This window comes from Rhipicephalus microplus, chromosome 3 (genome assembly GCF_043290135.1).
Source record: "Rhipicephalus microplus isolate Deutch F79 chromosome 3, USDA_Rmic, whole genome shotgun sequence".
Classification (NCBI taxonomy): Eukaryota; Metazoa; Arthropoda; class Arachnida; order Ixodida; family Ixodidae; genus Rhipicephalus; species Rhipicephalus microplus.
This window is the reverse complement of record NC_134702.1, coordinates 19,160,380-19,231,417: the sequence shown is the minus strand read 5'-3', so window position 1 is coordinate 19,231,417 and position 71,038 is coordinate 19,160,380. Positions and strand designations below refer to the sequence as shown.

At 46.2% G+C, this 71,038-nt stretch overlaps 2 protein-coding genes and 1 long non-coding RNA gene across 3 annotated transcripts in view; 2 read left to right on the top strand and 1 right to left on the bottom strand.

Annotated features, from left to right (window-relative positions):
• The window catches only part of LOC119160104 (uncharacterized), a 12,178-nt gene extending 10,019 nt beyond the window's left edge, over positions 1 to 2,159 (top strand). Inside the window, exon 6 of the mRNA XM_075889011.1 lies at positions 1 to 2,159. This exon is cut by the window's left edge and continues 3,261 nt beyond it. The gene's annotated coding sequence lies outside the window, so the exon portion shown is untranslated.
• Positions 2,160 to 11,749: 9,590 nt separating this feature from the next.
• Positions 11,750 to 16,455, bottom strand: LOC142802742 (uncharacterized). Its single transcript, XR_012893975.1, has 3 exons — positions 16,285 to 16,455; positions 15,233 to 15,316; positions 11,750 to 11,896 (listed from the first exon to the last, which is right to left on the bottom strand). It is a non-coding gene; the product is annotated as an uncharacterized LOC142802742 (long non-coding RNA).
• Positions 16,456 to 35,050: 18,595 nt separating this feature from the next.
• Positions 35,051 to 50,584, top strand: LOC142802622 (uncharacterized). The gene is made up of 10 exons (XM_075887606.1): positions 35,051 to 35,055; positions 35,160 to 35,242; positions 36,007 to 36,156; positions 36,789 to 37,056; positions 38,185 to 38,356; positions 40,189 to 40,334; positions 46,662 to 46,794; positions 48,261 to 48,419; positions 48,809 to 48,934; positions 50,381 to 50,584. Exons 1-10 carry the CDS (start codon positions 35,051 to 35,053, stop codon positions 50,582 to 50,584), a joined length of 1,446 nt encoding a protein of 481 aa, XP_075743721.1.
• Positions 50,585 to 71,038: the final 20,454 nt, after the last annotated feature.

Below are 71,038 nucleotides of genomic sequence, written 5' to 3'. Positions count from 1 at the left end.
AACCTTATTTTGAGAAAATGAATTGCACATAATAATGCCAAACGTATGAAAGATAAAGGGTAGGGTGTTAAAAATTTTACCTAGCGGAGTGACAGCCAGACGCAGTGGGCTCCCTAAATATAGAGGGGTCATCGTCGCCGTCCCTCCAAGCTCCTTCCATGCAGCTGCCCTGCCAGTCCTCATGGTCCACATAGCCTGGTGGATTATACGTCAGCCTTGCATGTGGCGACTCCTGGAGCATGAAATTGTGCAGCACGACGCATGCCCGGATGATGTTTTCGGTGGTGGTCTCTGAGGCTCTAAAGGCTCAGCGGAGAATCTGCCACCGACTTGACATAATGCCGAATGCATTTTCAATGAGGCGGCGTGCGCGGCTCAGCCTGTAATTGAAGGTGGCCCTCTGAAGGTACTCTGCACGCTGTGCAGGGTTGCTCCGGTGTTTCTGAAGTTCTAAAGAAAATTAAGTAAGCAAAGAAATGCACCTAAGAACATCAAACGAAAAATAATAAGGTAGCATTACTCAATACAGCAGGTATTGGAGTGCAAAGCAGAAGCTTTATGTTTGTGCAAACAAGTCTCCGTGTATGTGTACGTAGCACAAGCACTGAATGTAAGAACTCGGCATGAGTTTTATACATATTGTCATCCTGTAATGTAATATTCTGGCTGTGATATTGCAAAGCAGTTAAGCAGTACACAGAAGCTGCATTGCTGCCACCATTTTTGTGGCTTGCGCTTTATTTGCTCTCCAGCAAGCATGATTTACTCATCAAGGTTAATTTATTCTCGCTAAATAGATTAATATTTTTTTATGTGGACCTTTTTTTTCCGGTTTCGGTTTCTAGGCACAGAATTAGCATGTGACATGGCTGTGTAGCTTGGTCACATGGCTACACAAGACTGTGAAGCACGTCATGCTGATTATCGTCTGCTCTCGCTGGCTTTCTCGCACACACGTCATACAAGCACCTACAAAACAAACGAGAAGTTTCGAGAACCTCTGCCACATACCAACTGGCAAAGCATTGGGACGATGCTTTGCCACAACATGCTTGCTTTACCTTCGAAATTTCATTGCACCGCCCCTTTTCTCAAGAATGGGTTCTTTTTATATGTTACAAGTACTAGCTAAAAGGTCAAAATGTTGCGTATATCATTGAAATGGCTAAACACAAGTCAGTTTTCTAAAATTTAATAAAGCACTGACGATGTCAACTACACTACCATCAACATCTGCTTAATACAGCCCAATTAAGAATCCCCACAAATGTAGGAAGCCTTTCTGCAGAGCCACTCAATGACATGACTAATACACTCAGCTCCAGCAGTCTGCTTTGGTATACATAGTTGCACACTTCCGAAGTATACGCTACCTTTGACACTCCTATCTCTCCGCATAGTTTACAGTGACTATATGCCTCAGTAGTGCAGATATTGTCTAACTACTCCCATTTCACTTGTGTAGTGTCTATGAACTGTTAACTCTATTTCTATATTAATTTTTTTGTAGAATCTTCTATAAGAATTTTCTTTGTATTTGTATAATTGTCCAGCATCAAGAAAGAAATTCGAAACTTGCCTCGCTGGGGGCAGGGTCGCATCATGAAAGTCTTCAGGGGAAAGGCTTCATCCCCTACTAATACATAGGGTATAAGTCCTATGCTTCCGACCTTTGCTGGCAGGGGAACTCCAAACAGTCTTCTGTTGAAGCAATCCAGCAAACGGCACCTTAAAAAAATTCCACTGTCTCCTTCGCCTCCATAGTGGCCCATGTCAACGTATGTAAATCTGGAATACAGTGATAGGTAATGCTGTATTGGAACACATATTGTTCCCTTTGTGCAAAGGACTGGTTTTTCATAGCGAGTCCAGTAGTACATGTACTGGCCATCTGTAAAAACTTGCAAAACGTAATTATCCTCCGAAAATGAGCATACAGTGTACAAGAAAAGTTTATTAGGCTTAGTGGTCACCCCGCAAATGAATACCGTAAATATTGTGCAGGATGATCCACCTTTTTGTTACATGTGGCTGTTTACGTACAAGTCATGTGTTTGACCAGGGCTGTGGTCGCAGTGCTTTGATGTAAGTGAATCGCTACATGTATGTGTCTGTGTGATGTCAAGGCATGTGAAAGATTAAACACCAAGCAACCGAAACTTTGAAGCCTTCCACTTAGACGTGTGATATCCGACACTGGTTTGTACCTACTTTGCTCTCTTTTAATCACGTCTTATAATGAGACATAGCCTCCCCGCCAAGGGCTTTACTTCCTCATCATTATTGTTGCCATATTCACGCTAAAAAGGGAAAAACACACAGTGGGAGAACCAAAAAGAAAATCTAGTAGACATAGTTATACAGCACACCACCCAGACTTCACTTCCTCCTCACTCATCTGGTAGGTGTAAAAAAGAGCGAGTGATGGTGTTAGCGTAGATGCAACACTGCTTTCTGGAGACAGGTTTTAAGGCATGCCAGTGGCAGTGGTAATGAGTACTAGAGAGAGGGAAGGGATAACAGTATTACTATTAATAAAGTATATCTGAACAAATAGAAATCGTTATGAATATCTATGAGTGTAAGTAATAATGCAAGTGTGGAACCCCGTAGTTTAGCATGAACGTAAGGGACTGTAATACCATTGAAGATAATGTTGAATGAGTACGACAATCTGCTTGTTATGATATCTTAAGCCGACATGATTAAGTGAAGAATCACCATGAGAGGAAATTCAACCAAGTTGCCTATTCGTTGTCATTACTGCTTGAGAAGGCCAGTAAGAAAAAGAATTTCACCTGTAATGTGCATCACACACTGCAAGGAAAACAACACTGAAGGTTTTCTTGTAGTTTAAGTTCCTTGAACCGGTATTCCTTGGGCATTCAATGATGACATGTTTTCCATCTATGCTTCCCAAACAATTAGGAAAATTCCAAAGTTCCTCCATATCTGCAGCAATCTAGATCCATCAAGAAAGAGCCACAAAAAATAAAATCAATATAAATGAACTCAGTGGCACAAAATGCTTGTTCAATGATAAACACTGGAATGCAACATGAAATATGACAAACATAAAAATATGCAGATGCCTAGTTGGAGCTGAGTTGTGGCTTGCAGATAATTGAAGCATTCACAGCATTACAACACACACTGTCGGACTAAAATAGGCCAATTGCTTTAAACATATTACGTACCAGCACAGAACCAATGAAATTAAATTTTGAATATGTTTAAATATTCAAAAAGCAGTTACTGCATCAGAGTCATTTACCTGAATGGGCACCAAGCAATTTCTATAGCAATTTTTTAAATGAATTCGACAAGTAACAACATACTACTCTTGAAAATGAAATACTTTGCAAGTCGAGCTCAAATTATTTTACCATTACTGCAACCTGAGTGTATACTTCCTGTTGTCATTTCACAAAGGAGTGCACTGCCAGCCACTCATTTGCTGATGTTTTAATGTTACCAAGCAACCACTTTATCATTCTCCTTGCTGTGGCCAACTGCTTGCATAATTCCAGTGGACTGAGAGGAATAACTTATTTCTGATTATTTTTGTAACTGCAGCACGTTACATGGCCATGAGGAACACTGACTTCTTCATTTGAAAAAAGAAACACTCAATTTAGACTACTTAATGTAGTTAATGAGAAGTTCAATGACATAAGTTGCTTGTGAATGTATTTTTCAAAAAAAAAAAGATGAAACCACAGCAATCCTCATATGCCACTGATACACATCAGCCACTAAAATAAAAAATCTGGTATGAATGGTCCTCTCATTACCCTTTTCCACTCCCCAGTTGTCTGAGGAAACTTCATGTACAGTGGTTGGAAAACATGCCACAGCACGGCGGTTGTTTCCCTTACTATTTCACCTGCCGTGAATCGTCCTGTCAGAAAGTTGAATGACAGACTTCGGAAGGTGTCTCCATTAGCAAGAAATCTGAAAATACAGAAACGTTTTTAAGGCAACACATCTACTTTTGTTCCACTGAGCTGAATGCTTAATGCTCCTGAAGACAATGAATGGCTCTTGCTTCAAAACACCGATCGCAATGCTGAACTAGAGAGACAGGTCATGCAGACACTTCCCCAAGCAAAAGAAACTAGTGATTTTTCTCTTTCTAGTGATCTCAACAAAGCTTTCAGTGTATGTTCTCATTAGGTGTCAAACGACATGTGAAAAACTTTGTAATTTAGTATTCCTGAAAACTTACTTGACTGAGGAGAAGTGCTGTAAGAGCGAGGAGGAAGTAAAGCAAAATGGGGCGAAAATAGAGTATGGCATAGCCTCACATAACCAAGTTTAAATGTGGGATTTGAAAAGTGACTGTGGGTGTACTAGACTGATGTTAGAGTGAACAAGAGGGAAAGGAAAGGTGTTCATGATTAGAAGAAGAAAGCGCCTAATTTCCACAGCCTGATAGGGAGCACGGCTCAACACCTAGGAAAAGGAAGAGGGCAATACATAATGAGGTGAATAAAGATGAAAGAAACAATAAAGAATGTGTATAAACAGTTGAATGGGCATGAAATAAATGACAGAGATGATGACAGAATATCTTCATCTGCGTTCGGCAGGTTGTGTCGTTTTCCACCTATGCTATGTGCTAAGGTTACATAAACATGGAAATTTTTTTTTTTCATTTTAAGACCATAACCTAATAACAATTGTATGGTGCTAACTTGGAGTTTATGTTATTGAGCAGAAAGCGTGAATATTACTATATTAGTAAACATAGGTTTTAGTGTAGCTATGCTTTAGCATGCAGTACAGAGCTGCAAATGTGTTACTTGATTATTACTTTTCTTTTGATTGCCTTACCTCAGGGTCATCGCCAACCTTTCATGTGCAGAAATTGGCAGCCGAAACGGCGTCACTCTTCTCTCGATCAGTGGTCCAACGAGACTGAGCAATGTGTCAAAAGTCCTTGGTGGCATTCGGAGGAAACTGAAAAATGAGGCTGATTACTAGAAACCGGATTTTAGGGTGTTGCTTTTTTTTGTCCCTTGCACTCCTATCGTGCTGCTTTCATTTAAGATCATAAATTAGAGGCTACTGAGGGCTTTTCTGTAGTTTTTATGGTGTATATAAATACCAAATATGGCCATTTTTGCCTAAATACATGAAAATGGCGGGAAGGGAAAAATAGAAAAAATCAGTAAACAGAGGTACTTTGCTGGAGCATTTTGACAAGTGGACTTGTCTTCCTCAAGGCTAGACCGAAACTGTTCTATTCCAGCCTTGAAAAAAGACAAGTTTGCTTGTCAAAACATTGACTCGAGCACACAACCCCTATTCACCGATTCTTTGTATGAAAATTGTCTTCTTACGAACACTACTTCGCCAGGACAAGGCCATGTTTCTCAGGACACCCTCTCATGCGAGCTCATACAACGAGAATGTAACCTGACAGAGCATAGGCTTGGAGATGTTGGTAATCCACTTTAAAATATATTTTATTTTAGCACACTGTTAAGCAAGCATATTCTGTCCTCTGTCTTGTTTAAGGGTACGCTAAAAGTCGATGAGAAGCTGCCTTACGCAACCATTCTGCCAGCACCCATCATCGAACGTTTATGAGCATACCTAGAAGCTCTTGAGTATTACAGCTGCTACTTTTCAGACATCACGGTCAGTATTAACAGCTTTTCAGGTGTCGAGAGAACTATTATCAGGAAGGCTCAAGCTGCCCTCTTTGTGGATAGCCTGCTAGGAGATGTTGCCTACCTGTGCATCAAAATCTGCATGTTCTTCACAAACAGTACCAGGAAACTCTGACATTGTGGAGAAACTCTAATTGCAAACATTACATACAGTATATATGTAAAAAAGAATAGCCACTGTTCCTGAATGACCAGTGCCTGAAAGGGCATGTGCAAAGTTACAGTGGGTCTTGGACAAGAACTAGAGACCTGTTCTTGAATAAGCTACAGAAGTTCTTAAGCCTCAGCACTCTAGGACCCCAGTGTAGGTTCAGTCATTGAATGTCCCCTAATACAACTTCACGTCAGTAGCATCTGTTAACACTGTGCATACTTCACCAGTGTATGCACTTATTTTCAGTGATGGGAGGCACAACATTAAATTGGGAAATAGTGGCAGTTCCCTATTGTTTTGTCAATTTTCACTGCGATTGCTAGACTACGTTCCTCATGCTCACCGAACGTATTTTTTTGAACATCAAATGGGCTGTATTCGGCAGTGTTAGGATGAATGCCCTGTTCAATTCGAATATTGTCATTCTGCTCACAAAAATCGCCAGTGTGGACCTAACAGCTCTCGCATAAGAACATGTTAAATTCTTAATAAATCATTGTGTCTTGAATTTATTGTACTGTATGTATTCAAATGTATAATTTTTTGTTCTTAATTCATTGCATCAGTAAGACATGAAGTACTGCTTTTGAATCAGTATTCCGAGTTTTCAGGTATTATTTGTTATGTATGTTTGACCTTACGCAATACTTGGGTAATCAACAGTGGCCATAGAAAAGTGAATGTGAGCATAGGCATACACAGAGTTTACATCGGGGGACCTCGTTAGGCTATTCGGCCCGTGGCCTTCCTGAAGTAAAGATGGGAAGTAAACAGCCATGGGACCGCCGTCAACATCACGCACATTTGGCTGTCGACCATTATCATCAGAAACCTGAGTGGCCATAACGCAGTGAACTAAAAAGTCAGACTTTCCGCGCGCCCCCTTCCCCTCGCGCACACGACCATGAATGCCATGCGATGTCATGCGTGACCTGTACAATCCCTGAAAAGATTTTCATTCATGTACAAATTTATTATGCCTAGATTGACGAAGTTGGAGGCATAAAACCTCCTTTTGCACCTGAAAATTTGCTGTCAACTGATTTCTAACAGCACTCAACACTGAATGATAGAAATTACTTACGCTCGGAAATAGACTTCATCCCTTGCACGCAGACGGGGAAGCAGTGTGTGTGCCTGTCCTTCGGTATCTCTTTACCTACAAAACGGATGGACCCAATATCTTCGCGGCGCATTTCGAGAGCGCTGAAGCAACAGCAGACACGCCATCACGGTAACGTTGAGCGTTGCGAGGAGATCGTCATCGCCTGCCATTGTTCGCACGATTGCACCGGAAAGTCGGAAAGCTCAGAACAGACGACGAAAAAGCGCGCGAAATCTCACGAGCCGCTCAGAGACCGCTCGAGACTGTTGTCACTTGACTCTCGCAGATGTGGCCAGCGTGCCGCTTTCCACGCGTGAAGTAGAAGCGCACTTCGGACCTGGTGCTCAGCAGAACGAATTGTTACGTATTGTCGCTCCCAAGTGCCATGAAACCGCCAGATCTAAAGATAACGTCATACTTTTTATAAGATGAGGTCAAAACATAGGGCTGGAGCTAATTATGGTTAACTAAGATGCACAAAATTAAGGCAAGAGGAAACACAGAATTCGCGTACTTTATCCGTTTCTGTTAACGCCTAATTTGGTGCGGGCAAACGTACACATTTTTTTTCTTCATCAGGCGTTGAAGGCGTTAAATGCAACTGCGAGGAAGTCGAGGTCCAAGTCCCGTTCCGTGATTGACAATGCAGAGGGTGGATGCTTTAAATCATAATAATAGTAACGAGGCGCACGTATCGTCACAGCACGAAAAAAAAATAGTTACAATTACAATAGTGGATATGAGCCGCATCTATGGGCGTCATATGTAATGCGTTATCAGAGCAGCCAATATCTCTTTCAGCGAGAGTTACTGCACCTGTCACTGCGAGGCGGTAAGTTGCACTATATTTTAACATCAAAAGAAAAGTAGGAAGATTCTTGTCGTTATATATAGTTCGAAAAATGGGTCTTTTTCGGACGTGCCGTTTCATAGAAAGGTCCATTTCTGGAGCGACCACATAGTATAAGGGAAAAAATTATGATAGCTGCGCACTACGAATATGGCTAAGTTCTGCGTTCATCATGATGGCGTAGCAAATCGGAAATGAAACAGTGGAAGGGACCACTCCCTAATGGCATCGAAGCGGCTCATTCGGGAGCCCTCTGGTCGCCGAGAAGGCCAGACATGTCGGCCACGTTGACCATCACGATGGCCATGCTCACGACGATGGCCTTGGCCAGGAGGCCCAAAAGAAGCTGAAACACAAAAGACAGCATCAGCAAGTTTGACTGAAGATTCCTATCCCTGCAGGATGACTGCAATATCTTGCTTTAATGCGCGAGGGAAAAAAGAAGGGGGGGTCCAAAGACTTGCCCCCCCCCCCCTTTTTTTTGCCAGACAGAAAGAAATGAGAAGGACAGTTAGCCAGTAGCAGTCACAGGGGGCATTAATTGTTGTCTTCAGCTGCGGTGTAGTAATGCTGACGTAAGTTGAAGTGAATTAAAGTTGACTAAATGTAAAGAAAACATATTTACCGTTGGTGAGATATAACCTTCGGATGTGACACGTACCAGCTTCCAGAAGGACACCCTCGCCAGCTCGTGGAGGATGGCGAGCGGTGCGGAAGCAGGCATGATGACGTTGGACGAGGCACCCACGATCACAGGAATCGCGTAGTACGTCGGATGCATGCGTTGCACCTCCGCCTGCGGATAGCACGCAAGCTGCAGGATACCTGTCTGAGTGAGATAAAAGACCGTTATTTCAACAAATGTATTGTTGATCACCACCCTCAAGCCTCCTATATATTTTTCCATGATACCCGCTTCTCCCCAAACCTCTAGTTGTCTTTTGCGGCTGGCAAGCCTCCGCAGGCAGGCTATCTTAATTATGTCGGGGTGAGGAGGGGGTTGTGGTCCTGGTGACCCCTTTTGACTGCCTGCCCGCCCCGGCTGTGACAGGGCCAGGCTTGCCATCCTCTCCTGTATGAGAGCTGTACAGAAAAACATGGCCATAGTTTGGAGTTGGACAACGCAATTGACAGCATCACTGTGTATGTACTATTACAAGTTGTGTTCTCGCACTGCCTATGCAGCGTACTAAATACATTGTGTATACCGTCGGAGTGTTGGGCGTGCTGTCTTTAGATCTCATGACACTTCATACGCGTTGTCCGTAGTGCTTAGCATTCACAACTTGACTTCGCAATTACCCAGATAGCTTATTGATATTGTTTTCATCAATAAGTGTGTTTAGAAGAAATTTTTAACGATTTAGAGTACTTGGTAGTCTGCCACTTTCTATGTGTTTAGAAGAAGTGGTTAACGATTTAGAGTACTTGGTACTCTACTATGGGAGAGCTGAAAGCCGTCCGTTGCTAAATAGCAGTCTCCAGATAAATGCCTTACACGCCTTGCCGTTGTATTGCATCTTGTCACATATAACTCTCACCCTCAAGGCTCAAGTAGGTTTGCGGAAAATTTTCCAAAAATGTCACTGCGCATTGCTGCAAAGCTAGCTTTTTGCATAGCCGTAAAGCTCTGACGTGAAGCCACCTTCGCAAACCAGAATTGTGTTTTTTTTGTTTTTAGCTCCAGTTTTTTAAACAAATATTAAAAAAATTCCACCATATCCACGAAGTGAATGATGATGAGTGGGCGAAGCTCCGGAGATAAACCTGGTAAACCATGAATCCTCTGTACATTTTGCCCACTCGATTTTATTACATCGCTCCCCCTAGCGTACGTCGCCGCACTAAATCGAACGATTGCCTTCAACCAATGACACGCGCCATATGTGACATCATTCCTATTTTATAAGATCTCGCGTCTTTCATCAACTACAAGTATCGCTTTCTAGTTTATAACATCTTGCATCTTTTCATCATCAGCTACAAGTACCACCATCTAGTAAACACTACAAGAACTAAACGAGAGGTGACTACATACAGGAGACGGTACTGCCATCTAGTGAACACTGCAAGAACTAAACTAGAGGTGGCTACATACAGGGGACGCACAGCCCACGCCCTAAGGAGCTTCGCCCCTAAAATAAAGCCATAGATGCCTGATAAACTTCAAAAATTGGCCAGTGGCGTTAGCGTCACCAGGTGTGAGGCAAAAATTGTGATCACGTGACAGTCCAGCCATTTGACATCATCATGACGTCACATGACGTTGTCACGTGACATCGTCGTTTGGTCAAATAGGGACCGATCACGGGAGACAGTGCAAAACGAGGTGATGTGCAGAAATCTCGCGATGCCTCCGATCCTGGTGGGAGCGCAAAAAAGCAGTTATGTGCAGGAAGCTTTTGTTATGGGCTGGATGAGGATAAATGCATTGACTGAGAAGTAAAATGAGATGGCACTCGCTTCGAGTCACCTTAGGAGAATAAATAAGGGTCGTTGTGAGTCTTATTTATTTATTTATTTATTTATTTGTGTGTGTGTGTGTGTGAGAGAGAGAGAGAGAGAGAGAGATTAATACGCGAAAAACAAAACACGGTGTATTCCGCCCGAGACACATCTCGGCCGGTTCTCGCTATAGACAATGCGCTTGTCGGATGCGTGCACGTCCCTTCCATGTCGACACTCACGATGTTCGCAACGACCGGTGCCATGACCTGAACGATGGCCTGCTTGTCCGCGGCCATGACCGAGCTGGCGGCGATGGCCAGCATGACCCGCGCCTCGACCGCGGTGCGCTCCTCCCAGAAAGATGGGGACACCAGCTTGAACACGCCGTGCGGGATGTCGTACACCTGCGACGATTTGATTAGTGGACCGCGCTGACATTTCACTACCTATATTACAAGCGCGCGTATAAAAAATATGTTATAATTACATTTTAAGGCAAACGCATCAAAGGGCCCCCAGAACCACAGCCGTAATTTTTTTAACATTTCGCGTAAGCACACGTGCTGAGTTCAGGAAGCCATGATGGTCAGCAGTGTATACCGGCAGTGCTTCGAGCCGCGCGGGTGCACCAGAAATTATGAAAAAAAAAATCCCCTAGTCCTCTGCGGGCCTTGCGGTATCCTCAGCATTCACATCACGATCAGTGCACAAAAGGGACAAAAAACGCAAGAGCGCGACACAACGAACACGTGCACTTTCTTGTGTTTTTCATCCTTTTTGTGCCCTGATCACGATGTGGTAATTTCCCACTAGCCCACTTAGCTATACTTTATCGCCAGTGCTGTCGTGTGGTTACAACGCGAATTTATTCATGTCGACAAGATGAAGAACCCATTTGTCTGCTCACAGGTACGCCCGCTTGCTGTTCCTTCTCCTTTCACGATAAGAGGGAGTGCTCGGACTGGAGGAGAGGCAAGGAAAGAACGAAGCGGGCGAGAGGCGCTTTTAGATCATAAAACGCGTGCGGTAACTCCACCGGTACGGCACCGTTTGGAAACATTTTCGAGCCTGCTTATTTCTTGCAGAGCCGGGCTCAATTGCTGCGAGACCACAACTGAATTTCGACTTCAGGGTGGTCTAGGGCCCGTTTAAGTGCTTTATAAAAAGCGGAATGTGATCGTTCACTGGCATGATGATAGTTATGACGACACAAAGACAAGAAGAAGGACACGAGTGCTACGTGTCCTTCGTGTCCTTGTTGTTTCGGTGTCGTCGTTTTGTTCTCGCGCTATAACTATCGTCATGCCATACCAACTAGCCCAAGCTGCCACACTTCTACGTTCAGTGGCGTCGACAACACGTGCAGGGCGAAAACCAAAAGTCATCATTATCGTCACCGTTATCAGCAGCAGCTGAAGAAAAGCGTTGGGCTGATAAACGATACGGGTCGACAAGCGAGATACACGTGAAAGCGAATGCATGGCGTGTGTATATATACCTGCAGCAGCTTCGACGAGACCTGGGTGGCCCCGATAAACAAAAGGACGCTCCAAGGCACCACGTGCCACACCTCCCGGATGAAATCGAATGCAGACTGCATGCATGACGTCACCAAGCTCGTTGCTAGCATCATCGACGTCTGGGCAGAAAGCAGAGCCAACCTGCACATTTCCCCACGTTTATCGCTACAAGCAATTCATTCAGCTCTGTCGACCTGGAGCGTTAACTTTGAGCGCACTATGCGAAATTTTGTTGGCGCGTTACCACGCGAACGCTAGGCTTCAAAGCTTGAGAGGCGTTGCCGATTCATGTGTTGAGCACGTAAATGGCTTTTATATAGCACGTAGCAAGCGCATACCTTGCATACAGACTGACCATGCTTATTTATCTACTGTAAGCACTGTGTAGTACGAAGCAGTTACGTTTGGGTTGATGCTCTACGCCCAATCCGTTCAAAACTATATACCGTCTCACTGCAGTCATATCACTCGGTAAGCCTTAATCATGCGTATTCGACGCTAACACGAAATAAAATTTCACTTTTTTTAGCGTCATGTCAGAAAGCAATTGTCTCTTTATCTTCCCTTTATCACTTTTATCTAGCCCCAGACATATAATCTGGACTTTAATAACTGTGATTGTTATAACCATATTTCAGAGTTGTTGAGGGAATAATAGCTGTGCTTGTTCTGATCGTATTGTCGAGTTTCTGAAGGGATGCGCTTTAAAAATTATCGTGGCACAATTTTCCTGGCAACATATATGCATATGCGTACTCGGACTCAATAATGTATTGTACATCAAGCCTACGCATCGACATTCAGCACACACGTTTGTATACCGATGTATCAAGGGCAGCTGCATAGAAGTCTCACACAGCCGTTATGCCTTACGTAACACTTCAAAGTTTGTTGTATACAGTTGCCCAGAATAGCATGTCGCTCACCTTTGGTCCACATTGAGTAGACGTGACGGCACGTATACGTCACCACAAATACTGCCACGTAAGCAGCGCAGGCTAAATGCACGCCCCTGCATGCGCGCATGAAAGTTGCTTTGTGGAAACACCGCCCGGACTTCGATGCAGTCATGCGTAGGCGCTATAGCTAAACAAAGCTCTCAAGGTCGAGTGCGAGCAAGGCAACACGTTGCGCAGCGTGCTCGCCCGTGTTCCTGTTCATGACACAGATGAACTAGCACGAACCCGCGCAGCGCATATGTAGAACCGACTAGCCGATGCCACCGATAGTGGGAACCTTCGCTGTCTGGTGTGGATCGTCAAGGTGCGAGTGCGCTGATGTGGCGGCAATTGAAAACATTTTACAAGATTGCCCCCATAAAGTCGTACTTTATCATTGCTTCTTTTAAAACTCGCAACAATGTACAGTGTCAATTTTTATGAAATGGAACACGGCGACGCGTGGCCTGCGCGCTCCGGTTGTCAAGTCCCCGGCGGCTGCTGGCAGCGCGTTCAAGTGGGAGCGATAGCAACCACATTCTCTTCTCGCGTCATCTCGTGGTGAGCAGAACAAGATGTAAGTGCTGATGTGGAACTACTGGCAAGATTGCAACCCCTCCTCCTTCAAGACGACTACCGGCTCGCACGTAATCGCCTTCAAGGGGAGGGGGTCGCAATCTTGCCGCTGGTTCTATATCAACAACGAATGGTTGTTCGGCTCGCCGTGAGATGACGCCAAAAGAGACTGTGGTTTAGAGTGACTGGAAGAAAAAATTCCAGTGACTCTACTGTAGTTGCTCTCGTTCCCGCTTGAACACGCTGCCAGCATCACCCGGAGCGCGCAGGCCACGCGCTCCCGTGTTCCCGTTCATGAAAATTGACACTGTACAGCGCTTGCCAAACTGTTACATGCTTATTTGCTGCAGAGTTCATGCAAACGTCGCACAGGCGTGATATGAACTAAAAAAAAAGAAGGAAGGTGAAACCTATACAACACGATAGTGATGTACGCCAGTGGAAGGCCCAGGATTAGTTTTGAGTATAGGTGACGCTCTTAACAGTCTCATAACCTTAAATACGCGAGCGTTATTGTGTTTTGTGTCCATCAGAATGTGAATCAGCGCCCGGAAATCGAAACCGCGTCCTCTAGCTAGGTAAGACAACACGTTATATCTGCTAACGTATCAAGGCGGCCTTTCAACATCAAGTGTAAACGACAAATGGTAACTGTCCCGATGATGATGTCCATCATTTACCATATCAACGCACTTATACTGCAATCATCGTCCACTGCAGGAGGTAGCCCACGCTCAAAGCCATCGACGCTCGGCTCACATCCGAGATTATAAAAAAAAATCGAATGGCCCAAAACGAAAGAGCGCACTTCCGTATCGGTCATATAGGAGAGCACACACAGACTTGGTGCTCTGCCGCTGAGTTTATGAGCATTATGAACTAACGTGCCCAGGAACAAATTCTCAAGGTCTTCATGGATTCTCACCGGACGACTCGAAGGCGAAAGTTATCGTTTTTTTAGCTGATTGTATTGATTCACCCCACCCCCCGCCCACTTCACCAAAGCCTTCTGCACCTAACGAGCTCTTGCAGTGACTGCGAGATACGCTCATTTTTGACCAAGCAAAGCTGTTTTGTGATTACGTCATGACGACGCTACAAACTTTGGTGATCTGCAACATCACGGTACGTCACATGTGACGTCATGTTATTTATTTGAGGCAGAAGTTCAGAAGAAGATAGCGGCTTGAATATACAGAAAATGCTTGAACAGGTGCCGTCCCCGGAGCCAACATTTCGACAAGTGAATTGTATTCTCTTCTTCAAGGCAGTCCGTCGAAGTACCGCCAGGTACCGTCAAATCTCGAAATGATTTTTTTTTAGTTCACGACACGATAACGTGAAGCTTTCGCATTAATAGGCCACTAAAGAGCAAAACGATTTTTCGCGTATTAGTGAAAGTACAATTTCACAATCCGGAAAAAGAGAGGTCTCTCACCGCGATGCTTGGTAAGCAAGAAAGCGCGCGAAAAGAAAATGCCGGCGGAGTCGCCCCCTTGATATTCTCGCGCCAAAAACCACGACGACGTCAAAGATTTTGAGGCGTCTTCTGGGTGCTACCAGAGTCCTTCAATGCTTTGGTGCTACGTAGCTTATAATGAATAAGAATGAAGTAAAGTGTCATCTCCGGGTGTCATAGACCTAGCATACAAAGTTTCGGAAAATTTCATTGAGTCGTTGTCGCGTAAATACGGAAAAGACATCTTTGAAACTTTAAAAAAAAAAACAGGTGGAGAGTTCGGTGCGAAATTTAAAACTGAAACCTAAACCTTGACTTCTCCTCTAATAACGAACTTATGATAGTGAAACATATGGCTAAAAAGTTCTCACACTGTATATGTCGACCTAAACCAAGTCATTGCTTCTCTTTGGTGCCTCTTTAATGTTCGCGTCAGCATTACCGTGTATGGAATGCTTCGATTTTCACAGGCGTAATTATAAAGAAATGTCATTGTGGGCTCACCTGTGCCGTTGTTGCCGGCTAGCGTATTTCTCTCGAGCAACTCTCATGACGCCCAGGTTCTCCGACGAGTACGGTGCCGGTTCACTGGGCAGCGGGAGATTAGATAGATAGATAGATAGATAGATAGATAGATAGATAGATAGATAGATAGATAGATAGATAGATAGATAGATAGATAGATAGATAGATAGATAGATAGATAGATAGATAGATAGATAGATAGATAGATAGATAGATAGATAGATAGATAGATAGATAGATAGATAGACAGACAGACAGACAGACAGACAGACAGACAGACAGACAGACAGACAGACAGACAGACAGACAGACAGATAGATAGATAGATAGATAGATAGATAGATAGATAGATAGATAGATAGATATTGATCGCTATGTTAAAGTGTACTTGCTTGAAACTGCCGTGTACGAGTCTCATAGAGCCACTATTATCGTAATGTGATTCATGAAAAGTTGTTTCAGTTTATGTTAGTTTTGTGTACCAGCTGATCACCGAGTATAGGTTATTAGGTGAAAACACCACGGTACACTACCTAATCAGGACAAGGTACGCCTCGAACACAGCAGCAATTGTTGAGCTTAAATATGTACTTGCACGATATCTCGAACCATGTAGTCGCTTCTGTATACGAACGTGGCTCAGTTTCCCCATTTGTGGTATTTACTTGTCGTTTGGAAGTAATCATAATGTTCCTTTGCTGAAGTCTGTGAATATTTGTTGCAAATAAGATATTCTGGGATTCAGGAGTCATCTTGTAAGTGATGGGCTTAATATTCTAGCAATATCTGACTGGCGATCGATTGATACTCAGTTTGATTCGTATTCATCATCATCACCACCAACATCATCATCATACTAACTAAGCCCACACCAGGGCAAGTGTTCGGCCAATCGATTCGGTCCTGTACTTGTTGCGGACGCGTATTCCATTTATCTCACAGAAATTTATACAAGATCGCTCAGTTTACACAAAAGTGTACGAAGACGCCATCACTACAAGTCTGTTGTTAGTAATATTGATTGCCCTCACTATGGCTTGACGTAGATCAACCAGATGACCGCGCTGCATGCGACCAGTGCCAGCAACACCCCGGGCAGCGTCGCGACCGCCCACGTGACCTCGGAGACGGACCGCAACGCCACGTGTGACCTACGACACGAGAATTTCCACGCTTTCAAAAGATCGAGTCTTGGCATCTCATTTTACAGGCTTTTATAATACAGTTCAGTTATTGTCCTCTAAGTTCTGAAAAAAAGAAATCCGCATTTGTTTTTATCATTTCAAAGTTTCATAGGTTTCATGGATAAAATACGCTGTAGTATAGCGTTACAATAGTTTCACACACGCTATCAGTCTACTGCAATTGTTCAATACCTTTTTTTCTGTTTATTTGTACAGCGTATGGCGGGGCTACGAAACAGGGTGAACGTTGACTCACGCGAGGGAGACGCCCCTCAGGGCCTTCTTGTTGCCGCCCGAGCGGAAGCTGCAGATGTTTCCCAGCACAGTCATCAGCGAGGGGCCAAGAATTAAGGCGTTATGCACGTCCCGCTCACGACCACTGCGACCAAAAGCATCGCACTTAAGTATTACACCATATAGTATAGAAATGGCCGCATAGTATCTGCGTACTGATTAACGAAACGACCAAGGGCACGAGAAAACAACTTCCTTATTCTTCAACGACGTCTGCAGGCGATAGATATTGAAACTACTGCGATTATTTTTCTTGTCGATATCATTTATAGGTGTTGGCGCGTTTATCAGCAACAGCTTTTCCTAATCGCATGACTGGCAGTACTTGGGAGAGCCTTCGACAAGGTTCCTCACTTGAACGCAATACACAAACTAACATGCCTCAACATCAACATAAGAATCATTAAGTGCATCACCAATTTTTTAACTAGCAGCTACCAAGCAGTTTCTGCGAATGATCACTCTTCACCGTTGATCTACGTTAAATCTGGTCTCTCTCAGGGCTACATGCTAGGACCGATCCTGTTTTCAGTTTATATTAATGATACTGCTAATTGTTTGTGTTCCACAGTGAGATTATTTGCTGATGATCAATTTATAAATAAAATACTAATGGTATGGGTGCTTGATACTTACAATCGGATGTAGAAAAATTCAGTGAATGGTGTGAAGACTGCAAAACTGAAACTAGCGTCAGCAAGACCAAAGTAATCCGACTCTCGAAAAAACCTAACCCTATACCATCTGGTGACATATTTAACAATACTTCCATAGCATTACGCATGCTCTATCAAGTAGTTGGGCGTTCATATGTCACTCATGATTTAACATAAAACACCCATATAGACGCCGTGGTTCGAAAATCATCCGAAACACTTGGCTTCATTCGGCGAAACTTAAGTTTAGCGAACGCCGCTACCGAAATTCTAGCTTACAACGCTTTGATGCGTTCGAAAATTGAACATGCGTCACTAATCTGGAGCCCGTATCAGGCATACCCCATTCATGCAGTGGAACCTCTACAGAATAAAACAGCTCGATTTATCCCCAAAATACTACCCTAAAATGTGAAGCATAACAGAAATTAAATCCTCAATTAATCTTGTTCCTCTCAAAAAACACAGACTGGTCACGCTTTTTTCACTAATAGTATGGAATGAAAAAACTTTATTTCAGTCCTGCAGGACGCGCTTAGCGCGTAGCGGGCGTCTCCCACGTAGGAACCGACAGGGAGTACCTGGCGGCCGCTTCGTGGGCCTGCTGGACGGCCCATTTCTGGTTGGCCAGAAGTGAGCTCCTGAGGGACCTCTCCCACTTGCTTGAGGTAGAGTCGGGAGGAGTTGTTCTACACTCCCAGAGCATGTGTTCGAGTGTCGCTGTGTGTCCACATGATGGGCATGTGTCGCTGGGGTATGCATCGGGATAACAAACGTGAAGCGTGGCAAGGTTTGGGTACGTGTGTGTCTGTAATAGGCGTAGGGTTAATGTCTGCGGTCGGTTAAGTTTCGGATGTGGGGGTGGAAAAATGCGGCGTTCCAGGTAAAAGTGCTTTGTAATTTCATTGTACGTAATTGGTGCATCCCGATTGGTATCCAACCCAGCAAGATGAGGTTGCCCTGTGGCAGTGCGGTCGGTAAATGCGCGCGCTGTATCGTGGGCGATCTCGTTGAGGTTGGATAGGGCACCCGGCACCCGGCACCCGGCCGAGATTAGCGGGGAACCATGCAGATGACAGTGTGCTGCTTCAGGGCACTCGGGTCCGCATTGCGCAGGATACGTAACGCCTGGTCGGAGATGACTCCGCGTTCTTTCACTAATCTCATAAGACTTATCACAGCCCGTCATCGCGGGCTACTTTTTATGTTAAACCAGCCCATCGTGCACCCTCGCGACGTGATCATCAACTTCAAGTCGAGTCCGTTTTCGCTCGCACTAGTCATTTCTTTAACTCCCCGCTATACTACACTTGCTATATGGTAACTGTAATCAGCTTCCTGCTGGCATTGCATGTATTACTAATAATGCAGTCTTATATAGTGTGAATGTTTCGTTAAGGCATAAATTTGTGCATGTCAAGTTTTTTTTATTATACTTTTGACAGAATACGCATTAAATGCAATACGTATTCCCGCTTTGCTGTTTGAATGGTTCATTTTTCGAAAGTTTATTATCATCCAAAGTATCTATTGTTCAAGCATTTGTATACGTCTTAGGTGCTTGGATTGCTGTTATTTTTGATATTCGCTTCAATGTTCACTTACTTGCACAAATGGGACCCGGAAATGAAGTTCCGTATGCCTCACAAGTTAAAGCGAAGCATTTCATGCATTATCCACCGCATTCGCCTCGGTGTGGCTTACACGAGACGTTACACCCACTTGATTGGCTGTAATGACACAGGTCTCAATTGTGGTCACTGTCGGATGCCAGAAACGCTCGAACATATATTTTGCGACTGTCCAGCATATGCAAGCGAACGTCAGCAACTGATATCTTCGATTGGCCGATATATTAGTCGACCATTAACCGATGAGGTTGTGTTAGGTCTTTGGCCTGACGCTAGCAGCACACATGTGGTTATACGAGCCGTCATCGTTTTCTTCGAAGCCACTGGACTGGATGCACGTCTGTAGAGTTACCCAGCCAATTAAGGACATATCATCTCTCTACCTTACCATCGTCATTCATCACTCTTTCACTCCCCAGTCACCCTTCCCCAGTGTAGAGTAGCAGGCCAGAGCAAACTATAGCTCAGGCCGACCTCTCTACCTTTCTGTAAATAAATTCTTTCTCTCTCTCTCTCTCTACTTCCATAAGACACTGATATTGCTGCAACACAGGTATTACTGCACTATCATAGTAAATGGTTTTGGTTATTTCTGTTTATTAAAGAAAATATGTTACAATGTATTTTCGATTGTACGGCCGCATGCACTGTTCGAGCATTTGTAAATGTCTGAGGTGGTTTAATTGCTGCTATTTGATCTATTTGCGCATTTATTTACTTTTATAGGCCATATTGATATTGCAGCTGATATGGAGGACTATGGTGGCGGGGGATGCTGCAACAAAAGTAGTGTGTACTATCTTAGAAATGTCTTTGCTGAGTTCTGTTTGTTAAGACAGTGGGTTTACACAAAGCATAAGTTCAGAAGAAGATGGAGGCATAAAACGATAAAAAATCCTTAAACAATGGGACAGGTGTCGCAAGAGCCAACGCTTCAATATAATGATGATGGTAACGCAGGCTAAACGTCAAGGGCAAATGGCGAGGTGACCTCCATTAAGCGAGACAGTTATGCCGCCGCACTTAATTCTTTATTTCTCTCTTTTTTAAAGCCACTTCGGTCAAGGGCAAAATAAACATTCGGAACAACATAGAAAGTAAGGGCACATTTGACGCAACGCAGCACCATGTTGTGTCGAATGTGTGTTTCGTTCGTTCTTATCCGTATAGAGTGAGCTACAGTTCTTACCATGCCCGAAACACCACTCACGGTCACTTTGAGAAGGAATTCTGCCTTTTTTCAAGGCAGCCTCTCATGTTGCTGCTTTGATAAAGACGGTACTACTTGTCAAAGCGTTGGCTCTGGCGCATGTAAAAGTATTGTACATCTGGCTTTATACAAAGCGTCAAAAGGTAGCGGTATCGAAATGTAGGTATTGAGCAAGCACAATTGTGCACACTGTAACAACGAAAAGCTCAATGTGCACACGATCGCACACTCCACTTGCCTTCTCGTGTTCTTCTTGGTAGCGGTGCCAAACTTGCTTCCAATAGGATTGCCTGCACCAGAACAGACGGAGGCTGAACTGAGATATATTCGTGTGCTCAATGTACAAACCCGTGTTGTTAAAGTAACCTTAACGTTTGACTTTGGTGTTTACGCACAACTCTGAATATTTTTAGAGCAGCTCATTTGTAATCACGACTAGCAAATTAAGTCAAGTTTCGGGAAGATTTTTCACTGAGCTCATCTTCTCTGGTTTCTTTTTTACACACACGCATATCTAGTACACACATGCATTGTCATTTCTTGTTGCGGAGTTTTATTGTTGAATTTCATTGTTGCAATCAATGTTTTAAGCATAATTTTCGTTGTTGCTTGTATCAGTGTTGCCAGGATATTTCTGGCAGTTAGCTACTAAGAACGTGGTTGAAGGTACCGGTATGGAGGAAGGAAACAGGAGAAGCATTGAACCATGTGTGATGACGTTTATTGAACCGGAGAAGTCGCAACGATGTCGCAACGAAAAATGGCCGTACGACAAGTCTTGCAAAGGCGGCCCAGGTTCTCGTGCAATCAGAGCACGGGGTTTTTCCTTCTCTTTGGAAGGCGCACACACGTTAGTGCGTATGCTCCACTACACATGGGATATTTCAAGAAGGAAGGAAGGAAGGAAGGAAGGAAGGAAGGAAGGAAGGAAGGAAGGAAGGAAGGAAGGAAGGAAGGAAGGAAGGAAGGAAGGAAGGAAGAAAGAAAGAAAGAAAGAAAGAAAGAAAGAAAGAAACAAAGAAAGGACAGCCCCACTATGCCGATAGGCCTAAGGTTCCTGGAATTTTCGTCTTCACGATGATTCGTGCAGCGAGCATGCAGAAATACAAGATAAGAGAAAACACGGTGGCCTCACCGGTCATGAACTGTCGGGTGCTGCCACCGCCCGTTCGCAGCGTACTTGTATCGTCGAACAAGCTATTTTGGGGACGACTGACGAGGTTCGCCGCAGTGGGTCTCCGACCTCGGTTCGAACCGCTGCTCTCGCCAAACGACGACATGCTTCCGATGGAGATTCGGGACGGCAACCGGCTTACAGCAGTTGTGTGTAAGGGGCTGCATATACAGCGTCACGTGAACGCGATTATCACGTTCTCGTCTGTAAAAATAATTTTCTCTCCTCAGAGTCGTTTTTTACATGAAAGTGTTTTATGCCGGGGTCCACCACGGCTCCGCTGACGTATTTCCGTCACGAATATGACGTTGCAAAATACATACTAACAGGTTGTAAAGATAAAAGAAAATTGGCCCTACATCTGCATGTTAAATTGCAAATGTCATCGAAAGACTGTAGTCTTGCGTCTAGAGAGAGTGAACAAAACGTTTATTTGATGTTCGGCGCAAAACAATCGGTGAATGGTATTCTGGAGGCGCTGCGTTAGAATGCCTCGAGCGTGCAGCGGAGGCGAACGAGCGCATCAAGTCACACGTGAGACATGAGCGCCGTCTGGCAGTTATCTTGGAAAACGAAGCGCGCGGCATGCACGCCCGTCTCGGAGGCGATAAGGTGTAGAACGCAAGGCGACGGGTAGGTGCCACCACCATGTCGTCTTAGAAAAGCGTTGGAAACACTTATCATTGTCAGCGCAGCATGATAAACGCTACGGGGCTTAGAATTACTTATGTATGCCTTTTTAGTAAAAATACACACCACAGAAAACTGACGTGTTGTTATGCTGCCTCAGATATGCGCAATAATTGCTTTTTAATTGACAATTGCACAAGTACGAACGCAAAATCTTGAGCAATATTGGTGAGTGCTGCGGATGGGCCCGGTCGTTTGGGGGATCGTTTGGTGCGGTTTGGGGTATCGTTAAGGGCGGAAAAACAAAGAGACAGACGAACAAACCAACATTTTTTGCGTCGAAGGTTCCCTAGAAAGACTATCGTCTTTAAAAAAAGAAGTCGCAGAATCGAGCTAGCAACCCCTCGATTCGCAGCGCGTGGCGCTAACCACTACGCCACGGAAAACGTACTCTGTCGGGAGTGCTAACGGTGAGCCATATATATTGTCACGTACGGCATGCACGTGAAGTAGACGGACTTTATTCGGAGCGAACTTGTGCCCCCTCAATGCAAAGCAAATACAGTCCAACGGCTCCGCCGCAAGCGTAGCGAGCGCCCGTCTACCCAAAAAGAAAAATCTAATCTGTTCACTGCCTGCAGCTCATTTTTAAGACGAGTCGCGTGAGACCGATCAACGCCCACCTACCGTCTATCGCGAAATTCGATAAGACGTGCACGTCATAATTTAAGGCAACTACCCCGAGCGAGCATGAATAAGGCAAGAAAAAGTGATAGTCGTTATCACATGATAATAAATCGAACCATGAACCCTTTGGCGGTCCTCAGAGCTTCGAAACTTCAACACGTTTTCGTTATCAGTAGCGAGTTGGCGCAACGGGCTCACGTTGGGCGCGCTCTAAAGGTCGTCACCTCCATGGAGCGTGGTCCCCTTAGCACGCGTATCAGACACGTAATTCGGGAGAGAACGAAGGTTGCTTCACTTAAAGCCCCTAGAACTTTTTCGCTCGCTGCCGCGGTCACGTTTACGGAAGGAGCGTGCTGCTGACATACGACGCAAGAAGAATGCTGACAGTTGTTCACGCTTGCCTTCCATACACTTGTGCGCTCGTTTCGTGCGTCTTTCTTTGTGTTTGAGCAGCGCGCTTTAAGTGTCGAGCTGCGACAGTTATGGCGAGTTCCATTGGGAGAGTACTAGCACCCAAAGGTCCAATGAAAGTGCTCTCTTCAGAGCCGCCGTGTTTCAGTGGTCGAACAGGAGTAGGAGGCTAAGAGCACTGTCACCAATTGAGAGCGAGGGCGCTTTTGCTGCACCGAGAGCAGCCAGAAGCAGTTCGTAGTGAACTTATCTCGCCTAAGAAGCGGAGTAGGTGCAATCAACGAGAGCCACGTGATCTCACAAACTCATAATCTCCGAATTTCTCTTCAGCCGGCGAGTGCGGCGGCAATGGTAGCAACCATCTGTAGTTTGACGATGACAACGTCTACCGAATGCATCGTTGCACAAACATACTGTGTATTACGATAATGATGAACATGTGAAGGACCGATGTCACGCGTATTTCGCTGCTGCCCCAAATAGAATGCTAGGGCTTGGAATGTTTCGACCACATGGTCTCCCCTCTCGCCACCCTGTCACCTGCTCTCCTGGAGCGTGCCGCAATCAAGTGGCAGATCGAGTGGCCTTGCTCTCAGTTCTCTGCCTCCCACACCTCATTGCCCTGCCCCTCTTGTTCTCTCAATGAGATTCGCCATTAGTCCGCACTCACCCTGTGTATGCTAATTTCGTGTGTGCTTTCTGCTTGAGGTGTGCGCTGCAAATTTCGAGCTGCTTGCCATTCTTAACATGACTTTTCAAATCGTTGCTGTGGCTGGAACAATGCGCAATAAGCGCTCGACTACCTCTCTGAAGACATGTTTCACTTTCGTTTAATATCGATTTCTATATAGTGGAACTAGTCACGCTTTTTATATATATAGCAGTTAATCCGTGACATTCTTTCAAAGGTTATTTCATAGGTAACTATAACGATTTCATGGTAAGTGTTTTATTTATTTAAAACACCTTCGATGCGTAGAGTGTAACGGATACTTGTTCTAAGACAGTGAGTCTTGAGCTACATGTCTTGAGCTACATGGTCTACCCATTTCCCCCCTCGGCGTTTGAGTGGGCAGTGCACTTTCGAGTCCCTAAAAGCCAGGGAAAACATTCCCGTGGATTGGCGTGCTCAAAAACAAATATTTACCGACTCGCTCAAGCCGATAGAAGCACTAAAATTGTGTGCCTACCTAATGAGAGTGAACTTCTCGGGGCCAAAGTCGACTGAGGGAGCTCGCTGAGTAAAGCCCTTCGGTGCTGTCGGACTCTTGAGGATTGTAGACAAGCTCTTCTTTTTGGATGTGGATTTCAGAGTCAGTTCTTGCAAGTGCGCCAGAGCCGTCGACTGCGACGGCCAGTGAATGTGTCAGTTACATACAAAGCCCGAACGTCGGACTTTTCATGCAAACCACGTGTCTACGATGGGAACGCTACCGCATTGAAAGCCGTGTGCAAGCAACTCGATTCCTCCCATAATTGATAGCTGAATCTGCATGTACTTACCCACTTATCCACTACAAATTTTGCCGGCTACAAGAAAAACGCGATCCTTCAAGATAGCGCACAGGCTCGCACTGCTCAGACAGGCAACGCTATTGCTCGATTTAGTTTAATAGCGCACAAATCCAGGGTCCCTCGCATAAATACGCGCCGAAACTTTGGTGTCTCGAAGAGCGTCAATTTGACATCGCACATGTCACAGCATCATCGCACTTTGCCCGCCTACATTGGCTCAAGAGCAGTATAAGACCCGCCAACGTGGTCTAGTCGAACTTGATTGCGCTTTAGACAACAACGACATGACCGTACAACATGTCCGAGCACGGCTGCACCACTAAACATCATGCCGCTCACCTCTCGTTTCAGTGGGGGCTTCTTGTCATCGGCATGCGGCTCCTTGACGCCCCTCCCGAAGGACACGACAGACTGCTTCCGCTTCTCGTGCAGCTTGAATCTAGCCTGAATCTGGCGGCAAATAAGGCGTGTCGTCGAGGCAAGTCCGACGTCACTAGCAGTGGAGATATGTGTTTGTTCCACCTTCGTTGCGGCGCAATCCTTCAGGGAGGACGTCTGGTAAGCGCTCATGGACGCCGCTAGGGGCTTTGCCTGTTTTGCATGGTCGTGTGAAACCCCAGTCGTCTCGACGTTCCCAGGTGTGTGTGTAGTATTAAAAGGAGGCCCACCGTCTTTCTTTTGAATCACCGTGCTTCCCGGACAAACATCTTTGCTGGTTCCGACCTCCGTCATGACGTGGTCATTGCCGTCTAGCCCACCTGCGTGATCTTTCACCACCTTCTTGCGGACAGGACTCTGGGAAGAACGTTTCGTAGGTGACTTAGAGGTCCAGGATTCCTTGAACGGCGCCTTCTGGTCACTTGTGCCGTTGTCACTGGCTTGTCTGAGCTTACTCTTGCGTTCCAATGCCGTCGTGTCCACTTTCTGTTCGCAGGCTGCTTCCGGTTGCACTGACGGCTTTGTCAGATCGCCGTACTCAGCAGACATGCGTCTCGTACCGGCAGCATCTGATTCGGTGCTATGGAGCGGCCATGCGCTGGAAGGAACGGCTTGATGACTGGTGGTGGAGCGCTGTTGACCTGCTCTCACAGACGTAACAGCGTTGAACCCCAACGTCTCCTGATAATCATTTCCCTTTATATCGAAATCGGAAGCAGCCTTCGGTATTAGCGTTTTGCCCATGTTCTCCCCCAGAGAAGCTTTGGCTATCTCTGACGGTTCGTCCGACTTAAAACGGCTGACTTCTGGCTGTTGGTCGCTTGCAGGCGTGCCGCCATCAAGACGCGTTGGTTCGCAACTGGAAGACTTCAAGACAGCGCTATACTCGCTCTTGTTTCCAGATCGCTTTGCCTTTTTGCCACCCACACCTTTTTTCTTACCCGAGCGCATCTTTAGACGTGCTTTCTTCCGACGTATAGTGTCGTTACCTTCAATTTTGTTGGTCGAAATTTCGCCGGGCCTCTTGGCATGCGTTCCAGTCTCGCCCTTGACGATTAGTTGGCTGATATTTTTGCTGACTTGACCCTCGCCATCCTTGCAGACACCATTGGTCCGTTCTTTGTCAGTGACCAGATCAGAAGTCACTCCAACTGGATGGCGTCTAAGATTATTGCCACTGACACGTTCAGCCTCGGTCAAAGCGGTCTTGCTGTCAAGCTCACGTGTGTCAGCGTTCATCGGTCTGGAATCAGGGGGGATAGCCCTATTTTTAACCGCAAGGCCTTCCAAACTAGGCGTAACGGGTGTCGCGGTGCCTGAGACTGTGGCAGGCATGTGGCTCTGAGATGAGAGCTCGGACTTGCGATAACCGATTACGGAACTACTACGCGACTTAGCATCGGCACCCGGCTCAGCCATATGTATCTCATCCGATGGGTGACTGCCGAAACCCGTCGCGTTCGAGGTAGCAACTGTTCCCATCTTATCTGCATCGGGACCAGAGGAATCCACCACAGGAGCCAGCGAAGCAAACGCTTCGGGTTCAGTTGTAAACGCGCGACTCTGGATAAACGACGGGTAGGCACGCTTGCTCGACGACGACGCGTTCACGTCAGCGGTAGAAGTCGTGGCACCGTCTGTGGCAGGTGGTGGCCAAGGACACGTCATGACACTTTCCGTGGCAGCTAGCGGCAAAAGAATGGTCATGGCACTGCCCGTTACAGGGGGAGGCAAAGCACAAGTCGTGAGACCGTGTGTTGCAGGTGGTAGCAAAAAAGAAGTCGAGGCATCTTCCGTGACAAGTGGCGGCAAAAGACAAAAACCATTTCCCTCTCTGCCATAGTTATCGCTGTAGTGGCAAAGCGCGTGACCGGTGGGAACCTTGGAAGAATTGTCTGCGAACCTTTTTTTCTGCAATTCCACCTGTTCCCTGGCACTCCTGAGAGGCGTCCTGCAGCGGTCATTGTCGACTGCGTCGCTAGCGTTATCGACCGGCTTGGAGGATGCTATAGAAAAGCGCTTACCAACGACCTTGTAGGCGAAGGCGCTCATCTTGCGGTACCAGGAGGGACCTCCCTTCGCTTCCTTATCCGTGGTTGAAGGATTCGTGCTTCCTGTAGACTCCTTGAGCCTCTGGACCTTATCAGATTTTTGGTCTTCATCCCACAAAAAGACGCTGAACCCATGGTTCTTTTTGCGCGCCGCCTGCTTCGTGATACTTGTATCGACGAAGGAGTGCGTAGGTCCGTCGGTTTTGCTGCCGCCTGGCACGAACGGTCGAGAGAGGCCGAACTCACGTACTGACCGCGCATCAGGACTCTCTGGAGGATGCAGCTCGGATTCGGGCTCCTGCATCCGAAGCACCTTTTTGTTTGTAGTATTCTGGGCGTCTGCGAGAATTGAAACAAGTAATCTGTCTATAGATGGCGCCTTGTCCATGTTGTCAACACAGCTTCATGTTGTTTCTTTCCGTGTCCCGTGTATCTGTGTGGTTACCTATGGTTACATATCATATACTCACGAATAACCAGCTGGCCTAGACTCCTACACCACCACTAATTTGTCAAGCGCCAGGCTGATTGCATAGTTTGAGACGAACGGCAACTAGTGCTATGTCACGCCAGTAGCGGCAATTATTTCGCATGAGTTATGCCAGAGAACGCTGGTTGTACTCATTGCAAGATAAGGAGTTGCGTAACCAGAGGGGGTGTTCAAGTTAGGGAGGCTTCAAACCTCCAATGTTTTTAAATTTTCCTGGTTTATAAGACGTGCATGAGCATATATAAGTAATGATTGGACCTCCTCTCCCCACCTCCTGAAAAATTTCCTGGCTACGCTCCCAAAGGTGAGCGCATATAAGTGGTGCACACGGAAAGTTACACATTGGAAATGGAAACCCGCACTCGAGATGTGAAAACAAAGTTATCTTTGTGGCGTTCTAGTAAACAGGATGAATGAATTGATTCCTTATTACTACAGGGCGCTCAAGGTCCTACTGCGTTGTTTGTACAAAGAAAGGAGTGAAAGGAGGAGCTGTGATCTAGAGTGAAAATGATAGAGTAAGATTTTTGTAGAGAACATGCTAGGTACCATCTGGATGCCGGGTTCTTTCGAGAAGGTACAACTAAAATCATGAGCATCTCTAACTCGCCGTGAGACCAATGTGTGACGGTGGAGCTTGCGCCACGATCTCCCTACCCGTACCGTCATGCTGGTTGGCTGGCAGATCCACCCAGACGCTTGAGGTCCCTTGAGGCGCTACCGCTTGCGAGTTCTCCTGCGACATTCGACCGGTCACAGAATCCTCGGCCTTTGTTGCATCCATTAGGAATCGCTCTCTTACAGTAATAGGCATGCGCAAAGTTTTTTAACAGGGCGGGGGGGGGGGGGTGTGATTTGGGTGAATTGCAACAGAATCGAAAGTTGGGCTAGTTGGATATGCATGGTATAACTGTCAGTTCAAGTGCACGAATAAACAGAAAGGAAGAGAGGACAAGCGCTTTCTCGCAACTAAACAATTTATTAGAAAGGGAAGAAGATATAATCAGGCAATCGTATATTTTTCCCTTACTAATAAATCGTTTAGTTGCGAGAAAGTGCTCGTCCTCTCTTCCTTTCTGTTTATTCCTGCGCTTGAACTGACAGTTATACCATGAATTGGGTGAAGTTTGACCGCAGTGCCTCTTCTCCCCTGTTCTTAACCACCTCCTAAGCAGCTACGCAGCTTTCTTGTTTTTACTATAATCGTAGCAGATCGGAGATAAGTTTAGCCGACAGCAGTAGCCCTTTCGATCAGTGCGCAGTCCAAAGAATGAGGAAGGGGATGAGATAAAGGAGTGGAAGGGTTATCACGGTGCGCTGTAAGTGGTGCGTAAGCGTGAACCTTTGTAGTAGGTTGCGTCTTGGGGGCCTTATTTCAAGCCCCAGTGCCGGTAACCTTTTTTCCCCCTTTTAATGCATGAATGTTTTTTTCGCCGCAGAGGTTCTGCTTAAACGTGTGAAAATGCTTCAATACACACTAATCCTTCTACTGCTCTCTAAAGGCCACTAGGCGTCTCCCACGCGGACGCTGTAAAAGTCCAGATCTTAGCCATAGACAGGCTTGCTATAGTGACTCGGCAATGCTGACATTGAATATGACGTCTTCAGGAGGAGCAGAATATGTAACTGACCTGTCCTGCGGTGGTACCCTGCTTCTGGATCCACTTTGGACGCCACAAGCTGAACCGCTTGTTCCTTCGGTTGTCTTTGCCTCCAGGTGAACCACTGCCCGCGTATTCCGGCCCGCCCGCTGCTGCATCGACGGGGGTAGCGCTTCCAGACGCCTGCGATGCCATGGCGATTGAACGATGCTTTGCCTCTCCAAGCAAAAAATTAGCAACGGCCCACCTCTTTTGTTTCAGTGGTTTCAACAGAGTGTCCAATTTCGAAGCGAGGGCTAACCATTAATTAGATAACTGGAATGTTTTGTGAAGTAAGGATTGCCGCTATCCGATCCCGCGCAGCTTTACTAAACACTGGCGTAAGAAAACGTGGCTACACCAGCGAGCAAAGTGACCTTCGTGGGTGTCTATAGCTTCGAAGCAAAGTACGGTAAGAGGTAAGAGCGCAGCACGAACTAAGTCACGGAGGTCTGCTAATCTCCGTCCAGATAGTGTGCGTGTGACAATGCCTGTTTCATCAAACTGATAAGCTCGGCGCATTTCCTCTGTGCCCGCTCCGTGACCAGCGCTGGAATTCACACGCTTTTACTCGAACACAGAACATAGGACATTGTAAAGAGATGTGATAACTTTAGACTTAATACAGAACATGACAATTACGCGTCGACAATGGCATAATGCGCCTTTAGAGTCGATAAAAGAAATTAATGGGCTTATACTTCACGTTTCGTGGTAACCTTCTGCCTTCTAACGAAGCTGCCACGTGTCTTTTTTTTCTTTAATTCTCATTGAGCTGTTCTTGTATACAGGGCTGAATCAATGGGATTAACCGACTCACTCACTCACTCACTCACTCACTCACTCACTCACTCACTCACTCACTCACTCACTCACTCACTCACTCAATATTTCCTTCCTGCATAGCCCACACGAAAACTCTATTAACACTATTAAAAACTCCATTAACAGACTCAGTCAACGATTACCTGCAGGCTGGTTCCAACCTGCAGGTAACGTTGGAACCAGCCTGCAGGTTGCAGGTAACCCAACCGCCAAATTGTTCCGTGAAGGAACCCCATGTCCTCAGAGCATTGCGTCAAGAGGGGCAATAACTATTCGGCGGACCATGTGCTACTGAATTATGCCCTGTGGGCGGTGTCTTGTGTGTGGGTGTGATTGACGTTCCAATCAAGGAGGAGGAGCCCGACGGTGTCTAAAACGACGCTGCAGAGTGCAGGACGTCGCTCTGAACCATGTAGCGGTTCAACCACCATGCTCGTGGTTTGTGAACACCTAACCTCATGCTGTAGATAATTGTAAATACTGGCATAAACCTGTTTGTTTTCCGTATTTCCATCTTGTCAGCGTTCGTTTCCTCCACCCGAAGTTGCGCCACGCTACCACAAAAGACCGGGTAGACCCCGGTCTGCAACAACTGGTAATCAGCGCTGGGATTCGGAGCAATGACTGGTGAACAGCACCGAGAGCCGCAACACCACGAATTTTGCTACCGAGTGAGTCATGGTAGATTGACCGTGGTTGACTGAGCCATATTAGATGACACTAAAAATCGACCAACTCATCACTTTTACATATAAATTATTTGTTTCTTGGTCAATCTCCCAGAGGGGGTGTGAGACATACATATTTATAGGCTATGATCACCATTATCACCATCTTCTTCTTCATCGTCATCATCATCATCAATCAAGTCACGAGCGCTTTCAGAGTTAAAAGAAGAATTCTCCCATCACGCAGCTGATCTTTTTGTGCTGTAGACATGGGTAAGCGAATATGTGCATGCTTCTCTGTCTGTAGGATCCATGTAGGGATAAACCGTCAACCTCAAGTTACCAAACGAGCGAATACTGCCAAACTTCTAGACATTGTACTCGTTCTGCATTTGATCACATTCAGCACGCGTTACATTCCGTTGATTTCGCGCTTGCTAGACCACGATTGTTCACGGATAACTTTGAGAAATGGGACTCGGTGTTTATTCGGTATCATTCTGAAAATGCGAGATCTGTTAACGCAAAATAAAATGCACAATGCGGTCTTATGGTTGTATGCGAGATAAATGCATCAGCATTACCTTTAACTACCTCTCATAGTTTTCGACTATCTTGATAGCCGAAGTTATCCAGTAGAGCTGGAGTTATGCAAAATAATATATAGGCTAAACTTTACCCAAAGACGCGCACTTCTTGCCATTGCGTGCATTCAACGGGGAAGTTTAAACAACGACATCTAAGAAAACTTTGGATACCTTGGTAATCTTATGACTGTATTCGTTCGAGCTGTCCAGTACATGTTAATAGTGCATTTTAGAGCAGGTTGGACATCTAAAATTAAGACAGTTGGCTGAAGCAGCAGGAACATTCAGTTATTTCTCGCCTCTCATGGTTTCCTAAACTTTCGGCGCTGCCTTCATATTCTATAGTGCTTACACATTAAAAAAACACATGTTGTATATCTTCATATTCAGATGCTGATAACGAACAGACCAACATGATTGAACCTGCCATCATGGCCGCCCACGAAGGTGAGACGCACTTTTAATCCGTCATCTCTCGTCTATGCCGTCACATCACTTTCCTAACGTTATAGTGTATACTCTCGATGTGTGTGTCTGTGACTCGCTGTGACCTAGTTTGGACGCTGATAGCTAAACGAGACAGAATTGTGTAGTTTGTATAGCTTCCGCATGCAGTCGTTTTAACTCGACAAATCAAACGGCGTCCATAGGCACCCGCCGGGTTCCCCCCTCCCTCCCCCCCTTTGGGGGGGGGGGGGGGTAGTGTTTGCTGCAGCCCCTGCCCATTTCAACCTCTCTGTTATGTCATTGTAAGGCGTTAAAAATAAGGGAATTAGGCAGGAGTTAAGGGGAAGAGTGACAGAGGCGGAGAAAGCCAGGTATGCGACCATGGGTCTTCGTTTAATTACATATGGCGCAGACTTAGGGGACCGGTCCCGTCCTCTCTCAGATGACTAAGAGGGGGGGGGGAGCTCACCCCCCGTGCGCTCGCCTATGATGTTGTCTAAAGGAGGACATTCTCTGTAGCTTTGAAGCGAACTGGCACGCGATCCTGTCGCAAACAAGCTGCCGAGAAAGTTTTATAATTTTTTAAGCAAAATTTTATTGCGTACGTTCATGTTTAATTTGTAGTTATGGCGTTTAAATGGTGTTCCGCCTTTCTTTCCTCACTGGCTAATGTAGTGTTCTTTTTATTTTTGTTCTTGTTTAGAGGGCGACTACACCTCCCAAGCTTCTATTATCGGCACTGAAGGCAAAGGTAGGCAAATCTTTGATTTTGGTTTAACACATTCTCGTTTTCTAACGGAGAAGCCCTGATAGACTGATTTCGAGCCCTTTTTTGATGCGCAGCGAAATTGTAAGTATATACGTACTGTATTTTTATTATTGGACTTACCACGTGACGTAATCGCACGAGGTAACGAATAGGCTCGCCATCTATTGAAGAATAAGCTACAGTAGAAGCTGATTATTTATACCTCGTTTAATTCAGAAAAATCAGGGAATCCGGATGTGTTGCCTCATCCCGGCCAGCATATGCAGTATTTGCTAACACGAAACGCTCGTTAATTTGGTAACATTCCGCCGCAACCCGTTTTATTCGGACGATCCTCTGAGCGCCCGGCGCGAAGTTGTGCAAATGTGCGATGCAAAGAGCGAAAACGGCGTTCGCAGAGGAAAGAAAACTCCCAAGCATTTCCCCGAGGGTGAACATGGTTAAGTGCGAATACACGGGGTGATGCTATGAGGTGTATTTATTAATTCGCACTATTATATTTACTAATCATTTACTAATCACACTATGGTGCCTTTATGGTGTAATGGTTCCTGGAAATCGCAATTTGATCACACGGGGGAGTTTACGTTAACTCACTGGCGAATGCCAACGGATTTTAACTTTACTCCCCCTCACGACCCGCTCTCGACGGGAGACTGAGAGAGAAGGCGGGCGCGCGAGAGAGAGGGGTGCGCGCGCAGCTGCAGCGAGCGAAGGGGGAGGGGGACTATCAGCGTCGCGTCCGTGGCTTATTCGCTAGAGCGTCGCGCTGCGGCCCGCCAAGTCCTCTTTCTTTTAAAGATAGAGAGAAGACTGCGGACGCCGCCGACGGCGGTGGATGGTTTGGGGTCGCTTATAAAGTGTATTCACACTTAAAATGAGGTGGCGCTGTACGCAACAATCCTACCCCGTCGCGAAGGGGGCAGGCCACCACTACATCATCTACGAACGCAGCACGACACGTTGAGAACGCTGCTTAGTTTCCCGTATCGACCATACCAGGATACGTTTCGTTCAACGAGACGTACGCATATGGGAAATGAAACAGCTTTCGAGTGCTTCTTTAGCGTCATCGTGTGACAGCAGCCGCGGTGACGACTACTGGCATCCAAGCCAAACCGAATCTTCGGATCCACGGTTATACGTTCCTTGCCATCTCGCAATCTGGCTGTGTTCCAATTCTTAGACAGCACGTAGGCAGTCTACGTAGACTGCTTAGAAGACAGCACCGAACCCACGTTGTCCGAGAATCGGGAAACTTCTGGACGGCTTTAACGCGACGATGCGCCACTTCCTGTCTAGAAGAAAAAGCTAAAATCGACAAACGTAAGAGTTGTATTTTACGGCTTATTTCGTGTTGAAATCCAAAACAATTAAACGTTTTTCGCATTAGCGGCTGGGAAAGCGTCTGCTTGTGCGCAGACGATCATTCTGGCCAGATTTGATTTATCTGAGCAATTCGCTGAGCCGTCATCTTGTTTAGACAGCAAAGTAGCCTGCATCGTATTTGTCTACGATGCGGTCCTCTCGCAGCTGTCTATTTTGCTGGCTACGCGAGAGTAAGAATGGGACTTAAGAAGGCAGCTGTACATTTAGCTGTCTATTTAGCCTTCTACGGTGAGTGTTGGAACACAACCCTGGCTGCTCTTTCATTCGAGACCTCGCGAGAATGTCGCGTAGCTCACGCTATGTATCGATACGTTTGTGTGCGCCGGTTTTTTTTTTTCTTCGTGCGTACGCTAGCATTCGTAAATAGATACGTTAGTACTACGCATGCGTACTTCTCTCGCGTAACCATGATGCGTACATATGCTCGTTGTGTACGCCCAACTAAAAAAGTTTATTGATGAATTGTTCTGTTTACATGCGGATCCAGCAATCTGCAGCTTCGTTCAAAATTGGTGCAATGCGCGCACAATGTCGCAAAACTGAATCATTGCGGAAACTGTTGACCATGAGCTTTCGGCCGTGTTTGTTACATCATGATGCATGAACTGTGAGCTGTATGCCATTGCGCCTGTGAAAGAACATCGTCACGTACACGAGGAGGAGGCGGTGGTATACGTAAAAGGCATGGGTGCAGAGCACCCTTAGTCCTAATTCAACGCTGCAGTCTAGCGCAGGGATAGCACTGAGAAAGAAGTCAGTAGATAACGAAAGTTGCATATTACATTAGCATTTACACTGCTCCTATGCGATAAGAGTAATGAATTTACGCATTCAAGAAAATGAAAGTTTATCGTATATAACATTTCGTTTTATTCGTGATACCTTCGATAATTCGGCATTCGATTATTCCGAACATGTTTTCCGGTTCCGCGAAGTCTGAATTAACTAGTTTTTACTCTACATGTTTACGGGCAAAACTCTGCGCGCAGCTTGCGATAATATTAGTGCTTGTTTATAACACTGCGAAACTTGGACGTTGTCTTCTAGATCACCTGAAGCGGTGCGTCGCTGCCCAACAGAGATCTCGGATGCGTCGTAGCGATGTTGTACGTCCCGTAGCTGAGTTTATTAAAACCGCAGTTCGTCTTCGTACATTGATTTTCGGGAGATTGAATTGATTTGGGAAAAATGTCTGTCTCTGTATATGCAGCTGCACACCCCCGCTGTTCTTCACCATCGCCGGCCTTATCATCTTCTTTCTCTTTGGATCCAACCTCTTCATGTTCGTCAATGGTAACGTATTTCGAAATACAATTGTGTTTATGTTTGGGCTGGGAATGAAAGGGCGTGCAACAATTCGGCACGGAGGCCATGCAGAAACGAGCGCGTAAGTTCTGGTTTGCTCCGCCAGGTGCCGCACCCATCGCAGCTGCTCACAAGAAAACTGTGGGCTTTTTCAGTTAATGCGCTCAATCAATTTTCGCTGATTATTCAGTAGGTTAATCAGCCCTTATCTGAAGTAAACACATGTCCCGATGTCATATGCATCGATGTTTATCATTATTCGCATCTAGTCGCCGCACTGCTAGCATTTGTCTTTTTCACAAGTTATTTTTATAGCTACCTCGGTAGGCCACCATGCATAAATTATGCCCTCGACAGGCATCTCCAGTCGCACCGCTCACCTGAAACGAGTTGCTCGCCCCCTTGCCTGCCTCATCACCTTCCCGTCTTCGTTCTTTTTTCGTACAGCGACACACTGGCACGGCCTTGCTACCGAAGTCAACGCCATAACCTGCCCTTCCACATTTTTGACCACTTTAAAAGATTACTTAACGATTTATTGGAACATGGCTTTTATTTTTCATGTATGCACCCACACCTTATTCAATACTTCTTCAGTGTGGTCTTTGAAGAATAAAAATGAGAATAAATGAAAATGTGTATGCAATAAAACATTTAGCAGTGTCGATTTCGTACCAGCAACGATATCCTGTATCTCGTAGGCAGTGATTATGCACAAAAGTGAGCTGCGCATGCGTTCTTATCGCGTGCAGCCAACGTAGGAGGCGCTGCCGGCCTGGAGGTTACAGACGAGTCCGAGGTGTCAGTCTCCACCAATGACGAGCCGCACATCATCCGCCGCGCACTGAACAACGAGTCCGAGCAGGACGACCATGCGAACATGACACAAATGAAGCCTACAGGTAACTGAACACTCGGAGTGGCATTCACGCCGCGTTCACGTGCTGCGCCTACATTGTGTCCGTTTTGAAAGTTATGATACAAATTCGCGCGTATATGCATGCCGAATGTTACAAAGTTCATGCACGTCGTGCATTTTCGCGTTACTGGCATCTCACACAGGTGGCATCCAAAGTCTTACAAATTGGCTTACAACGACGCACCCTTCGGTTTTTTTTTGTTTGTTTCATGTGGAAACAGCTCCAAGCCACGTGAACAAACACGGAGCCAGAAGTACGAAGATAAGACAAATCCATGTACATACCCATCATTCCCATGCTCGCTGAAGTGCCGTGCGTTGCAGCTCCCATAGACACTAGCGCCAGAGTTCCCTCTAGTGGATATTAGGAAACTCTATGGCGAGGAGGACATGGCGCTTGTACGAAGGGTATAGTGAAAACGAGGAAGGAACACCTGTGTCGTCTTTAAACTTGGTTTGGTTTAGAGGCAATTTCTCTGTTATTCTAAACAAATAAAACATTTCGCCCAACGGGGTTGCCCCTAGAGGTGTCTTACGCAAGATCGTCCTTGCATGTGATTAAATAGAACCGTAGCAATCAGCCTTGTCGTGCCTTTCGCATGCGTGTTATTGCAGGCGTTACGAAGCACCCAGCTGAGCTCAAGAGCGGTGGTGCGACCCAGCTGCTTCGCAGCCGATCACTGGTGTGCGTAGTGGGTGGCCGGACCGATGAATACGGCCCGATGCGACTCGACGGCCTCTGCGACGTGGCTCTGCTGCCGTTCTACGCGCTGCGTAAAGGTGGCGACACCTTCCTCAACGACGGTGACAAAGTCACGCAGCAACTTCTCCACAAGGCCGCCAAGGCGGTCAGGACGAGCTACGGCATCCACGTTCCATTCAAGTACGGTCATCCACATTCCATTTAGGTACAGCGATGGGACTTGGGCCGAGGCGGCCTCGATTACCTTTAAACGTTGAAGTAGGGTGTCACGGCCTCAAAATTATGAATTGCAGTTTTTACTCTTATTTCTCGGGAGACAGTTATGTCACAGCTGCATTTTACCGGTACTTACGAAGAAGCAGAAACCTGGGCGCTTATTAAGAAGGTTTGATTCAATCTGGGGATGATAGAGCCTGATATAGAAAATTATACGATATGTGCAACACTAGGGGACAAGAGGAGAGCAGGGTGAGTCAGCGAAAAAATGGGTTCAGAGGACATTCTAGTCAAAATCTTTAAAAAAAATGGACTTGAGCAGGGCATGTCACGCGCACGCAAGTTGAACGCTATCCATTAAGGGTTACTCACTGGCTTCCAAGAGAAAACAAGCATGGCAGGGGGAGGCAGAAAGTTTGGTGGGCAGATGAGATTACGAAGTTTGCCAGGATAACGGGGCTGCATAAAGCATAGAACCGGGTTAGCAGTGGCCACAGTCAGGTTGATGACGATAGATGATGATGACCTTGACTAAGTACGAGTTTAAAATTGAGCGTCAACTTCAATGTAGCGGTAAGGGAAATCGACATTACGTCGGGGGAAGGAGCACCGATGGTGTCGGGCCACTCTAGACTCTAGAGTAATAAAAAGATCAGTAGCACCGCCATCGACGGTTCCGGCTTCACATATTTATGGTGCCCGTGCGCGCATGAGATGAGACCGGTGAGACATCGTCAGCGTTGTGAAAACGCGTTTTAGTTCTCAAAGGCACATTCTTAAACATGTTAAAGAGGACAGTCTTAAGGCCTTCCATGAGGTACAATCCCAGATGCGTTTTTTGCCGCCTTATGCGGCATTTCTTGTGGAGTATGTGCCTGAATCATCGGGCTTCTATACTGCATGCTTCCAAAAGTGTCGGTGAAGCATAGCTACGTAACTAGGTTCACTTGAAAGCTCCACTTCCACGCCAGCTTCCCCCTCAATCGACTAGCATGGACTCACTAACGTCGACTTACGGAGATCACTACCAGTCACTTAAGTCTTAAGTGAAGGAGTGCGGCGACACATCTTATCTCTATGTGCTTCTTTCAGGAAATTGTCCAAAGTTAGGGACGACCTTATACGAAGAAGAGCTCAGAACAAGCTGAAGAAATACTGGGCAAACAAGAATATCTACCACTACGCGATTCTCGACCTGCGAATCTGGCCCAACGGCAACGCGTCATGTGACGAAGTTGTTGGCAAAGCCTTTGAAGTGCTTAAGGTATGCGCCGATGAGATCATACGCATTCAGATTTCCATTGCGTTAAGCTGGGTCAGACTCGCCTTTCGATGGTGAAGTTAAAGGTACACCAAAGAGAAATAACAATTTATGTCTGAGTGAAAGCTCAATGTTTGACAATGTCTAAAACAACAATAGTATCAACAGCAGTGCCCTACTCACCAAGAAATTAAGCTAAATGTTCGAGAAGAAATGCGCCACAGTAGGGCGTTCGCAAAATGATCCCAATGACGTTAGAGTAACCGCCTACAATTAAGTACTAGTAACAGAACTAGCTGCAATTAAAAAAGAACCTTCCATGCATCAAGAGCCGTTATAAAATGCTGCATGTCCGTTTCTGTTTGATTTTAAAAAAAAGTTAACAGGCATTACAATGGTTAATGGCATGAGTGACTCAAAAGTTCTGTTTTTGTCTGGTTAAAGTGGACAGGTCATGCTATCTGGCGAAGCCCAGTTGAACCAAGCACGGCTGTCATCTCGGAGGCCATGGCTGAAAATGGTTCAATGGCTGTTGCTGCCGCTGCGTTTCGCGCTACTTTCGCTCTATATACTGCTACTAATTTCGCCAGCCGCGCAGTAAAGCCTGGCAACGCTGTGCACTTACACAGTGACGGGAAAGTGTCCACTTTGAGGCAGGTAATTTGAAGTGCCCTACGAGATGTGGACCACCAAAACATTATTTTCTTTCAAAATAAGCCCTTCCTTGGCACAAAAGCAACACTGCGAGGTTTCTATGCCGCTATTTCAACAATCAACATCGACTTAATATGCCTTTAGTTCCCCTTTAAGGGTTTAATTGCTGATGTTGCAAAAATGCAAATTAAGTAAAGCGAAAAGTTGCTAATGTGGGAAAGGGTGGTGAAGCTATCATCTCACGCTCAAGTTTAGCTTATATTAGAGAAGTTGACCATTTCATTTTTGCTGCTAAAAGATGTCGGAAAGGTTTTCGTTATTAAGCAATAACTCAATCGCCGTAGTGCACTTCCGATACTTAATACAAGAAACTTTCAGCTTTCTGTAGCTCTTTTGCGTGTGCCTATTTTATTGCTTAAACCCTTGTTTTAATCAGAGGGTTCAGGTGATATTATGCCATAAGCAAGTTGCCCATAATAGCACACGCTGTTCATGATCCATGGTTGATGACGACTGATAATGTTGTTTCCTGATAGCACTATTAACTTGGCCGCGCTTGGCGTTCTATATGGGCTGGATTAGATACCGACAAAGGAAAAAGTGTCATTTCTGTCGCCGTCCAATTTCGATAACTTAAGTGGCCTATTTACTTTCTACTGACAATGTCTAATTCAAGGTGGCATGCAGAGCTTTGGGTTTTAACGTGAGCTTTCGTTGTAAATGCTGCGGCTTTCTTCGGCAAATTTAAATGCCCACTGACACAGCGCATTCCAAACACGTAGCTCTGAAATCCAAAGTAAGTTCACAGGAACGTTTCACTATATAGCCTGAAATGCATGTGTCGGTGAGTTCAGAAACCTGCGTTTTTGCGCAACGCTATTCAGACAAGCTTTAACATAGCATAAATGAGGTTGCACCGTAAAACCTTGGAAGCATATTAACATTGCAAACCGACAGTCGATATCGAAAAAGACTCTGAGTTATCACTTGCCCTTCAATGTCAAAGTCGGATGAAGCTGGTGCTATCGGAAAGGCCTTTTTTTTTCAATGTTTAGACGTTCTACAGTCAACAGATGCTTGCAAGTACATGTATACTATAACTTGCAAATGTACACATTCAATATCTGCCCTAAGACTTCGAATAAATGTATTTCAAGTAAATTTTTTTTATCTTGTTCTAGAAATTTAGAAGTATCCAGGACCACATGCGCCATGTGACGTCAAAGAACAACACGGAGAAGCAGCGAAACGCATACGTCATCCTGGGCGTCCATCTCCGCGTGGCCACCAACAAGGAGCTGTTTGAAGCCCTCGAACACCATGTTCGGTGCGTAGCTCTTGCACAATTGTAAGAGCTCTCTCAAATTGCGAAGGGGAGATGGGGATAAGACATAAGGTTCTAACTAAGGACGTCAAGTGACCTTTCTTTTATAGACCAAATCGAGCATGACAGTATTAGATTTAAAGCTTGAACTACAATGAAGTCACTTTTAAAATATTTTATCTGTGCGTATTGGTATCACCCCTAATGAAGAGTAACTTCCTCGAATGACAAACTTTTATAATAGATCAAAACAAAGAGCGAGCAATCACTCCAGCTTCCACGAGTCACGCACACTTTCATTGCCCTAAAGTACTGCATTTTTTTGCGTATAAACAGCATACAAATTTTCCTAAAGTTTACATCCAAAAGCAAGAGAAACATCCACACCATCATCCCAAGGGAACCCTGATGGGATGCGAAGCAGCAGCGTTGCTAAAGGATTGAACAGCGCTAACGCGGGCGCTGCGGTGAGCTCTGGGAGATTCGCAAGCGGCGGTTGCGCTAGCGAATCAACTGGCGGTAGCTGCAGCTGTTGCGGCGAACAGACGAGGCGGCAGCTGTGGGCGCTGCGGCGAGCGTGCGGCAGGCGAGGAAGAGAGTGACGTCAGTGCGCACTACGGGGGGAGCGTGACGTCAACGCGCAGCTGTGGCATGACCTACTTGGCACCGCTCCAACCCCTGCGGCGAGGAGAGCACGTTGCGGCGCGTTCGTACGGACGCACTAAGGGACAGCGTCACACAGGCTGGTCAAAGAGCTGCTTCGCGTCTGAAGAAAATCAGTTTGGCCTCAAGGGTGATGTAATCGCGCTAGTATATGTGTTCGCAGCGAATTATAAAGTTACACGACGCAAGTCTATTTTGAACCGAGCCTCTAAAAATCACTGGCATATGGGAATACGGCCGCTCCAGGGACCAAGGCGGTTTTCGTTAACATGTCGTGTCGACGCGAAGCGGTGAGACCATATCACGAAGTATACAAGCTGTTTGCTGATGCTCGTTGAAATAGCACGCTCACAGGCACTCGCGACCGCGTTATGTAGGATTCCATAACGGCGTCCACAGAGCCAAGTTCGCAGTTTGCGACCGAGCCACGATGTCATTTAGTGCGAGGAGTGGGTGATGCGACGCATGTAATATTGCGCGGCAGATGCGTGGAATCGCATCAGACATCACAAGGAGTTTTTATTGCGAAATTAGTGCTTGCTTTAAATGACCACCTATAACAAAGTGCACACGTATAATTCATTAGAATTTTTAGCAGTGGCATCAACTAAGTACGCATCTGCACATGCGCGCAGCGGCACATGTGCCTTACAAACTCTTTGTGAACTAGTAATCATGGCATAGTAGCACTTGGACACTGTACTTGCAGTACGCATTCTAGCATGTATATCGAACAAGCATGGGTTATACGGGTAGTAGGTACTTGTTCATTTTGACAGGATCTAGCATCTGTGTTTTGTACGTGCCATATTTTGTCAAAATGAGCATTCTAGGTTCTATGTTATAGTCTGAAAAAAAAAAACAGCGCACAGACCACTCTATTCCTTGATACGCGGTTGACATACGCTACAACGACAATCGAAACGAGGGCGACAGTGGCTTAGCCAGGGAGTGACACACCGGGCCCGTGCCTCCCCCCCCCTTTTTTTGCCATAGCATACATGACAGTCGACCACATCTGCCTGCCCCCCCCCCCCTTTTAAGTCAAGGTGTGGCCACCCCTGCCTCCACGGAAAAAAAATTAAAAAAAATCTACAACACCGTACAACATAACCGGGCGACTTTGTTTACCTACGTGGTTTAAAACGCAGTGCAGAAAAACGATACAGAAGGTAAAGAAGGGCACTGAACAAGCTTTGCCCTCTTCCATCTTGTGTATCGTCTTTCTGCGCTGCGTTTTAAACCATTACATTTTCCACCCCTTCGCTCCTGGACTACCGATTGCGAAGGCAGGGCACGCGGAGCCCGATTACGCCTTGCGATAGCGCAATCGCTTCGGGATGACGCTGTCACGCTTTCCCGTTGAGACCGGCGCTCAAACACCCCAAAGCATTTAATTCGCGACTTACTTGTGGTTATTTTTTGTGACGTGTACAAAATCTGACTAAAAGACTTGGTGTGCCAACACGGACAAAAGACAGAAGTCAAGACAACACTACATTTGGTGTTTGATTCCATCCATCCGTACGTCCGCGTGTGCGTGCATCTGTCTGGCTATCCATCCGTCCGTCTGTCCGTGCGTCCATCCGTCCGTCCGTCCATCTAGTGGACACTCCAAGTTCTGCCATCTCGCATCTTTTCATCATATAGTCATCATATACAAGTACCGCCATCCAGCGGACATTCTAATGACTAAATGAGAGGTGCTATTACTACAAACACGGGACGTACGACCCACGGCGTAAGGATCTTCGCTCCTAAAAAGAAATCGACTGCTCGCAATACACAACCGTTCCCTGGCCACCCCGTATGTGCAGTCTCCGGATCAGTCGTTCGGAATTCAGTCAAGAGCGTCTTTACTTGGCTTTCGCTTGACTTGACACTTTGCTTGACTCGAGTAGATGCAAGGGAAGCAACAGTACCTACAAGCAGTAGCGGGGCATAATCCGAAATCCATGTCCCACTTTTCGTTAAAGGCAGGCAATGCTTCTCTTCATTCAATGAATAAGAATAATAAAGACTAAATTAGAAATAAGTATCCCCAAACCATACCAAACCACGCAATATTCATGCGATACTCCCACCACATTGCGACACATTTACTCGATTTCTCCCGTGGGAAGATGTAGACGACTTTTTTCGCTTACAATTGATTACATGTTAGTTTAATTACCTGGTATGTAGCAATTTCGAAAAAGTAATCAATTATATTACAAAATTACTGGAAAATATTGTTTATTACAAGTAACCAATCACTTGTAACGCGTTAGTGCAACTCTGCTTTCAAAGTTAACTGCGCCTTGGCATTGGAGACTGTTTCATATAAGCCGTGAAGGTGCCCTACTTACTTTGCTCTTAAAAGTGTTATAAATAAAAGAAGCAGGCTGGAGATGTTTTTACCGAATCTCGGCTGCTGTTAAATAAAGTCGGTTTGATTATTGAGGATTGTATGCACACGTTTACATCTAAAAGCCGGGTCGCTTACGGTGGCTTCATGTTGTATTGTGCGGTGACTGATTGGTTAGTTGTTCGGCTATATGGATCGCGAGTGAAGGTACTGGTGGACGCCTGCATTGAAAAAATAAAAGGGGAGAGTGTATTCGGTATCGTTGAACATTTTATCGAAACACTCAAGTGTTTGACATCCTCTGTTCTGCTGAAATGCTGTTGATGTATCTGTTTCTTATGTAATAAATTTTTCTGAATACACCAGCTGCCATTTTCCGCAACGTCGTGTCGACATAGAGTGACAAACTACACTTCTTCTCTATGGTGTCGACTCGTTAGGAGCGGCTTGCTCCTGTCCCGCAGTGCATGGAGTACCTTTTAGATGCGAGGAACCACCGTATTAACACGGGCTTTCAGCGAGTCCTGTCGTCGTAGCACGCGTCATGGAAAAGCAAGTGACGCGTTCGCTTAGGAAAAGCTCGCCAGAACGCGCTCGCCCGCGAAAAACAGCAGCGCCGCGTTCTCCGAGCGGCTAATATTAAGACGGCGCGTTGGCTCAGGGAAAGCTCACAATATGAGCAATGGGTGCTCTACGCCGTTCTGCGAAGCTGCTCGCCGCAGTGAGAGAATGCTGTCCTCTCCTTGCTGTTGACGCGGTACGTGTGGGAAACGTCGGTGCTGCGCGCACCTTCCCAGGTTTTGCGTGTTAGTGAGGCTGTTTTGCCTACACTGCCCAACCACACAAAAAAAAATTGCCCGCAGCTTCCCTCGGGGAAACACTGAGGAGGATGCGGAGCATATAATTGGTTAACGGGGTGTTAAAGAGCGACTTACTTGGGTCGATGGCTAAATTGGTTAACGTGGTTGTGAAATGGGGTGTTAAATTGCGACTTACTTGGGTCGCTGGCTAAATTGGTTAACGTGGTTGTAGGAGGGGTGTTAAATGAGTGAACACGTACGACACGTATCCCGTTTTCGAAAGTCCGGGTCCTCTTGTCGACGCTTACGTTTCAGAGCGGCCGAATCCGGTGCTGCTGCTCGACGCTGACGTCTCTCAGCGGCTTCACGTTCTCTAAGTTAAGCATCTTCCGCTCGACGCCGACGTTTACGTTCGGCGTCGCGAGCTCTTCTCCGCGCTGCCTTGTCTTCGGACAACGACTTGGTTGCGGTTCCGCCAACACTTTGGCCGGCGCTGGTCGAAGGGACGTCGATCATTGCGACCTCGGACGTCGACGCGCCGTACAAACCAACCGACGAGCGGCAACTGAGCGAGCGAGCACCGACCTTGAGTATATATACAGCGCGACGGCGCATGCACTGTCAGCTGTCGAATGTTCGAGAAGGGGGAGAAGCGCAACGGCGCATGCGCGCGCGTCAGCTGCCGATGTTCTCGAAGCGCGACAGCGCATGCGCGCGCGTCAGCTGCCGATGTTCTCGAAGCGTGACGGCGCATGCGCGCTACATTATACAGCTAGCGAATGTTCGTGAAGAGGAGAAGCGCACGCGGTGTGTAGAGGAGGAAGGGTGCACAGATGGTGGAGGAGTGAAGCGCGCGCGGTGTGTAGAGGAGGAAGGGATGCACAGATGGTGGAAGAAGGAGGAGGAAGCTTGCGGACGGCGGACGGCGCCGCACTACAAGCCTCGAGTATTAGATGCTCCACATCTAAAAAAACGACAGTGTGAATACGGAAAGAAAGAAGAAAGAAGCAGAAAAATATGCACAAAAAAGTTAAGGACCATCTCCCCGAAGGGAACCCTGATAGAATGCGAAGCAGAAGCGGCGCGCACGGCGTCGACCCGGTTGAAACGGGCGTTGACGCAGGTGCTGGAAGAACTGTTGAAGCGAAACTCGGTGTCTAGAGCGAAAATTTGTTTACTAGAGCGAAAATTTGTTTTAAACGCAAAGATACAGGGGGCGGGTTGGGTTTCCTGTAAGTTTCATCGCAGAAAGACTGTTCGCTCACTGTGGGCTGGAACGTTGCGAGCAGTGGAAAGGGTGAAGCGAGAGAGATGACATGTTGCGGGCAGTGACAGGCTAGGGATAGAGACGAAGTGACGTCAACTCGCGCACACTGTGAGAGAAAGATTGACCTACTTGGTACCGCCCCAACATCTGTGGCCAGGGGAGCGTGGTGCGGACGGAGGGACAGCGTTACACAGGCTAGTCAAAGAGCTGCTTCGCATCTAATAAAGAAGTAGCAAATAAAATACAGCAAGCACAGCCATGTATATACTGTATAGCAACGGGAGAGATAGAAAAGTGATTGTGAGAATGAAAAAGAGGAGGTGGGAAGATGAACATAATACAGTCTTGTACTGTATAGCAACTTGTGGGAAGGAAAGTGAGGGTGAGGAGCAAGGCAACATCGCTTGCTCCTACCCTTCCAGCGATGCCTATGCCTTTTTATGAAGCATTGCTATAAAAATAAGGATCGACAATTCTTTCTTATTATTACACAGTCCTTGCAAAAGCAGCTCCTCTTGACTGTTCCATGTTCTCGGGTATTCATTCTTATGGTTTGTCATTGAATAATAGAAGTTCCGTTTTCATGTAGTAGCTTTTTTTTGTCTCTGCAAATCTGGCGACAACATTTTACAAAAGGGCAATTTTTAGCTACTTTTAACCTAAATTGTGGCTTCTTTTTGAAATATAGCCAACGGCAACGCTGTCCTGAGCTGACCCGACGTCCATCACTACTGTACATAGGTCAATATTTTTTATTTTGTTTTCCTGCCTAGCAGGCTTCGAAAAACTGATGTCTTTCGCTTTGTTCGGAAAGTGAAATATATTCAAAGAAAACATTTACAAAACCTGGTTATGCTGTTCAGCTCGATGATTTAACTTTTTATTAAAGAACACTTGATGAAAAAAACCTAGGCTCCCTTGTTCACCTAGGGTTGTTCAGTAGCACTGCGCACATTGTCTCTCTCTCTCTGTCCACCCGCCGAGGTGGTCGTGTGGTTAAAGCTCGACTGCTGACCTGAATGTCGCAGTATCAAATTCCGGCTGCGGTGGTCGCATTTCAATGGAGGCGAAAAGGTGTATATACTCGAGTGCGTAGATTTAGGTTCACGTTAAAAAACCACCAGGTGGTCAAAATTGATGGAGACCGGCACTACGACGTCTCTGATAATCATATTGTGTAATTCTGGGACGTAAAGCTTCAATTATTAATAATAAACTCCCATCATTAAACTGAACGTGTTTGATGCCAACAGGTACTTTCCGATCAGTGGCCTGCTTGTTCGTACTCACGTCACCCATCGGGAAGCTTCGACGCTCCCTAGCCAATGCAGTATCACCGGCCCTGCGCCCTACAGGTTTAACAACGATCCTCAAGCAGCCGGAATGGTAAGAAGGCATGAATCCGGAGTCCTCCACTACGGTGTCTATCATAATCATATGGTGGTTTTGGGACGTTAAAGCCTAAGAAGGCAGGAATAAAATTAATTTACGCTTTTAGGTTTGAAGTTCCTTAAGATCGAGGCTTCTCCGTTGGCGTTGTGCGCCGCAGCCACCACTAACGATGTTGATGGCGTTGATGTCGATGACGATGAAGAGCAGGTGCGTTCCAGACCACACATTCTCTTTCTGCCAACACGACACACATGTATGCAATGTTCCAATTATACGTCATGACGATCACGATAATGATCACGGACAACGACTGGCTCAGTGTGCAGTAGATGACGTCTGGATATGCTCTGCGATGCATTTCGTATGATTGGAAACAACCAATAACCACCAGGGGAACGCGCCCATACCTCGTCTCTGTCCACTTCGGGCTGCATCCAATACCACAAAGCATTGACCATTAAAGCAAAATGCAAAATGCTCAACTCAACACAACATACTATATAATTACCAGTAAACATCGTATATAACTGTGCATTGCTTGGCACTCATTGACATGCGTGAGTGGTCAATGATATGAGTAATTTACAGTACACCCCCTCATTATCATTCACATTGTGGATATACCGTGTTTTTTTTTTAATGTGTCATGAAATCCTACTGTCAGTCCAGTTGAATGTCGGTGAAGTCAACATAAAGATGTCCACGACATCTCCTTTTTAGCTGACAGGTGCTATCGTTGTTTCGACACGTTATTATCAATCACGCCAGTCAATCACTGCATGTATCTGTTAGTAAGTATATCAAATATTTTTGTAGTAGTGGAACCGAAATTCGCATTTCACTACAGGCATTTACAACATTTGTACCTTACCCTCCGTGGTGGTCTATAGTGATTATGGTACTCGACTAACCATAGAGTTTGCTTAGGTGTCGGAACAGCCCTTGAACAACCCCGCTCGTCTCCATACTTTCCATACGTATTTGGCGGCGGCGGTGGCGGTGGCGGTGGTGGTGGTGGTGGTGGTGGTGGTGGTGGTGGTGGTGGTGGTGGTGGAGGAGGAGGAGGAGGAGGAGGAGGAGGACTGATGGACGCACGGACGGACGCACTACCAGATGGAAGCAAGAACGAACGGACGGGCAGAAGCACGGAGGGACAGTCCCACGAACGCACTGACAGACGCTTCAGCCCACTCACCGTCATTCACTCGATGTGCTCCGTATTTTCGCGCAGGAAAAATGTCGAATTATGTTCACCGACTGCAGCTTCACCCTTGACCCTATTAGTCATTGTGTCTAACATTTCGATACAACACGTTGTATATGTTACCCGATCGCCTGTAACTGTACCTCTTTCACAATCAGTGAAATGTTTCTTGCGACATTTTGTCTCTCTCCCTTCCCCTCTCTATCTGTGATCGTACTTGTGTGTACGGCTCTGATGAAATCTATTACTTCGACAGGCCAGCACGGTGTCGTACGTAAAGAAATTACCCTGGACACGGCACATGCCTCTGGTCATCTCGTTCACGCTATGCACGCGGCTGTACCAGTCCGAAGCAGAGCTCCGCATCGACGCCAAGTGTCGCGAGAACGCCACCGTGACGACCACTTCATCCACGGTAAAATACAGTGTCGTGCTATTTGTAGGTCAGGTCACTATTTGCACATTTTATTCTTTCAATATTAGCAAGTTTCGTACAGTAATCAGAATTAGAGACCGAATCGAATAGTGCAAGGAGCGAATAAGTTTCGGTCGGTCGGTCGGTCGGTCGGTCGGTCGGTCGGTCGGTCGGTCGGTCGGTCGGACGGACGGACGGACGTACGGACGGTGCACACAGAGTGAGACTTGGTGTCTCGCGTTATACTCTATCGCAACCCCTGTTACAAAACTGTTACAGATAATACATGCCTATAGTTGTCCACCTGCCTGCCATCCTACCATATTTCTCGCTGCTTAAAACTGTACGATGTATTTGTAATGCTAAAATGCATCCTTTGAAACTGGCAGATGTGCAGTGAAAATCCGGGCTTCTACGCAAGCCAGGCGATCGACAAAACTCAGCACACGGCTTACTCGTGGAAGAAGCCGGATCTCCTGGCCACGTACGACACTGCGGACACGATGAAATGGAAGGCAAGCAAACGCGATGGTGTTTGGGCTTGAACCGTAAAGTTTAAGAAAAATGTTACGCCACGTGTGACACGCTTGGGTGTGAGTATATGCCATGGCACCGTATTGATGAACATGACTCAAGAAATTCCGTGCATTCCCGATGCATCGTTCGCCGCGGTGGTCTAGTGGCTAAGGCACTCGGCTGCTGACCCGCAGGGCGCGGGTTCGAATCCCGGCTGCGGCGGCTGCATTTCCGATGGAGGCGGAAATGTTGTAGGCCCGTGTGCTCAGATTTGGGTGCACGTTAAAGAACCCCAGGTGGTCTAAATTTCCGGAGCCCTCCACTACGGCGTCTCTCATAATCATATAGTGGTTTTGGGACGTTAAACCCCACATATCAATCAATCAATCCCGATGCATCGTTTGGACAAGAAGACAAGCAAGCAGTAGTGAGAGCATAATCACAGAGTGAGCGTGGTATGTTGTCATGTTCTTTCATGACACACATGTCATGATTATCATGTTTGCACCAGTCATATACCTTCGTCATTCGTTGGTGTCACCTAACACCAAAATTGGTATATGTGAAGCTAGCGAAATGGCCGCGAGCACACTATCAGCGTAGCATGTAGTAATGTTTCACATAACATGTATATCGTGATTATCATGTTTGCACCAGTCATAAACCTTTGTCATCCATTCACATCCCGTAACACCAAATTTCGTATCTGTAAAGCTAGCAAAACGACCGCGAGCGCACGATGAGTGTGGCGGGTAGTCATGACTTGCACGACGTGCACGTCATGATTTTCACGTTATAGGGTCTGTCACTTACGTTAACCACGCAGTCATGTCATACCATAGCAGTTTTGCAATATGTCATGTGAAGGAAACCACTGCAAGAGCAGCAAGACCATGAAATGTAAATCATGACGTTCATGATATACATGTCATGATTGTCATGGTTTGACTCGTCAATTATGCTCGTCATGCAGTCATGTCATGCCATACCTATTTTGGTATCGACACCATTATCGAGAAGGCCAGGAGAGCTGAAGGTTGTAGGCGGCTTGATAGATAGATAGATAGATAGATAGATAGATAGATAGATAGATAGATAGATAGATAGATAGATAGATAGATAGATAGATAGATAGACAGACAGACAGACAGACAGACAGACAGACAGACAGACAGACAGACAGACAGACAGGCAAGGCAGGCAGGCAGGCAGGCAGGCAGGCAGATAGATAGATAGATAGATAGATAGATAGATAGATAGATAGATAGATAGATAGATAGATAGATAGATAGATAGATAGATAGATAGATAGATAGATAGATAGATAGATAGATAGATAGATAGATACGGTCAAAGTTGCCCAAGTTCACCAGGATATGCTTCGCATTTAAAAGCAATGAAGCATTTATGACGACGCTTCTCGATTGCCCCTCTCCCATCTGTAGGTGTGTTCCCTCGAGAGAGAGCATCGTCCTCTGAACCTGAGTGTGGCGCTGTTCAACGTCGAGTGTGACGACTGGCGTGGCAAGTGCGCTAAGCCCAGCACGTCGCATATGAAAGCTTCCGCGAGGACGCGTGCGCTGCGCGCCTACCTGCGCCGGCTGTCCCGGAGGGCCAGCGTGAACGCCAGCGCGGACGGCTGCCCCTGATGACGCACTGGGCGAGCACCCTCCAATGCGCCGCACGGGTGCATTGAGCGTACTCTTTTCTGCGTTATGGAACATGCTGGCGTGCCCGAAGAAGCACAGACGCGCCGCCGGCATGGCACCTCGTCTGATAGCCAGGTCATTCAATAAACATTTACGAGATTGTCGACGATGGTGTTGCCTGCGGAAGCATGCTATAACTTGTTCATAAGTGTTTTGGTGGCGTAGTTGACCACCGTCACCAGTGATGTCCATGACGTCTTCTCCATGCAATGAGAGAGAGGGAGAGAAAGTATTTGTTGTATAAAGCCTTGTGAGTGAAGGTGCGAGGGTCCCTTATTCCATTAAACCTCTGGCCTGGACCACCCGCCGGGCTCGAGTGACCAGTTGACGCTGGTCGAGGAGTTCCGGGGTCCGGCTAAGAGATCGCAGCCACCCACACTTCACTAAGGAGGTTCGAGCACAAATCTGTTCCTTCTGCTTGTAGCCTTGGGACGTTCACTTGAGACACGATAATATTCAGGACCGAGTGGGAGATTGGAACCAGAGCCCTCGGCGTGGCAGTCAAAGAATTCTACCGCAGTTCCACGCCGATCGATCGAGCAGTCGTTAAATGCGAATAGCGTTACGAACGCACTTGTAGCTTGAAGCTTCCTATACCCATATTAGAGAGTGCTAAATCTCAATTCTTCATCGGCGTATATAGCCACTGCATAAACAATAGCACACGTAATGTCTTCCGTATTTGGCTCTCATCAATGACAAATCGCATTATTGCTACTTCTCTACTTGGAAAAATGAAGAATGGCGTAGTGGGTACTTGGCAGTTGTGCTTGTACAAGTCGCTGCAAGAAAGTTTTCCGCTGGTTCTCGAAAGGCCGCTCCTTCCTCTTTATGTCTGTGCAGCGTATTCAAAGTATGCGCCTCATTTGTGTGTGTGTTTTTTTTATGCGCCGAAGCTCTAGTGGTGCAGATACTGAGGATACAGGCCATCTGGATGATGATCATGATAGCCTTAAAAATAGCTCGCACCCACTCTGAGGTATTGACCAAGATACAATTATTTAGATAGTGAATGACACAATACTTTTAAATCTAATGAATTTAAAAAAAACTACAAGGAATTAAATTTTACTTATTGAGGAATTTGCAATGAAAACCGCCTTGATTTGATTAAGAATCTTTGTACTGCAGAACAAATATCCCGGTGACAATGAACTAACAAAGAGGCTCCGAAGGAGAAAATATTAAAAATAATGAAATCCAATCTAATTCGAATAAAAGTCGTTTTAAGAATGTTTTTCCTGAGTGTCTTGAAGCGAGTACACGATAAAAAATCATGCTCAATTGTTCCATTCTTGTTACAGAATGAGCAAGGAGGGGAAGGAGCTAGACCAGCTCTATGCGTGAAGTAATTTAGTTTTGGAGCTCTACAGCGTAATTTCATAAAAATAACTTCTTCTTTGTGTGTTGGCCTGAACTTTCTACGCCAAGGGAACAAAAGGCGTCGATATTTGTAAAGGTGAGGGATTAATGTTTTCCAGAGTATTCAATTATGGCACGCCTTCGAAATCTGTCACGTATTATGAGTGCCGATGTGGGAATAATTGAAAGTACTGGACCACTGAGACAGGCTTTCGCCAGAGCGTCCGCCATTTCATTGCCTTGTGGCCAGCTGCAGAGGTGGCCTCCTGCCTCTCTTTCCTCCTCTTCACTGTCGCATCACTTCTTCTACAGCAGACCGGTACTTAAAACTAGCAAATACAGCCGACTGGTAGTTAAAACTGGGCATGCTATACAAACTAAGCCGTCGAACTTATCACATCGCAGCAAAGGGTTTCGATGATTCAGGTAAGTTGTCCTGCAAGAAACCCGATGTTCCGTGTCTTCGTAACGCGTCAAGAACTGTCTCCTGTTCGGAAAATCCGCCGCAGTGGGGATGACCCATTGATGAGGAATCGACAAGAACAAGAACACAGCCTCGAAGACAAAGACGTCAGAGCACGGGCATCCTTGCTTCTTGTGCTTCGTAGCGGTTCTCGACGCTCGATTTTTCTAATATTCTGGAGTCACTGCAGTGCGACCGCGCCTGACGACTTATGACCGGTAACCGCACGCCCACTCAGGCACAACTACCAGCCTGCAATGACGAACGCGAATATGGCATCGACGAAGGTGAGAGCGGTGTTACAGTGCTATAATTTACGCAATGTCTATTCTCCCGGCAACCGGGAAAATTGTTCAAAAAATTTCTCCCGGCGGTCGCCTACCATTGGCTCTCATATGTCACGTGACTAACTGCCGTGAGGAGAAGAGAAAAAACTGGCTGCTGCGGGACAGACTGGGCATACGTAGCCTAGCGTGCCTTAGATTAGGTTAGGTTAGGCTGCGAGACAGATTGGACAGACGTGGCCCAGCGTGTGTTGGGTTAGGTTAGGTTACGTTAGGTTATGTCGAATAGGTTAAGTTCTACCGGTTTTTGGGAAAATCATACAAAAAATTATCTCGGCAGTTCGTTTCTTAGCTTTTCTTACTTAAGGCAGCTCCAGTACTGCAAAGCCTGGGGAAATGCGTCACTCTAAAAAAAAAAACGACGGCATGTCCATGGAATGAATGATGATGAATGATGAAAAATCGTGAGAACATTCTTTCAATTTTGACATTACGAGCTGGTAAATGAAGTGACCGGAAGTGTTTTTGTGGGGCACAACGCTAGCAATCTTGAAACTATCTATATGGTTTCACCTGTACTAGTAGAATCTTGTTTAAAAAATTGGCCCCTGATCTGCATGTTACTCCGCAAATGTCGTTGAAAGACGATAGTATTGCGTCTGGAATGAGTGAACAAAGAAACTTTCTTACCATTTTAGTTAATTATTGTGATGAATTTATGGTTATTACTGTTATTATATACTTTGTTCGTTAATTTTAACTTGGTTTTAAGCATTGCTACTGTCGTGTTATGGCTTGTATTAAGCGCTTTACTGTGAGCGTGACCACGCCCCATGAGATGCATAGATGGATGACAAGCCGGAACCTCTGAAGTCTGCCGTACTTTAGAAATAGATTTCTTTGCGTGACTGCACCTTATATGCTACCTGCTTTGGCAAGGATGTAGACCGCCATCTCAAACGGTGGTGTATAGTACGTCATAGAAGCTCTTCAGGAGCGTTTAGGCGGTGCGCGGTGCAGTCACGAAGGCTGCGACTAGTGTATTGAAACAATGTGACGCACGAGGGGGGAAGCCCATCACTGTCGCATATTCGAGGTGCACACTCAGAACTGTGACTCTGGCATAGCACTTCACAGCACTGCAATCTGTTGATCGATATGTGGGGTTCAACGTCCCAAAACGACCATATGATTGTAAGAGATGCCGTAGTGGAGGGCTCCAGAAATTTCGACCACCTGGGGTTCCTTAGCGTGCCCCCAAAGCAGCACTGCAATCAACCCGAATGTTCTAAAACTATTAACCACTACCAACACTACCACCGCCATTAACTTCACTACTATACTACTATAGGCTCACATTTAGGTGAACGCTATAACGTAAGGTACACGAGGTAGTCGACATTTTCGGAGCCATTCATATACGGTGTCTCTCGTAACCATACCATGGTTTCGAGACGTTAAACTCGAATAATTATTATTTCTAATACTTTGCTCACTCCACAGGTGAGCGGCACGTGGAAGCCGACGGGCAACGGCCCCGTTCTGGGCGGTCCTATCAGCGGCCAGCGACGCCCACGTCCGTGGGCCAAGAGCAACGGGAAGAGTGTCGCAACCTCTCTCACCTGGGGTTGTTCATGCCATTCTACCTGCTGCCGCTGCTATTCTTAGGCCACAAGGTACTTGGAAGACACGTCAACATGGATTTTCTATAAGCGAAGAAATGTCTCGGGTTTAAAAGGAAAATAAAGAGAACAAGGAATCGAAAGTATACGAACAGCGCAACCTAAAAGTAGTTACAGCGTAACTATAGGAAGCGAAGAACGCAGGCCACGTGTGAGATAATTGAAGCCTATCACATAAGTAAGTTTGACGGTACATGTGTAAGTTCCGCATCAGTTGCGCTATTGCAGAAAGAGATTCAGTACCTCGATAATTTTTAGGATATGTATTTGTTTCAAGCTCAATCAACAGGAGACAAGAGTTTTGTTGATATTGTATCACAGTGGTCGTAAACTGCACCCTTCTAGGCATGCCCATTCTCTTCTTTTTTTTTTTTGCCTATATATGTTCACCACTCCGCTATTAAATCACTGTTGAAAGTCAGCGCTCTTCGCTATCCTTGTTTTCTCGCTTCCGTGTACTTACGCTGAAACTACTTCTTGGTTGCGCTGTTCGCACTCTGAGTTAAGTAGAACTTGCCCAACTTTTCACGCTTCACAAGAAACTGCACTCGGAAAACTCCAATCTTATCAATGTCACAATTATTCGTAGGCTAAACCCCTTATTCCCAAATGTTCCTTGACTTGAACTACACTTGGCACCGGCTAAAGACAGCTCGTTCAAAATATGTTCGCGCTGCATTGAAGGCGGTGGCAAGTCAAGTAGTCAAGTCAAGGACCGTTTCTGAATACTGGGGTAAGGGAGGTGAAAATCTAGGTGTAAGTTCAATTTTCATCTTTAGCGCCAGAATCTACCTCTGCTCCTTTCGGGACTTACGGGATATAGCTTGGAGAGTTGAGCTAAGAGATAAAAAAATGACCTTATTCTACTACATGAAAACGATATGAAATAAAATGTATAAACTGAAAGTGACTTGGCTTAATTCGAGCTGGTTGCAGTTGACCGCGGCTTGAGCACTAAACAATGTCTGCAGAGCGTCGCGCCAGGAAAGCAGCGCACCTAGAATTGCCTTGTTCTTTACTATGCGTCGACATTCCGTTTGATATGCTGGTCGCAATGTCGGTTGTAGAATCATAGCTTGGTGCGGTTCCGAGAGTTCCTCAGTACGGGACGGCTTTCAGCTCTCCTATAGTAGAGTATCGAGTTCTCTAAATCGTTAACCACTTTTTGTGAACACAAAATGTTCTGTCGAAATGTTATTGACATCTGTGACAATAAATTTTCTAAACACACAAGATTAGAGACAGAAGCATGAGTAATTAAATAATAGCGCGTCGTCCAGGCAGCCGTCGTCATGAACATGCGTAAGTGCTGCCAAACCAGAGTATGGCGAACCTCATCAATGGCCATCACTGGACGGTGCGCCCTATACCATTTCTAATGCTTGCCGCTGTTCAGGTTTCATTTAGCGCCGATATATAGTACTCTATGTCGTTCCCATTTCGTTTTAAATATGAAATTCCTTTCTTTCAGACGATTGTTTGTCAACAGTAGCGACAACTCACAGCTCTGTCGTAGTTTGAGTACGATTTTCTAAACAGAATAGCTCTTGGGGGACATGCAGTACGCTAAATCGGCTACGATTTATATCCGCGCGCGTTAATGTGCCGATTTGCCGTGGTTTCAGTGCACGTCAAAGAAACCCAAGGGGTTGAAATTTTCGCTGTCCACTACGGCGTCTCTCAACTGTATCGTGGTTTTTTGTTACCTTGAACACCACCAGTTATAAGCCATACTACGTGTATGTATATGCTTATTATCAAATCAATGACGTGAGTTTTGAGAGCTCGCTCATTTATTTTTGGCACAACCGTAATGACGACCAGCAGATGCCAATGATGTTATAGGCGACGCTAATTATGGGTAATTACACTGTTTTACTTGTATTGTAGCAATTGTGATAAAGATGTGAAGAAAGTAAAGTAGACTAAAAGACAACTTGACACCGGCAGAGACCGAACTTGCAAACTTCGAATAACACGCCCGCTGCTCTATCCGACTGTACTATACGGTGGTGGTCATCTCATCTTCCACGAGTATACTTGTGCATGCAAATCTGTCAGTTTTAGTCAGCGCCGCCATGACGACGAGTATGGAACACTCTGCATGCCCGCTGGCATCAAGCAGTGCCTGAAAGCTGCAGGTGAAGTCCCTTCCAGCCGTAAGTTATGCTTTCTTTTTTTGTACACATCTATAATAGGTTTACTGCAAAAGACTTGAAACAGTACACTACACGTTCCTTAGCTTTCTTATCTGCTGGTTTTCTATAAGTATCCATTCGCTTATGCTGTTTGCGGCCAATACGTGCAGCAGGCGAGCTGCGCGTACTGCCTCCTGCTGCCGCCGCTGCTGTGGGCCTTCAACTCGCTGCCAAAGCCCGCCACGGCCCTCGCGCACCTGGTGACCGTGCCGCTTCTGGGCCTCATGGATGCAGAACGAGTGGCTCGCCAATACCTCGCCGTGCGTGTCACACTGTGCGCACGTGACGTGCTATACATAAGAGTGGGCTAATCCAGCATCGTTTCCAAATACACGCGCATGCCTCAGTCGCGTTAGATGCAGAAAAAAAGTCTTAGTGATGCAATGGGAGGAAATAAGGTACAGTGGCAAACAGACACCCACAAGGTTGACGGCACGTATACAGTATACTTTGCGAATTGAAACGCGACTTGACTTTCTAGGAGCGAAGGTCTTAAAGCTTTAGGTAAAACCCCTTCGCGCCATTCGCTAGCCGCGCATTGTCCGAAAAGCAGCTACTACCTATAGCCGTGTCAACTAACGGAGACAGCTTGCTCAGACGCTGCGCTGAGTTAGCCATGTGTGGCGCGAGCCGAGCACTAGCGACAAAGGTTCTTCTCTTCAGCTGGGAATGCCACAACCAAGTTTGCACGTCAGTTTCTGGCGCTGAAGTTTGGAGATTTCTGCGCGTGTCTGTGACAGGTTGTGCTTCAGATCTACTGCCCAAAGAAGGTCAAGAAGGCCACGTTATGGCCTTAATATTGACAAACTTCGCTGTTTACTAAGCTTTACGCGGCTATAGTGTAAAGTTCTCTTTTAACTATATCGACCTCAACAAGCTATTCATGTCACCACAAATATCATCATCATCATCACCACCACCACCATCATCATCATCAGCCTGACTACGTCCGCTGCAGGACAAAGGCCTCTCCCATGTTCCGCCATTCAACTCGCTTCCGTGCTTGCTGCTGCCAATTTATACCCGCAAACTTCTTAATCTCATCTGGCAGTCGCTTAAGGTAGTGTTGGCTCTGATGTAACATTTCTAAACAAGAAATGACGCCAGTATGACATGAACTAAAAATACTGGAAACAAAAGTACGTGTATTACGCAGCACTAAAATTTCGAGTTTCAGTACGAGTACTGTATACACACAAGTGCTGAACTCTGAATTTCATTTCTTTTATTTTCAATTACTCATGGTCACGCAGTACGCACGATAGCGACTATCACAGTCGTCGGCCGTCTGGGATCTAACCATTGGCAGAACGCGTCGCATTTTACGCGTGAATGATCGAAAGTTCCAGCGTTATCGCTCGGGCTCGCCTTAGCACTGAAGCAATCTCGACTAATCATGTCGCGGGCGCAATCTTACCAGAATATTCTAAAGCAGGCAAGAAGTTGGCTTAACATGGTGGCACAACTTGCGCCGAGAGATGGTAACATGTTTTTGTGAATGAAACTCGATCACACCAAAGAAAGAAAGAAGTTCGCGTACCAGTATGTTGATTTATACAAGGAAATAGCAAAGAGTGCTTGCGTGCATACTGCAGTGTGACAGTTTCCCAGTATGGAGTTTGTTTCACTTCTCATCTACCGTCCCATTACAGCAGCAGGGTCGTTTATACATTTCCCTAACACGAGTGGAAAGTGGAAGCCACCTTCTGTTTCTTCTCAGATGTATCGATCATCACCCGCCCCGAGGCTAGCTTTCTACAGGTATCTTGGCTTGGCACTGCCTGCAAGATCGTCTGCACCTCATCTGCTTTTCCTCAGCCTCCGTCACCGGTCCACCTATGACCAAGAGACGATGTGATGTGATGAAGTAATCACGTGACATGATGATGTCACACATTTTTTCGACGTGACGTCATATGGTGACGTCATCAGGATATGGTGATTATTTTTTGCATCACTTGTATTAACGCTGCCTATAGGCGGGACGCCGACGGTAAATTTTCACGCTTGATGAGGCATCTGAAAGGGTTTCGTCTTAGTGTATGCGTACGTAAAGCTGTCCGGTAGGGAGTTCCTGTTCCCATTCTCATTCACCATTCTACGATACCAGCCATTTAATATTACGCCACTGTGGGCCGGCTCTCCCCACATCGTCTTTCGGCCCAGGTCGACGTACTGACGATGGTCCCGCTGCTGTTCCTGGTGGTGGTGATGGACCATTGGAGCCACGTGGTTCCCAGCACAGCACAGGCCATGTGCGCCCGCTTTGGACTCCGCCGGGGGCAGCTGTTCGCCGCCGTGTGCGCCTGCTCGTTCGCCTGTTCCTGGTTCTTCTCAAGCGCCGTCGCGTCGGTGGCCATAATGTACTTCCTGGACCGCATGCTGACCACGACCTTCATGGAGGGCATGGACCGACCGCGTTACGGTGCACTCCCCTGGACACCTTCTCCGCGCAGGCAAGGAAGACGACACCATTGTGCTAAAGGACGCCACTTGAATAAGCTTTAAAGCAACCCTGAGCCACTCCGAGTTCAAAGACGAAAGAGTGGCTTCTTACAAGCCTTTACAACCCATCCCATAGGCGCTATCTTCCCGTCGCCGCTTATGTCTTCATAAAATACGCTCAAAATACCAGCGTATGGCTTATAAAGTTTCCGCGATTTTCGGTGGCATGCAGTTACCTCTGTTTGCGCCGCCAAATATGCAAAAAATGAAGGGCAATCGTTTGATCGCGCACTACATCTATGCGAGACATGGCAGAACGACCGTTCGGCTGCATTTCGAAGCTTTACAAAGCACGGTAGGGCACAACCTTAAACTGATATCCCCTTTATACGAACCAATCCAGAGCTTATTTCTTCATGACGTCACGTGAAGAGACTCAGCCATCAGTAATTGCGGCTAAAACATGGGTTAGAAGACAATAACACGCCAGTTATTTATATTTCAGTGGTCGTTTATGGGGGTTCTTTGATTATTGTTGTTGACGTCACTCTGTCAATTTACGCCGTTAGGCGTACCTTCCATCAGGACTCTGCTTCCGCGCCTGCTGAGCCACCTCCCGCCAGTGACCAGGTCCTGTTCGAGCAGTTGGCCCAAATGGTTGTCAGCGCGGAGAAGCCCGTGAGCTTCAAGGAACGCTTCAATCGGAAGCGGGCCGCAGAAGACTCCAGTAACCGGGTCCCCAAAGGCGTGACGATCAAAGTCACTGTTGATTCTTCCCCCGTGAGTGTTGAGCGTAACACAATGCATCTGAGAACCGCTGTGTATACTTTACATATCCTACGTTTGACGCGCTATGGGTACACTCGGAAAGGTCGAGGAACCAAATATCGTGTCGCAATGCCACTTTCAGCTGAACTCATCGGGAAGGGTAAGAAAGGGGAAGGAAGGGTCTAACTTTGTTCATCTCTAATTGTCCCAGACGTGTGCTACGGCCTTTCTCATTGGTTTAAATGTCCGCCATTACAAAATTTGACAATATGAGGGAATTCGACACTTTCCAAAATAGCCCCCTGCTACCCCTGATCAGCTTGGAGCCGGCACCAAATTCAGAGAGTAGTGGTAGTTAACTTATTAAAATCAATACAGCCACAGTCAATTCACGCCTTCTTTAGCGAAGTCACGACGCACCCGACCCTCCTCTAGCGTAAAGGTGGCGAAACGAGCCTCGCTCAGGGAGATTTTCCATAAGAACTGTACTTTGGTAAAGTGTTGCCTGCCACTCATGCCTTTTCGTGACCCAGCAAGGCAGGATGTGTTTAGAAAAAAGTGTTTCACGATTTCGAGTTCATTGTACTCGATTATGGGAGAGCATGCAGTGAACCATCCCTGTGTCGATCGATTGAAATATGACTAGACAAAAATACAGCATATCCACGGAGTGAATGGTGATGAGTGAGGTGAAGCGTCCGTGCGCGTGTCCATCCATCCATGCGTCCGGATGGGCGGACGGACCGACAAATGGACGGATGCATTGATGAACAGACAGACAGACGCAAGGACAGTCCCCCCCGGACGGACGCACGGACGGACGCATGGACGGTTGTGCTGTAGTTGTACACAAGGACAGATGCTTCACCCCACTCATCATCATTCACTCCTTTGATGTACTGTAGAAACCAATAACGCCATCTAGATATATTATTCCCAAGGACATACACACACAACGCCATCTATTGAGCAAGTCATAAACTAGAGGTGGCTATATACATAAATAGGGACATGCATACGGAGGATAGAACGACCCACGGCCTAAGTAGCTTCGCGCCTAAAAAGTTGTGCACCATTCAGAGTACTTAGCACTCTGCTACGGGAGTGCAAGAAGCCGTGCCGCACAACAAGGTGTAAGAAATCGTGTTTAGAAAAAGTGGTTAACGATTTAAAGTGTTTAAAATTAATTGTGAACGCTTTACAGCACGATACGCGCTCTGCTATGGAAGAGCCATAAGGTGTCCCGTGAAAATTTTGCAGAGACAGGGGTGGGGGGTAGAAAAAGTAGACAACAATTTAGAGTAGTATAGTACTCTACTATGGGAGAGCATGAAGCCGTCCCGTGTGCCTCACACTTGATGAGGTTCTGTTGAAAAAAAAAAAACTACGCCAGGGCGATGTCGAGATATCCCGAGCCACAAGAACAATAGCGTTCGGCTCACACGCTGTGTTCAGAAAAAGTGGTGAATGATTTAGAGTACTTGATACTGTGCTATGTGGGGCAGCTGAAAGCCGTCCCGTAGGCCTCACACTTTATGAGGTCGTTTTAAGAATTCAAAGGCAGATGTGTTTTCAAAAATTTGATAAACGATTTAGAGTTCTTGGTACTCTACTATGGGACAAGCTATCCCGGAGAAACGATTGGAACTAAAGAAAAACGCATATTGGTCTGGAAAAGCACTCATCTTCACTTTCACTCGTATGCCAAAACATGTAACGGCCGCCTCAGGAGAAGCACCTTAAACGCAAGTTTTGCATTACATTTTTTTTTCAAAAGAAAAATTTTACTTATTTGTATGATCACCCATACCGGCTCTACATCGTATTGCGCTGAGGACGTTTTATTGCGCATTTATGAAAATCAGTAAAGTCTGCGTAAGAAGTGTTCTGTTTCTACATTTGTTTTGCCCTCTGGATACAACACATTCAAATGGTTTCCATGTTTCGTGGTATAAAATTCAGCGCATAAAAACGACACACAGACGAAGGAGGACACAGGACAAAACTTTGAGCGTTTTGCCAGCTTCGTTTCTCGCAGCAGCGCACCACTTCAGACACTTACAACTTTTAATGCTCCATACTTCACAACTATTCGCTAAATACAAAATGATCAAATTAAACCTGCTCTACGAATATTATTTAGCAGTCTCTTTTAGATCTGATACCATAAAATGTCGCGGCTACATACGCAGTTTAGCTAACTTGCAATTGAATCCTTCAACGCGCCTAGACCGACACTCTGAATATTGGCATGTGCCGAGACCGCGCACAAATTACGGCTTTCAGACATTGAGTTATTGCTTGCCGAATATACTAAATACATCAGGAATTAATTATGAAAATGTTCGTATGCTCTCTAATATTTTTATTTTAAATATGCTTTATTAATTTGTGTGCAGTATTATTTTCTGTTTGATTACTTCTTTCTTTCGATGTATAACATGTGCGTTTTTGGTTAGTATAGTTTGTTTAACTTTTTTTGTTCTGGTGCAAAGCATATGCATTGCTGTTTTAAACTGTCGTGTTTTTAATTTGATTTTGTCGTTTGTGTTGCCACAGTTGCCACAGTTGCCACATGGATATGGGGCTTTGTCAAGCTGTTTTATACAGCTTTTTTCCTCTGTCCCAGCCACTTACTGTACGTGTCCCAACTGTATGTGGTAAATAAACTAAGCTCAAACTGAAACTTCGATGAAACACGGACACTTCGAAGAGTGTGCAGTGTTGTCGCGGGAATGGATATACGCACGTGTGGTGTGGTACACAGAGGCCTTGCATATCGGCAGCATAGTGGTACCACATGCATCAGCCAGCCGTTGGTTAGCTTGCATAAAGCCCGCCTCGATCAGCCGGGGTCTGATACACGCGACCCACACATGACTGTCATATTGGAGATGATTGATATCGACAAGTTGTTGGGAAGGCTGGCACCAAATATCCATAAATGACCAGCGTAGCAGATATGGAACAGACTTTGTATTAAATGGCAACGTCGCTGAATATATTCTCTCCTCCCCGCAACCCACTCCTGCGTCCTTCGCTGTACCGGCCCTTGTGGGACTAAAGTGAGTGATTGTGGCCCGCTGGCTGAGGTGAGCTTGAGACCCCTGGTCCAATGGTTGTGGTGTTCGACTGCTCACCCCAATGTCACGGGTTTAAATCCCAGCTGTGGGGGCCATATTTTGACGGAGGCGACATGCTGCAGGTTCATGTGCCTAAATTTATGTGCCCTTTAAAAAAAATCCAGACGGTAAAATGTTCCGAAGTCCTAACAAGTTGCGGCGCCCCTCATAATCATCATGGTTCGGGCATGTAAAAGCCCAGATATTATTATGACGTCAAACCTTAACACTTATTACTAACTTGCATTGAGAAGAAACAATATCCAGTCTAGTTACTTCTCGAACATGACGGATTGACTCGATAGCACTGCATGCCGGCGCAGATAAGTTTTTGTGCCTACATTCATTTCTGCTGCAGGGGTCTCCATCAGTTTTTAGTCTGCGTTGTTCCGTTCTCTTCTCTTGAATCTGCATCTGCACGCTGACTTCTATCATCAATTCTTACCAACCATGACTCGACTTTGGCATTTAGTGTAATATCGTCTGTTGTCTTTTAAAACATGACCGATCGCCATGCTGCTACGCAGGTCACGTTGTCCGGTCAGTGGAATGACGGCGCCCAATGGGTCGAGGGCGCTAGTCCATCGCGCAAGCCCGTTAGAAAGCAGCGCAGGGCGTCATATTTTCGTTGCCGTCTGGGCTGGGGGAAGAAGGAACACGAGCCGCTAGATCCACAGGTCAGTGCAGGTGTGCGTACAACTTCCGTGATCACAGTGTGCCAAACTGGCCTAGCGCGTAGTACTGTATATTTGGAGCTGTTCGTACATGTGGTGAGACGTCCTGCCAATGTGTTCGCCAGCACGGTTACTTGCACAACAGCGTTAACGGAACTCAACAAACGAGGTTCAGTAGGTGGTTGTAAAGGTAATCGCCCATCTAATCTTTGGGGCAGAGTTAGTGCGATTCCGCCTCAGTTGTGTGCCCGTTTTAAATTTGAAATTCAAGAAAGCTTATAATCGTCAAGGGAGATTGCTTGGCCGGAAAAGAAACAGTAATGGGACACGAAAACATGAGATACGGGTGGTATCGGCCGTGCGTGTGAACTCTTCAGTGCAACGCTTGTATGTTGGATTGTCTTGCCTTGCCTTCTCAATTACTGCTCAACAAGTAATCTTAATCTGTTTTCTTGTGCATCAGGCAAGGTATACGCTTAAAATTTGTAAATGTTAACGACTAAGTTACTCTGTGTGATAGCCTTTTTGTGCTTGTTATTCTTCTCTTTTTAAATTTATTTCTAAGTGATGTTTCATTTTATAATGACTTCCCTCCTTTTTATTCATTCTCCAAAGTGCCACTGTAAATTCCTGGAATGGGGCTGGCGAGCTTGACGAGCTGTCGGAAGACATGCTTTTATTCGCTGCTGCTGTGTTTTTTTGAAATGGACAAAATTAAAATTGATTGAATGAATGAATGAATGAATGAATGAATGAATGAATGACCGACCGACCGACCGACCGACCGACGCACCGACCCACCGATTGATTGATTGATTGATTGATTGATTGATTGATTGATCCTAACTCAGTTGGACCTTTCAGGCCACTTTTTTATTGCCATCGCTATGGCTACTCATTTAGTGTTTGTTTTTGGAATAGCAGCAATCAAGGACTCATGATGTCAGTTATTGAATCATACTGTTGAAAATAAAGTTTAGATTTTGATTTTGATTTTTTATACCGGTTGCGAAACTGCGCTCCGACATCTGTACATGCCCACGACCGAACTTGTGGGGCCGGGGGGGGGGGGGGGGGTAGAAGAGGGGATGCTCATAGTGGCATGTCACCGAAGCATTACAAAACCTAATGCAGACGACGCGCGACGAAGAACGGTGCAAATCAGAAGCTTATGCATTGGAAAGAATCTGATGAACACTACGGTATATAGTTTCTTATAATGAATTCGCTCGCGACGAATTAATTATCCTTGGTGAGTACACCACTATCTAACTTCTGTTCAATCATATTTATATTCGGCCTTCTCTGAGGGCGGAGTATAGTTTCATGTACATAAGTGAGAGTTTTAGTAAATTGGTTGCGTTACGTGTGGAACTATTTTTCGCATATGATTGTTTTCTGTGAAAGTCATAGTGCTACGCCTTCTCAAATTTGAGCCGCTGTAATCATTGTACCGAATGTTTTTGATTTCGCATGTGTGTATATACACGCACGCAAACGCGCAAGAGAAGGTCGTGCATGCGTAGCGTGCGTGCATGTATCTGCTTTGGATATCAACTACTGCCAACACGAACAAGTGTGTGTTCGGAAGCACACGACCTTATTCATTAGAAACCTAACAACATGAATTAGCAAAGGGATACAAAGGAGCAGTCATATTTCACTCTAAACTACGATTCGCCTTCCTTCAAGATCCACTGGCCGTGGCATAGCTCCATTCTGTAATCAAGTGAACGGCATCCGTATTCAGCTTTTGGTGGGACAAGGGAACTCAATGGTATATATGCAATAGCCAGCATGAATCACAGCGCAGTTACCTCAAAAACTGATAAGGCCTTGCCTGTAGCCGTGTAGCAATGAAGCGGTAAAGTGCTAGCACCTTTCTAGAGACCCGTACACAAGAGCAGTTGACATCTTCAACCGCGGGCTTGCTAGACAGGTTCTTCAACTTGAGGTAAATACGATGCGGTTCGCTGAAGAGGCTCAATGTTTGCGCGCACAGCGCATCTATTTCCGCTGTTCCGCCAGTGAAATCATTTATGCCGATGAGAATGAGGTGGTCCACGGCCAGCACATTCTCGCCTTCGACGAAGCAACGTGATCCGACCCCAAAGTCGAGAAACTTCAGCACAGCGCCAAGCGAAAGTGCCGCGTTGACCCTGTTGAGTGCAGCCATCTTTGTTTGCTTTTTTTCAGTGTTTCCAGCACGCGGAGTGTTTTATGGAGTTGCGAATAGCCCCTTAAAGCCCGGACCATCTGGAGGTCATCTTCTCTCTGACCCTACCAAAGTGGCCGGCAGGGGGGGGGGGGGATAATAGTGGTAGTGGTAATGGTTAGAAGAAGGTGCCTAATTTCTGAAGCCCGGTTGGGAGCATGGCGTAGCGCCAGCGGGAAGGGGGAGTGGGACAAAAGTGGATATAAGAGAAAAAGGTTAGGCGAGCAGTGGCGCAGACGTCTTCAACACGAACAGCAATCCAGGATAGGAGTGGCAAGGGTCCCGTTCTCGGCGGTAGGCAGAATGGGAGTGCTGTGGCGATACGTGATACTTGTTGCCCCTCCTGCTCTCCCCTTGTGATGAACCCTGGACACGCCTAACTACTGTATACGTGCTACTTGGTGCAGGCTCACCCGCAGATGTCACCAATGTCCACGAGTACGGCGGCATCTGGTCATCCAACGGACGATCGTGAACGCCTAGGCAACACCGTCAGGATAGGCGATCGTACTCGAGCGCGTTCTACGCCGTCGTCCGCTGCGCCCGACAGTCAAGCCTCTTCGAGCAAAGCAGGCAAAATGTCCCGGTCTGGAAAAGGTTTGACCTGTTTTGCAATGAGCAGGCGCAAGATAAGGAAGCCGAAGGAAGGAACTTGAGGTGAAATATGTCAATGGAACGCGTACAAAAAAATGCATTATACATTTACAACAATTTTCAAGGCTATATTTTTGAAAAATATCACCACCTAAGCACTCCGTGTGCAAACGGTAAACCAGAGAAACCTGACACATGTGGCCCCGGTGTATAGCAGTGGATTCAACCAGGCGTGGCGCCGAAGCCTTTCGCAATTATTGGTTACATATTCGCGCTTCTTAAGGAGGTTAGATGAACTTTCGGCTTCGTTTATCACAATGTTAATTTCACGTGCGGCACATTATGCCTCGCATGCATGGTCATGCTCATGGAAGAGTGTAATGAGCGGTTAAACGCGTTTCGCAATTTGTTAATCACAGACAGTGGTTGTTCTCGAACCACAGGTGGTTACAGACGTCGCAGACGAAGCCAAAGTGTCGCTGGAAAAACTCCCGCCGAAAGCGGGCGTTCGGAACGTGCTCCCGCAATCATCACGTTGACGCCGCATTGCCACTTGTTCGGCGTATAGGCATTTCATGGTTGATATGAGGAGTTCAACGTCCCAAAACCACCACATGATTATGAGAGACGCCGTAGAGGAGGGCTCCGGAAATTTCGAACACCTGGGCTTCTTTAACGTGCACCCATATCTGAGTACACGGGCCTACGGCATTTTTCACCTCCATCCAGCCACCGCAGCCAGGATTCGATCCCGTGACCTGCGGGTTAACAGCCGAGTACCTTAGCCACTAGACCACCACACTGGGGCGGATGTGAGCTGTCAAGACGTCAAAAGTTCTGGCTATCTGTGACGTCATGTATGATGTCATCGCGTGATGATTTTATATCTCTCGTATTGACGCCACTGACGTTAAACTTTCGCTTTTAATGAGGCGTGCAAGGTTTTCACCATAACTTTTTTTTGTTACACCCATAAGCTGCTTAGTCGCAGTAAATAACGTCATCAATATAACTTCGGTGCATAAGGAAAGTAAGAAAAGCCCGTTTCTTTGTTTGTTGTAATCTCAATGCCTTAGAGCAATGCACAATGGAGGGACACCTGCGAATTTCCTAAAAAAAGCATTTCACACAAAAAAACTGAGAATTTACAAGAAAAAAGACACATTCGAGGACGGAAGCGAAATCAGTGACGTAAAGGTCTTTCTGCTAGGCAAGCACACACACTAAAAAAATGGATCGAGGACATTTCGTCTTGCGCGCTTTGCAGACGCAGTGAGATTTTAAAATGGGGGGGGGGGGGGGAACTCAGGAAGAGATCCAAACGCGGACCAATCGAAAGTATGTATACCGTAATGAGATCACGTGAATAAATAAATTTAATATAATTTTTATTTTATTTATATCATTATACTAATTTTTTAATATGTGCGCCAGGAAAGAAAAGAACTGCAAGAGACATGATAGCGTGCCTGCTTATGTATTTTCAAAAGGGGCCCTTTGAATAACGCCTGAACAACTTCGAAAAATGCAGAAAACGAGCGCATTGTTCTCTTGCGACGTATTTTTTTTTTCAAGTTTCAAGTTTTATTATTTCCAAAAACAAGGTACAAAATCTAAGATACACAGACGAGGGTCCCAGAGCCAGCGACTTTAGGGGGACCCTCGTCTGTATATATCGGTGACACCAGCAGTCTGCCTATGTTACGTCATGAGGTAATAAGCTCTAGGCTGGTCCATACATTAGCAACGTCGGTTATGAATTGTCTCCTACTTTGAATTGCCTTGCAGCCGCACGCCCGTTCTGCCTCGTTTCGTATACGACTATCATACGCGGTCAACTGGTTTCAGTTCGTTTCGTGCGACTGCGCGAACGGTGAAAACGGCGTTTATGCGAAAATTGCTAGTCCCGATGAGTTCAACGCTTAGTACTGACATTGTGCACGTGTTTAACGAAGAAATAAGTGGCGAGGAGAATATATCACCTGTAGAAAGGGTTGTGAAGGCGAGAAAGATCACTTGGAGTTTATAAAACAAAAATTGGCAGATCCCATGGCATGTACAGTGGGAATCGATGATATGCGAAGCACGAATGGGAAATGTTGATATGTCACTTTAAAATCAGCACAACGTTAGGAGTTGTGGAGGTAAATGATGCCGTACATGACTTCCGTGTCATGACTAACATGTTTGGATGTGTCGTTTACCTTCGTCATCTATTCACGTCACGTGATACCAGATTAGTATATGTGGAGCTAGCGAAACGACCGACCACGAGCACCCTATGAGCGTGGTATGTTGTCATGTTCTTAAATGACACGCATATCAGGATTATCATGTTTCCATCAGTCGTATAATTTCGTCATCCATCGACGTCACCTAACAATAAGTTTGCTATACGTAAAGCTAGCGAAACGGCCGCGAGCGCATCATGAAGGGCCCAATATACTCCAATGTAGCGTTGACGCTCGCGCACGCTGGGTACAGCGACGCTACGTTAGCAAAACGCGAGCACTCTATAGTCTGACGCCAGGCGTGACCGACGTGACCAGCGTCCGTCGGTGCGGCCCGACGGCAGCCGGCGTGAAATGTGACATGCTGCATTTCGCGCCGATGCGTTAAGAGCAAACCTCATAAGCGTGAAAATGCACGCGACAGCGACGAGCGATGCTATGAGCGACGGAACAGGGCGTTCGCGAGACGTGTTGCGTGCTCGTTTTCGCGCGATCGCTCGGTTCTCCAGATTTGGAAACCATCGCTCATCGCCCGGAAGAGCTGGGCTGAAGCAGCCAATAGCGAAAAACCGGAAAAGACAAAGACTACATAGGTGCACGTGACCCTGCCCGAGTCACGTATGCGCAACAAGAAATAACGCAATGTTTACGCATGTGCATATAAAAAAAGTGCTGCAAGGCACTCATAAACACTTTCCGTTCCATTACACAACAATATATCTTATTTTTAAATTGCATACCGCTAACTACGCAGTTTTCTTGGTGCGAGTAGACGGCCTCAAGTCAGCAACAGTGGAGTTCGCTCGCCGAAGCCGTCGCGTGAATGAGGTTTGCCTGCGCTAGCGACTGATCGCGAAAAGACGATCTACGTCACGTCGCTCGTCGCTGTCGCGTGCATTTTCGCGCTTATGAGGTTTGGACCTTACCCAGACAACACTGCATTTCCCTCTCTTCGTGACGGAGGGACGCAGGACGCGCTGAAAGGCGCATGCGTCAAAGCAACGCAGCGCGGTGCGCTCCTGCGAGTATATGGCAGGACCGGTGCCTGGCGCGGCAACGCCGGAGTGACCCGACGAAATGAACGCCGGTGCGCATGCGCGCACCGCGTCACGTCGAAATGTAATGGCGCCTTGACTGTGGCATGTAGTCATGTTCTCACATGACACGCATCTCATGATTATCATGTTTGCACCAGTCACATACCTTCGTCAGCTATTGACGTCACGTAATACTGAATTCGGCATATCTAAAGCTAGCGAAACGGCCACGAGCGCATCATGAGTGTGGCATGTAGTCATGTTGTTACATGACACGCAACTCATGATTATCGTAATTGCACCCTTCACGTACCGTAATACCAAATTTGGTATACGGGATGCTAGCGAAATGGCTGCGAGCGCATCATGAGTGTGGCATGTAGTCATCTTGTTACACGACACGCATGTCGTGATTATCGTGTTTGTATGTGTAATTTACCTATGTCGTCCATTCGCGTCGTGTAATACCGAGTTTGGTACATGTGAAGTTATCGAAACGGCCACGAGCGCATCATGAGCGTAGCATGCCGTCATGTTGTTACATTACACGCATTAGATGTTTATCATGTTTTCATCAGTATCATACCTTCGTCATCCATTCACGTCCCGTAATACCAAATTTCCTATAAGTGAAGGTAGCGAAACGCCCGCAAGCGCTTCATGAGCTTGGCATGTAGTCATGTTGGTACATGACACGCAAATCATGATTTTCATGTTAGAGTCTGTCGCTTGTGTTCGCCATGCAACCATGTCATATCATACCAGTTTTGCAACATGCCATGCGAACAAAACCACTGCAAGAGCTGCAGGACCATGAAATGTAAATCATGACATTCATGGCATACATGTCTTGATTTTCATGCTATGACTAGTCAGATATGTTCTTCATACAGTCATATTACGCCTTACCATGTTTGGTATCGGTACCACTATCGAAACGGCCAGGAGAGCTAAAAGTCGTAGGCGGCTAGATTGATAGATAGATACATGCAAAGTCGCCGAAGTTCGCTGAGAAATGCTTCGCATTTAAAAGTGTTTCTTTTTTTCCTCGTAATTGGTGCCTTCGTGCAAGCTCGCCACTCACTTCTTTTATAAAACACGTGTACAATGTCGGGCCTAAGCATTGAACCCATCGGGACTTGCGCTTTTCGCCTACACGCTGTTACCTCAATTGGCGCGTAGTCGAACATAGTTAAGGCGAAGTGATATCCGTTCGTCACGCGTGGTACTCAAGCCAGCCATAGAAGCGCGGGTGGATGACTGCATGGCAAAGCAAACTACATGGGAACCAATTCACAGCCGACATTTCTAGTATATTG

Excerpts from the sequence above, each read along its gene's own strand:
- LOC142802622 (XM_075887606.1), top strand. Across the intron at positions 36,157-36,788 it reads GACACAAATGAAGCCTACAG|GCGTTACGAAGCACCCAGCT; the intron begins GTAACTGAACAC and ends GTGTTATTGCAG. Across the intron at positions 38,357-40,188 it reads AAGCCTTTGAAGTGCTTAAG|AAATTTAGAAGTATCCAGGA; the intron begins GTATGCGCCGAT and ends ATCTTGTTCTAG.